The following is a 72,089-nucleotide window of genomic DNA, read 5'->3' as shown; positions in this document are numbered from 1 at the left end:
CGGGTAAGCCCCTGACAAGAGCTAAACGAACGATCACTCACCGCTCTCGTAGTGACGTCGTTTACCTGGGGCCAGCCCCCAAGTGACCCACTCCACAAAATATTGGAAATAACAAAACTGAATTTAACCTTGCAGTTCCTTTCTTAAAAGATGAAGAATTTTGATCAACTTTTTCGAGGCAACTCTTTTCATCGAAATTGTGGCCAATTGGCCTAGATTTTGATTGCATTGAAAGCTGCAGACTAGCTACACGCACTCGCCTAACCAATCATTTAAAGCCCACTCTACAGAATATTCGTTGTCTTCCTGTTTAAGCTTTAATTCTATTTCAAATTGTCGTCCCTACTTTTCATACCCCCAGTTTATCTCCATGAACTAGTTCAAAAAATAAAATTCCTTCTAGGAATTTAAAGGCAGTGGACACTATTGGTAGTTACTCAAAATAACGATCAGCATAAAGCCCCACTTGGTAACGAGTAATGGGGAGAGGTTGCTAGTATAAAACATTGTGAGAAACGGCTCCCTCTGAAGTGACGTAGTTTTTGAGAAGTTATTTTCAACGAATTTGATTTCGAGACCTCAAGTTTAGAATTTGAGGTCTCGAAATCAATAATCTGAAAGCACACACTTCGTGTGACAAAGGTGTTTTGTCTTTCACAGTTATCTCGCAACTCCGACGACCAATCGAGTTCAAATTGTCACGGTTTTGTTATTTCATGCATATGTTGAGATACACCAAGTAAGAAGACTGGTCTTTGACAATTATTACCAATAGTGTCTAGTTCCAAATCACCTCTCGTCACACATTCACCCCGACTACAAACTCATACGTGGCTCGGACATTCCAAGTAGCTGTAAAGCTGGACTGTGGAATGGCCTGCCAGAGCCATGGCTAGGCAATTCAAAAATCGCCAAGTCAGATCAAGTTGCGAGATAATAATGAAAAAAAAAAAATACCCTTGTCACACGGAGTTGTGTGCTTTCAGATGCTTGATTTCGAGACCTCAAATTCTAAACTCGAGGTCTCGAAATCAAATTCGTGGAAAATTGCTTCTTTCTCGAAAACTATGGCACTTCAGAGGGAGCTGTTTCTCACAATGTTTTATACTATCAAACTCTCCCCATTACTCGTTACCAAATTAGATTTTATGACGATAATCATTTTGAGTAATTACCAGTAGTGACCACTGCCTTTAAAACAATGGAAATATTAATGCCAGCACGTATAATACTGACAGGAGGATCAACTGACAGCGTCACTAAAGGCGGGGCTTACCCTTTAAGACCTACATGGTTGATCACCAAGTATGAAAATAAGAAATTATCGACTCACCGATTTCCCGACTGAGAACGGAGGCTTGACTTAAGGATGGTCACACACGTCGTCTTGAAGGGTTTTTACACCTTTTGTAGATCACGTTTTGGCTATGACATGAATCACTACTCACTGTGAATGAAAGATGTAGTTAAATTTACCTGTAGAAACTTCACCTTTATATAGTCGTCACGTTTTTAGAAAAAGTGAAAAACACAGAGCATTGTTTTCAGGAGAGTCACGTTAAAGGAACACACCGGCTGAATTGGGCTATTTTGGGCTACAAAATAGACTAAGATATGACTTCAGTGGTCGTCCGGAAATAAAGAAGAACAGTCCTTAAAAACAATCATCAAATTTTGCCGTTTTTGAGCATTTTAAGACAAAAACGAAGGTCGCGTGATTGTTCTAACCAAAAAGTGTCCCTTTAATACGTTGTATGCCAAGCTAATGTTCGTTTCTATAAAGACATTTTTTTTTCTCCACGAAACTGTTTTTTTTTTATAAATAGTGCATTTTTTTAACCAAGTAATATTTTAAGGGAAGTTTTCTATCATCGTCGTTACCTTATACCATATAAGTTTCATCATGAGTTTTACCTAAATCCGTTGTACATTGCTAAAATAATCTTCATATCTCTGAGACGAACATTATTTTCGTGAAGTTGTTTTACCTTTACTTTTTTTTTTTTAACAAAAACACCTCAGCAATAACTATTGTTGGGAAACCTCTCTATCATCCTTGACATCAAACCGTGTAAGTGTAATGTATATACAGTATGTAGATTTACAAAATACTATTTGCATAAAACCTAACTTGGTAACGAGTAATAGGGACAGGTTGATATTATTAAACATTGTGAGAAACGGCTCCCTCTGCAGTGAAGTATTTTTCCACGAATGTGATTTCGAGACCTCAGACTTAGAATTTGAGGTCTCGAAATCAGGCATCTTAAGCGCAAAACTTCACGTGACAAGTTTTTTTTTTTTTTTTTTTTTTTTTTAACTTCCTAGTTATCTCGCAATTTTAACCTCAAATTGAGCAAAATTTTTCACAGGTTTGTTATTTTTGCATATGTTGAGACACACCAAGTGAGAAGACTGGTCTTTGACAGTTACCAATAGTGGCAAGTGTCTTTAAAGGCAGTGGACACTATTGGTAATTGTCAAAGACTTGCCTTCACAGTTTGTGTATCTTAACATATGCATAACCATAACAAACTTGTGAAAATTTGAGCTCAATCGCGAATCGAACTTGCGAGATAATAATGAAAGAAAAAACATCCTTGTCACACGAAGTTGTGTGTGTTTAGAAGGTTGATTTAGAGACCCCAAATTCTAAACCTGAGGTCTCGAAATCAAATTTATTGAAAATTACTTCTTTCTCGAAAACTATGGCACTTCAGAGGAGGGAGCCGTTTCCCACAATGTTTTATACCATCAACCTCTCCCCATTACTCGTCGCCAAGAAAGGTTTTATGCTAATAATTATTTTGAGTAATTACCAATAGTGGCAAGTGTCTTTAAGGAAACTGGCAATATTAGTGTCACGTACAGACAGCGGCCTTTGAGCCTCTAAGATGTACCTGGTTGATGACCCAGTATAAAAAATAAATAAGAAATTCTCGACTCACCGATTTCAGACAGCCGAAGGAGATTCGGTGGGAGGAAGGCCACAACCTCGTCGGAAGGTGACAATCTACAGTGGCGAATACAATAAATATTAATAATAATACAAATGGAAGCTTTTAAAGGGCCTGTAACCGCCGCAAGTAATCTTTATATTTTTAAATTATTGTGTATTGTATATTTCTCTTAATATTTTTATATGGAACTGGTCTGCTATTGTAATTGCCTGCAAAGGATGATTAAAGTTTTTTGAATTGAATTGAATTGAAGCGGTGCCTATAGCGCTGCTGTACACAAAACAACCATCGATCAATGAAAGTAGCCTAACATAAATAGAAAGTTAAGTTTAAAGAAACATTTTGTTAAAACAAAATGTTACTTTAAAACAAAGTGTTACTTTAAAACAAAATGTTTCTATATGCAGATGGATTTGTCATTCATTACTCCTACTCCCTTTCTGTACAAGAGTAAAATCCGCTCGTTCTGTCCGCCATGCCACTCTTGCAAAGAGTCATATGGCGGACAACTATTTGAAGAGTGACAGAAGGGTACTCTCAACTCGATTTAGAGCTGCCCTTACATACTGTTCTTGGATATAGCAAATGAGTTTGAACGTTTCACAGATTCAGGAAGGGAGTTTCATGCCCCTGCACTCCGACCCCCCCCCCCCCCCCCCCCCCCCCCCCGATCGATGATTTGTCTCTGAAGGGGTTTGTGGGAAAAGTTTCCGTATGGCGCCACCACTTTTTCATTCGATATGAAATAATATAGTATCTAATTTACCACAATGAGATATCCCTTTTTGTAAAAATGAGTGAAAAAGTGGTGGCGCCATACGGAAAGTTATCCCAAGGCTAGTCCTAACTCTTTGAGAAATCCACCCCTGATTCCCTGAACAAGACGAGGCACAGTTTATATACCACCCAATGTAATTTGACACTACAGGACGAATGTTCAAGTCCGTGTTTGAGGAAATGTTCAGACAGTCAACAACGTTCACAAAAAACATGGCAAATCAAAGATGAACAACGAATTGAAGTCGATCAAAATGTGAGTGATTGATGTGCATGTACACGTACATACAAGCTGTTAATGTGGTTTTGCGATGTAGAACGTTGAATAATGATGCCATCGCACGAACTGACCCGAAAACGCCCAACCTTCTCCAGAAAGGAACTGTTTTTGTCATGACTTCAAGAAGGGACTGAAGTATTTATATTTATCAGTAACTGTTATTACTTACAGGTAAAAAGAAATCTTGACTGCCATATTGTTTTGTGCTCCTGGAGGATATTTGTTTTCTGCGCTACGAAATCGCCACTGCGTAGTTTTTTTCCAAGGGGGAACATGTTGTAATCTCGAACAACGGGTAGTATGACTGCTTGGGCACTGACTGAGGACCATACAAAAGGCGGTCAAGCATTTGAAAGGGCCATACCCGAGCAAAGCCTTTGAATGACATTCCAGAAAAAGAACAGGTGTGAACAGGGAAGTACATGTATGTTAGAAATATAAACAAACATTATTTGAGGCAATGTACTTTTGGTAAATGATCACCGAAGTTGCCAGTTATGAACAAAAAACAAAACACTCGAGTCCACTCTATATGGGTCATTCCATGTCAGACCAACGCACTTTTTTACCTCATGTCTTCCGATTTTGATAAAAATTGCTGTGATTGTAGGTCCTTATGACAATGAATGCACAGCAATTTTTAGCCCGATCGGACTTACCATGTGGTCAGGGCAGAAACCACTAAAATCTGACATTTATGGGGTAAAATACCACCTTTTTGGTAAAAATATGTCATAACCATGTCAATTCTCATCACATATATGCAAATTTGGTATCAAAATGATGAGAATTGCATGCTCAAATCAGTTTTTTTGTCAAAAATAAATTTTCTGAAATGTAGGTCACTGTAATCTTTAATATGTTATCGTGACCTTTGACCCAGTTTTTGAAATAATGTATCATTCCAAAAATCAATGAAATAAAAATCTCTTGATAGAGCATGTCTTCCTCTATCAGAATCCACTAAGAAACAGTTGGGCTCTTCAACATTTAAAACTTGATGACTATTTTTGTACAAGTACCGTGATCTTTAATATGTTATCGTGACCTTTGACCCAATTTGTGAAACAATGCATCATTCCAAAAATCAACAAAATAAAAATCACTTGATAGAACATGTTTTCCTCTATCATAATCAACCAAGAAACAACTGGGCTCTTCAAAACTAATTTTATTACCATTTTTGTACAGTTGTTAGGTCACAAACTAGTCAATTTATATACTTTACATAATAAATCCACCAACAAACCTCACTCTTCTGTTTCTAAAGTTACTTAAAGTGTTCATGGTTTGCGATTTGTTTCTTGTTGAGGGCTGATGTGGTTTAACCAGAATCAGAATTTAAACTATCAGCAGTGACACACCCAGGATTTATTATTTTTGGGGGGTGGGCCATATTTTCCCCAAAAATTTCTTTCGAAGATTGTAAAACAAAAAATCAAAACAAATCAAACAAACAAATTGAATACCTTGGAGGGGCTGGGGTCAATCCCCCAGACCCATCGTCCCCACCCCCCCCCTTTCGGGTGCACCACTGTGATTATTAGTGATCCCAGTTAGAGATTACATCAAGGTTGAGATGGAGAAGCTGTATGCCTTTCTTCAGTAGATCACAAACTTGTGCAGTCTTACTTTAACCCCCTGTGATGAATCTTGAACAACAAATTAATGCATAGTAACTTTCTGAGAAATCCTCAAGAACAATTTGTTTACCATGCTGCAACTCTGACTTCAGTGCCCATTTTAATAGAGCTGCTCAGCAGCAGATTTTGTGCTAACTGTGCGATTTCCATTTAACCGTATAGCACACGAAAAGGCATGCTAACCTTACGATGAAGTCAGAGTTGCAGCATGGTGACATTTTTTGTTTACCATCTTGGAAAGAATTTTGTTTCGGAAAATGCCCCCCCCCCACCCCCTCCACCCACAACCCAAATTAAATCCTGGTTGCGTCACTGCTGGTATTTTAAAGTATGATTCTGGTTAGACAACATCAGCCCTCAACATGAAAAAATCCCAAACCAATAAAAATTTTAGTAACTTTGGAAAGTTTTTTATTTTTATTTATTTATAAAGTAAAGTACATTGTATAAATTGACTAATTTGTAACCTACCAACTGTACAAAAATAGTCTTAAAGTTGTAAATTTTGAAGAGCCAAGTTGTTTCTTAGTGGATTCTGATAGAGGATGACATGCTCTATCAAGTGATTTTCATTTCATTGATTTTTGGAATGATACATTATTTCAAAAACTGGGTCAAAGGTCACGATAACATATTAAAGATTACAGTGACCTACATTTCAGAAAATTAATTTTTGATGAAAGAATCGATTTGAGCATGCAATTCTCACCAATTTGATACCAAATTTGCATATATGTGATAAACATTGACATGGTTATGACATTTTTACCAAAAAGGTGGTATTTTACCCTAAAAATGTCAGATTTTAGTGGTTTCTGCCCTGACCACATGGAAAGTCCGATCGGGCTAAAAATTGGTGTGCATTCATTGCTCATTAGGACCTACAAGCACAGCAATTTTTATCAAAATCGAAAGACATGAGGTAAAAAAGTGCGTTGGTCTGACATGGAATGACCCATATACGGCTTGAGGTCCTGACTCGAAATACTGTTCAACTGCTCTTGGTTTTAAAGCCATTGGACACTTTCGGTAAACAGTATTGTCCAAAGGCCCACACTTCATGTATCACAACTTATATATAAAATAACAAACCTGTGAAAATTATTTAGACTCAATCGGTCATCGGAGTCGGGAGAAAATAATGGGAAAACCCACCCTTGTTTCCGCACGTTTCGCCGTGTCATGACTTGTGTTTACTATAATCCGTATATCTCGTTGTCGAAAAAGTTGAACAAGTAAAGCATTCCATGGAATAACATTTCAAGAGAAGTCTTTTACCATTACCTTATGTAAAGCCTGTAAGTTATTTGCAAATCTGTGAACTTTTATTTGTTTCTTTTTAATAAAGAAAACGTCGAGGCTGTGAAGCGGTTAGGAACAATTTGTTCAATCATGAACAACAATTTTTTTTTTTATTTGACGTTTACATAATTATTGTTGAAGCTGACAAAACATAAGATTGTTGAAGCTGATAAGTTTTTTTAATAATTTTTTTTTTACAGAAACCATTAATGAATAAAAAAGAAACATAACGAAAACAAATCCATCATGCTGAGCATTGAATATCAATTTCGTTTAGAGTTTTTGCCCAAGTCCACCTTTTCATCCGATCAAAGCTCAATTTCCCCAAGCAGCTGTTCACACGGAGAATCAAAAACACACGCACCCCGACCACCATGGGTAAATTCTCACTGTTTACACAGTGGTATGTATGATACTTGACGGCAGACGAGTTAGTATTCATAATGCCTCGTGCTAGTCGTGTATTCCCGGGTCAAGAACATCAAATATGTGTACGTAAACTTTAAAGGGAAGGTACACGTTTGGTAATTTTCAAAAGCTAGTCTTCTCACTTGGTGTATCCCAACATAAGCATACAATTTCAAGCCTGTGAAAATGTGGGCTCAATCGGTCATCGAAGTTGCGAGAAAATGATGAAACATAAAACACCCTTGTTAGACGAACTTGTGTGCTTTCATTATTTTAGTGAGAAAATACTTTTTTCTCTAAAGAGGGAGTTGTTTTCCACAATGTTTTAAACTATCAACTTCTCTCCAAATGCTCGTTACCAAGTTAGTATTTTAAGTTAATGTTTGTTTTGAGTAACTACCAAACGTGTACCGCCCCTTTAAAGGCACTGACCACTCTTTAGTCTAGACTAAACAATTATAATTGAAAAACGTTCCCTGGTAACAAGCAATGGAGAGTTGTTGCTGGTATACAATAAAGTGAAAAAAGGGCTCCCACTGAAGTAACGTATTTTTTTGAGAAGGAGCTAGTAGATTTATCACTCAAATAAAAGACTTTTGGCCTGAAGCCTAATTATAAGGCATTTGAAGTACGCCACTAATGTGCAACACTTGTCTTTGTTTTCCGTTTGTGATTCTCTCACAACTTCGACGACTTATTAAGTCCAACTTCCGCAGTTTGTTTTGCCTTTAGAGGGAAGGTATATACGTTTGGTAATTACTTGTGTTCTTAAAGGAACACGTTGCCTTGGATTGGTCGAGTTGGTCTTTGAAAAACGTTCTGTAACCGTTTGTTATACAATCGGTATGGTTAGAAAGATATTGTAAAAGTAGAATACAATGATCTACACAAATATGCCTCGAAATTGCGTGGTTTTCGTTTTACCTCGTCGACAAACACGGTCGGCCATTTATGGAAGTCAAATTTTTGACTCCCATAAATGGCCGACAGAGGGAGCCGTTTCTCAAAATCCGATCTCTCCAATGCTCGTTTTTATTATTTTGAGTAATTACCAATTATTTGGAGTAATTACCAATAGTGTCAAGTGCCTTTAACATCAATCTAGGGCCCAATTATATAGAGCTGCTTCGGCAGTAAATACTGCTTTGCGATTTACTGCTATACAAAATATCTTGTCCCGATTTTTCAGGGAGCTCATTAAAGCAATCGCACAACATCGGTAAACAGTACTGTCCAAAGGCCCACACTTCGTGTATCACAACAATATATTAAATAACAAACCTGTGAAAATTTAGGCTCAATCGGTCATCGGAGTCGTGAGAAAATAACGGGAAAAACCCACCCTTGTTTCCGCACGTTTAGCTTTGTCATGACATGTGTTCAAAATAAATCCGTAAATCTCGATATCGAGAATTGCTAATTGTTTTATGTTTTCTCAAAGACTAAAGCATTTCACGGAATAATATTTCAAGGGAAGTCTTTCACCATTACCTTCTGTAAACCCTGTAAGTTATTTGTAATACTGTGTTTAATTAACTTTTAATTTTTGTTCTGTTCAGAAAGTGTTCAATGGCTTTAAGCATACAATGTTGCTTTACATTTTTATGCACTTATTTATATAGAAAGGTTTGCGGTAACACCATGTAATGACTATCTCTAACGAGTTGGGATGGTTCTGTAAAGAACTGTTGGTTTTAACTCAACGGTTAAGGCCAACGGTTCTTTTCAGAACCACCCCAACTCATTAGAGATAGTCATTACATGGTGTTACCGCAAACCTATCTATATATCGTATTTCCACCATGCAAAGTTTCAAATCCTACGCACTTATTTATTTATTTAATTCTTCGGACAAAACAATGACATCGTTTGGCTTGTAACCTGATTCTAGTAAGCATAGTTTTCGTTGTGCTTAGCTAGAATAAGGTTACAGCCTAACTACCATATCGCATTTACAATTTGTGACTGGTACCCAGCAACATTTCTGCTTAAGCAGCTCTAAGATGTTGGGCCCAGGTTCCAGTTTCATAAAGCTGTTCAGCAAAAAAAAAACCAAAAACAAAACAGTGTCACCTTTATAGAATTTTGGCCGGTAAACCGTTTTTGATAGGCAATTTTTTAGTGCGCTCAGCAGTTTTTTTTCTGCTTAAGCAGCCGTATGAAATTAAGCACCGTTCCTTAATGCATGACTCGGCAATTATAGTTACTAGTCACTGTAAATATTCATAAGCTATATTGCTAAGTCTCGCGTCACTGCCTGTCCGTGCTTTAATCGCCCCAGCACAGTATTCTGCTTGTTTCTCTTTATTTGAATGGATTTCCAAATCATAAGGTTCAACACATATCAGCCGAGCTTGAATTAACACCGATATGTGGCCGATTTCCCACTGAACCCAGCCTTCTTTTAATGACCAGTTACTGATTGGAATCGTGATGTTATTCATATGAAGATCACGCGCCGTATCTAATTTCTCACGGTATGTATGAAAACTTGTCAAGCCTTGCTTGATACCCATAAAACTGTATCAAGGTTTTGACATACTTTTTTTTCTAAAGGTTGCTATTTGCTTTGTTGTTCAGAGTAAGATCCCGTGTCTAATTTCTCAAGGAATGCATGAGAATTTGTCAAGCCTTGCTTGTTACCCATACAACTTTGTAATTGCGTTTTAAGTACTTTTTCTGAAGATTGCTTTTTGTTGTATGATCCCGTGTCTAATTTCTCACGGAAAGGTTTTGATTTTGTCAAGCCTTGCTTGATACTCATAAAACTGTATTAAAATTTAATGTACTTTTTTCCAAAGAATGATAATTGCTGTGTTATTCAGACTCATATCCTGCATTTAATTTATCACGGAATGCATGCTAATTTGTCAAGCCTTGCTTGATACTCGAAAAACTGTGTAAAAGTTTTTAACTTTTAACATAGGGGGGCCTACTTTTCTAATGATAATTGCTTTGTTATGCAAAATAAGATCCGTGTCTAATTTCCACGGAATGCATGAGAATTTGTCAAGCCTTGCTTTTTACTCGAAAAACTGATGTAAAATTTATCAGACTTTTTTTGCAGGATTGCTAATTGCTGTCATGCCAAGTGAGCGAGATTCTTCAAAGACGCATCCCTAACTTGCTTCGGTTAAGAACAAACACTTTACAGGGACAAATTTCCGTATTTTTAACAATTTTGAAAACTGTGTAATATTGGTTTTTAATATACTGTTTTAGTAGATGTTGAATTTGCATCGGGATAAAGAATATTAATTATTTGAGTTGGTAAGACACTGCTCTTGAAATGCAAAAGGTCTTTGATTCGAATCCATCCCGATTTTGTTTTCTGAAGAACTTGGGAAAGTATGTATATTGTTTTGTTGTTACTGCAAATCATGTACAATTCAGCCGTCTGCCGTGATGCAGGGAGGGAGGTTTTTTTTATTATAAAGATTTGTTGACATGCCAAATATGAAATCAAGAATAAAGAAATCATCACAATCACTATATAACAGAGGGTTTGTGTAATTTTGATGTTTTCAACAGTTTTGTCAAACAAATTTAACTCCTAGATGACATTTTCTGTAAACTTTTTTTAAACAACTAAGCACAGTGTAGCACAAGTAAATATTTGAAGAATTGTTCTTGGTTTGCCAACATGAATAAAAACGCTCTTTAAACATCTTTTCGAACCTGTACATTTCGAAAAAAAATATCAGTTAAAAAAAATGGCCAGTTAAAGTATAAAAAGATATCCAGACATGTTTTTTTTATGTATATAAAATATAATAATAATAATATTAATAATTGGGTCGGGGGTTTTGAACGGTCGACGGGGACGATCAACATTTTTTTTTATGTGGCCTTAGACGCCAGGAGATCGGAACCTCACAACCACTTTAAACGGAAGGCTTTGTTCCGGTTAAAGGAAGAGAACAACCAATCAATTTTTCCCAATAGTGACTTAATTCTGTGTCATGGGTTCGCAGTGACTGTACTCTACAATTTACAAAAGATGAACAAACCTTTTTATTATACGCTCGGGAAATTACAATGAAATTAATTTATACTGGTCCGGACGTCCGACCGAACTCGGCCCATCAATTTATCAATTATTTGGGGGAAAACATAATTTGGTGAAGATTTCATCAAAAAACCTCGAATAAATTGTTTTTTATTGAAATGATTTTTAATTGGATGTAGATAATAAGAGGTTACTGATTGAAAACACGCTTTCAACTGAATAATGAATCAGCCCTTTGTGTACATATAACAAGACTAATGGAATGCACCATACGTTACCAATAATGTTCCGGTTAAAAGAAGAGAACAACCAATCAATTTTTCCCAATAGTGACTTAATTCTGTGTCATGGGTTCGCAGTGACTGTACTCTACAATTTACAAAAGATGAACAAACCTTTTTATTATACGCTCGGGAAATTACAATGAAATTAATTAATACTGGTCCGGACGTCCGACCGAACTCGGCCCATCAATTTATCAATTATTTGGGGGAAAACATAATTTGGTGAAGATTTCATCAAAAAACCTCGAATAAATTGTTTTTTATTGAAATGATTTTTAATTGGATGTAGATAATAAGAGGTTACTGATTGAAAACACGCTTTCAACCGAATAATGAATCAGCCCTTTGTGTACATATAACAAGACTAATGGAATGCACCATACGTTACCAATAATGAACCAATCCTTTATGAAATGTACAATAACATAATTCCAATTTAAAACTACGTCTCTGATAATACAAGTCCTGTATGTAATCCCATTCCATATGTTCAATGATAACTAAATGATTTGAACGAATATTTTATTCCAATATACAACGATAAGCCATTTGAAATGACAATACCATACATTATTCCAACTTAAAACTACATCTATGATAATACAATTCCTGTATGTAATCCCATTCCATATGTTTAATGATAACTAAATGATTTGAACGAATATTTTGATCCAATATACAACGATAAGCCATTTGAAATGACAACACCATAAATTATTCCAATCTGAAACTACATCTATGATAATACAATTCCTGTGTGTAATCCCATTTCATATGTTCATTGATAACTAAATGATAACTAAAATGTTTGGAACGAATATTATTATTATTAATGGTTTATTTTAATCTGAATAAAAAACAACCAAAAGGTCGACAACATTCAAATTTTTACAGAATTAGGAAAAATGGAATTTACAAAGAGCCAATGATGATATATCACCTTTTTTTTATATATGTTTCTTGGTAACAAGTTGAATGGGATGAACCATAAGCTTCCAATAACGAACCAACCTTTTATGACATGTTTCTGTACAGCTAGATGATCAGAATGTGATGATCCAATAGACAACCAACGACAATCAATCCCTGTAGGCCTATGTGATTCCATGTCATATGTTCATTGATAAATAATTGTTATGTTATTAACGAATGTTAGCCTAAAGTCCAATAACCAATGATGAAACATTATTTGTTATGATGTTTCTTGATAACAAGAGGATTTGAATGAATGTGCTCTTCCTACAACCGATGATGAAACATTGTTGCCGTTTCTTGATAACTAGATGATTGGAATGAATGTACTCTTCCAATAACCAATGATGAACCACAACTTTATATGAGGGTTGTGGGATTTTGCCGGAATTTGTTTCAAAATCACCCAGAAATGTTTCAAACTAACACAAAATCTGGGCAAAACCCCAATTCCAAGTTTTTCTGATGTTCTTCAACATTTTGAAGAAGTGCTTGAGAAAGAGCCCAATAATGTATTTCGCCAAGTCACTTTCTGAAAAATCTAGACTTTAAAAAAAATTGAAGTCTTGCATTTCAAGATTGAGATGATTTGTGGTGGGCTTTTTTGGAAGGCGTCAAAGAATAATGAACTAAATTGAAAGTCGCGACATGGTTTATGCCAGTGATAATGTTAAAGACCCGAGGGGCCGTATCAAGTTTCGAATGGCGACGAAGAGGCCGGGGGGTAATATTTTTTTTTTTAAACAATGAATTTGGGATGACTGCAGCAATCAATTGAGAACCATTATTTCATCAAAATGTTTACTGAAATAAGACGATTTTGCATCAGGGGTAAACATGTTTTTTGGGGGTTTTGGAACATCAACGTTATGTTTAACAGAATAAGGTTACGAACCAACTTATGATGTCATCAAGGTACCATTTTTAGACTGGTCTCCTATGAGTATTCATTTCTGCTAGGCAGAGAGTTGTGTCCGGTGCCTTTTATTTCCAAAGGTTTACAGTAAAATATAGAAGAGTTTGCGGTAACACCATGTAATGACTTTCTCTAAATGATTTGGGGTGGTTCTGAAAAGAACCGTTGGATTAACTCGACGTTTCGATCAGCATTCTCCAGAAGGCGATCAGAGCATACTGATCGAAACGTCGAGTTAATCCAACGGTTCTTTTCAGAACCACCCCAACTCATTGAGAGATTGTTATTACATGGTGTTACCACAAACTCTTCTATATCTTATTTCCACCATGCAAAGTTTCAAATCCTGTTTACAGTAAACTTACAAGGTAAAAAGACATCGAAAGCAGAAAGCTACCCCATAACATCGGTGAGGTGCTGTAGTTTTTTTTTTTTTTTTATAGAACAGCGGCAACATTTTCACCCCTTTCTACGCTCCTTATATGTGTATAATTATAGGAACCTCTAATTAAACCATATTTTGTTGATGTCTGCAACTAGATGAATTGAATTACTGTACTTTTCCTCACTATACAGCCTTTTGAATGCAACTTTGCACGTGTACGGTTTACAGCTGTAGACTACATAACGTATGTGTACCAGAGCATTTTATAAACCCAGCCAAAGAAATGCCCTCAAGACCGAGTATAAAACGACGGAAAACCTCTGCAGCCCATAGACGTATTCTATACGCTGTACTATAAAGCATGAAAAGGGAACAGAAATGATCGAAAGAGTATAATACTTTAAAAGGCCTTCCATAGCGTGAAATAGGTTAAGGTACTCTTAGTGAAAGCCAGTTTTACTATCTTCAATCGAATCTATGCACTTTCACACGCCATGCAGCAATTTACAGACTCGACCAATACGTGTGGGAGACGAGTGGGACAACACAGGCTTTTATCCGTCTAATTCCGACCACAGGTCACGCTGGCACATGTTGGTGTTAGTGGCCGAAGTGCCCTAGCTTAATGGATTTTACGGACTACATATAGAACAAAATATTTGTCCATTATGTTTGTCACACCTGGAAAAGTGTCTCTGCATATCTTATTTCCAAAAGGTTAATCTGAGATGGTGTAATTTAAGTTTGTTCGCTAGTGTTTGTCTTGTCTCCTTTTTATTGAGGGGGGGGGGGGAATATATCACGATTTCAAACGTTAACAGAATAGTCTGTTTATGGTGGATTACATAAAGTGCTTACCCTGCCTGTATTTAGTTGTTAGCAAAAACCACTTCTGCAATATCCCTTTAATTTCTTTTGGAACGGTTAGAAAGGCATCATTAAATACACCGCAAATAGTGAGTCGAACCCGTGGTTTTCCCTCTTGGCATGCGACCCTTAAAAAGTACAGTAAATAACAAAATTGACGATCAATCTAATTTCTCAGCCTCCAACAAGTGCAACACCTTCGTTGGATGTGAGATTATAAAGTGGTTCCCTGATGTTCTGATGAACACTACCTATCTTCACAGTTTGCTGATTCCCTTTAGTCGAATTGCCCTTTTACATGAAGGTTCGATCTCGTTTAACTATTTCGGTGACGTCACTCTCTTAATGAAAGTGTATAACATGTTTACGAATCTACACTTAACTGTGAATTTGTGAGTAATGCTGTAGCTTCATTCCGAATGTACAAGTGAGAGTACTGAAGTGATAGTTGAACTTGACACGACTGTTGATAATGTTGCAATTACTATGCAAATTAATGTGCTTTTACATTTTGCAAAATAGAATTGTGACCAAAACGTCGTTTGACAAAGTACATAGCTTGTGGAAATAGTTTAAAGGCAGTGGACACTATTGGTAATTACTCAAAATAATTATTAGCATAAAACCTTATTTGGTAACAAGTAATGGGGAGCTGTTGGTAGTATAAAACATTGTGAGAAACGGCTCCCTCTGAAGTAACGTAGTTTTCGAGAAAGAAGTATTTTTCCACGAATTTGATTTCGAGACCTCGGATTTAGAATCTGAGGTCTCGGAATCAAGCATCTGAAAGCACACACCTTTTTTTCTTTCATTATTTCCTCGCAACTTCGACGACCGATTGGGCTCAAATTTTCACAGGTTTGTTATTTTATGCATATGTCGAGATACACCAAGTGGGAAGACTGCCGTCGGTTTCACAAAACTCTTCCTAACGTAAGACTAATCTTAGGACTTAGGACGAGTCCCAACCCTGCACTGTAGCATGCAGACCTTAAGATCAGTCCTAAGTTAGGACGAGTTACTCGTCCTAACTTGAGATAAGACGAGTCCTAACTCTTTGTGAAGTCGACCACTGGTCTTTAACAATCACCAATAGTGTCCAGGGTCTTGAAGTCAGAAAATAGACTCTTAAGGTGTAGATTCGTTCCTACAATGTACTCCTCGCCTTCGGCTCGTAACATATCCACGAATCTACACTTTCTCGTATCCTGCTTATTAACCTACATGCCTATTCTTCACAGTGATTCCCTCGATTCGAAAATGCCCTTTCACATGAAGGAGCAATCTCTGGAAGCGTATAGGTCTACAGCCGTCGATTTCACAAAGAGTTAGGACTCGTCTTATCTTGAGTTAGGACGAGTAACTCGTCCTAGCTTAGGATCAATCTTAAGGTCTGCATGATACAGTGCAGGGTTGGGACTCGTCCTAAGTCCTAAGAGTAGTCTTAAGTTAGGAAAAGTGTTTTTTTCGACGGCATGACATTATTGGTAATGGTCAAAGACCAGTCTCCTCACTTGGTGTATCTCAACATAGGCATAAAAAAATAACAAACCTGTGATTATTTGAGCTCAATTGATCGGGTGTTTTTTCTTCCATAGTTATCTCGCAACTCCCGTGACCAATTGAGCTCAAATGTTCACAGGTTTGTTGTTTTATGCATAGGGAGAGATACACGAAGTGAGAAGACTGGTCTTTGACAAGTACGAATAGTGTCCAGTGTCTTGAACAATTAAAACAAAAACAAGTTTGTAGTGACCCCTGAAGAGTAATAAAGTTAGGGCCGTCCTTGTGAAGTTGGCGCTAGGGCTTTAATGTAAAGCGAATTGATACGTAATTAGTTATTATTGTAAGGAAGTTAAAGGCGGTGGATACTATTGGTAATTGTCAAAGACTAGCCTTCACAGTTGGTGTATGTCAACATATGCATAAAATAACAAACCCGTGAAAATTTGAGCTCAATCGGTCATCGAACTTGCGAGATAATAATGAAAAAAAAACAAAAAAAAAACTCTTGTCACATGTGTGCGTTTAGATGGTTGTTTTCGAGACCTCAAGTTCTAAATCTGAGGTCTCGAAATCAAATTCGTTGGAAATTACTTCTTTCTCGAAAACTATGGCACTTCAGAGGGAGCCGTTTCTCACAATGTTTTATACTACCAACCTCTCCCCATTACTCGTCACCAAGAAAGGTTTTATGCTAATAATTATTTTGAGGAATTACCAATAGTGTCCACTGCCTTTAACATGAATGTATCTCTATACATGCATGTGTTAATACGTGATTCATAAAAAAGTACCAACCAGTGCTTGACGACCTGTGCATTAGTTCATGAAAGCTTCAGTAGTCACCATAGGTGGATTTTCTCATCTCATATTTTTTGTTAATTTCAGATTTCCATCCAAATACCACCTACGGGTATACTGTTAGTATTCCAAACTGTGTATAGTAATCCCTCAGAGTCAATACGTTTTAGTATGCTTCATTTACTCTGAACATGCCGCTATTCACTAAACGTTAATGACTAGCTCGATTAGACTCGAATCATGGATGATTGTACCCGGGGGGCAAGGTTGCAACGTGGAGAAGAAGAAATATAATAACATCAAACTAGAATACGGTTTCTTAATAATACTACTTGCACATTAAAGGGTTTGGGTACTTTTTGTACGACACAAATTTAAAATCCATTTCTTTTAAAGCCAGTGGACACTATTGGTAACTGTCAAAGACCAGTCTTCTCACTTGCTGTATCTCAACATATGCATAAAATAACAAACCTGCGAAAATTTGTGCGCGATCGGTCGTCAGAGTTGCGAGATAACTATGAAAGAAAAAAAAACACCCTTGTCACACGAAGTTGTGTGCTTTCAGATGCTTGATTTCGAGACCTCAAGTTCTAAACTTGAGGTCTCGAAATCAAATTCGTGGAAAACTACTTCTTTCTCCCAAACTACGTCACTTCAGAGGGAGCCGTTTCTCACAATGTTTTATACTATCAACCTCTCCCCATTACTCGTTACCAAGTAAGGTTTTATGCCAATAATTATTTTGAGTAATTACCAATAGTGTCCACTGCCTTTAAGATAAACTTTATGAATCAAGTTTAGTATCTTTACCTTTTCGGTTTTAAACCGCCGTTTAAGAACTAGTCGCTGACCTTTCATTCCCTTGTTCAGAACGCTCCCCATAGAAAACTATATCACAGCGTTTACAACTACTGACAATGCGCAATAAACAACTTAATTTCACCATAAAAGCTACGTACACATTATTGTTTGAAAAGAATGAGAAAAAGAAAAATCGTTAAACAGAAAGAGATGTGTTTTCAAAAGTTTTTTTTAAATTGGTCTGTGTGAATTTTGCGGCTTCCTTGAAAGAGGGGATGTTGTTCCATTCTGTGGATGTAGTTACAATGAATGTGCTATCGCCAGATTTGCTACGGGTCCTAGGAATGGTAAGCAATGGGTCTCGAGAAGAGGGAAGATTAGGGCGAGATGGGTAATTAAAAGTAAAGCAATTATTACAAGCAAAGAATACAATATAAGATATATATAGTTACAGTCATGAGTATAGCTTCCTGTATTTTTCTGATCAACAGAGGCACTCCAGATGAAATGAGTTCTTATGCTGCTCTAAAACCTACTTTTCCTAAAGGATTCCTACACTTCTAAAACGTAATTGAATAAACTATGCGCCGCACCCTTTCAGCGTAGTGTTAGAGCTGAGTCTTGAAGAAGATTCGATTATGGCTCGGCTCTCGATAAATATGATGTGCTTTTTGAGAGTATCTCGACCAACGTCCCAGTTTGCTTTAAAGGGAATGTATACTTTTGTTTTACTTTTATACTGTATACTGTATACTTTTGTTTTATTTTGGACATCTTTGTGTGTTTTTCTATCATACCGTGTAGCCACCGGTGGTGCACTTCTTGGTAGAGCAACGGTACGTTTATACCCGGAGTCGTTGGTTCATGTCCCGCTCCAGTCAAGTTTTCTTAGTTCAAATCAAAAACTATTTTAGATACATAACACAAGTTAACCTGAAATTTTCTGACTCAGTTTTGGGTGAATGACAGCTGCTATATTTTCACATAATCACATTACGTGCCTTCAGCCTACGATCTTCCATCTTTTAAGAGGAATGTCACTTCCTACCTTCAGCTCCACTGAGTTTCTGCATGTCTATGTTTTCTTCCTTGTAGCCCTTAAAAGCAGTGGACACTATTGGTAATTGTCAAAGACTAGCCTTCACAGTTAGTGTGTCTCAACATATGCATAAAATAACAAACCTGTGAAAATTTCAGCTCAATCGGTCATCAAACTTGCGAGATAATAATGAAAGAACAAAACACCCTTGTCACACGAGGTTGTGTACGTTTAGATGGTTGATTTCGAGACCTCAAGTTCTAAATCAGAGGTCTCGAAATCAAATTCATGGAAAATTACTTCTTTCTCGAAAACTGTGGCACTTCAGAGGAAACCGTTTCTCACAATGTGTTATACCATCAATCTCTCCCATTACTTGTCACCAAGAAAGGTTTTATGATAATAATTATTTTGAGTAACTACCAATAGTGTCCACTGCCTTTAACCTGGAGTGGCTTTTAGGTATGTTTTGGGCGACTTGCATAAAAAAAAAAAAAAAAACATTGAAGGAAAATGATTATGAAAGCTGCTTTGGGCTAGAGACAAATTAATGTGCTATTGCCATTAGTAACTACCAAAAGTATAATTTCTCATCCTTTTATGAAACATTTTTGTATACGGGTTGTTTCATAATAAATTAAAACAAAATAATATTAATAAAAAAGGACTTAGGATCAGGCTGACCCGAGTTGACATTGACTCCACGCTGTTCCAGAAATTTGTAAAAAAAAATGATCCAATCATTCGAGCTCTAAAGCCCTTGCCAGTCTTAAAGCAATCTCACAACATCGGTAAACAGCATTGTCCAAATGCTCACAGTTCGTGTATCACAACTTATATATAAAATAACAAACCTGTGGAAATTTAGGCTCAATCGGTCATCGGAGTCGGGAGAAAAAAACGGGAAAACCTACCCTTGTTTCCGCACGTTTCGCCGTGTCATGAGATGTGTTTAAAATAAATCCGTTAATCTCGATATCGAGAATTGATAATTGTTTTTAATGTTTTCTCAAAAAGTAAAAGCATTTCATGGAATAATATTTCAAGGGAACTCTTTCACCCGTGAGTTATTTGTAAATATGTGAACTTTTAATTGTTGTTCTGTTCAGAAAGTGTCCAATGGCTTTAACCGGACGTATCTACATGAATAAATAAAATGTTTACTGCATCATCTTGAAATAAGCTGGCAGCCATACGCATGAACGAATAAACACACCTGTATGCATCTTTACTTTTCCTTTTGAGAAAGTAATGGTTTTCACATCTTGATCGCCTCACTTGTTTCTTTTTTAATTATTTATTCATATAATTATTTGCTCGAGCTTGTACTTTAAGGCAATGTGTACTTTTGGTAATTACTTCGTAAGTTATTGATCGTATATATAGAAATTATTTGGTAAAGAGATCTGGAGAGCTGTTAATATAGAAACGACCCAATTGAAGTAAGGCAGCCTTAACAATAACTAGTTATAATAATACAAAGTATTTCTACAGCGCAAAAATTTACCCAAAGAGACGCCCTAGGCGCTTCAGAGAAAGGCAATTTTCACACAAAAAAGCTGCAGGTGTGTTTTTTTTCGGCAACTTTGTTATTTTCTTGCAACACGGACGACCAAATTGTGCAAACATTTTTACAGATTTGTTATTCTATGCTGAATAGGCTTTGACAAGTAACAATATCGAAGTCTTTTATAGCGCACGTATCTACCAAACAAGGTACTCATTGCGCTGAGTATAAACAAAGGCGCTGAGTATAAACAAAGGCGCTGAGTATAAACAAAACTTTCAGAAAGATTGCTGTGATGAATTGTGAGACCCAATTAGTTAGCACTTAATAAGGGTTTATAAGGTGCTACGGCGCATTAAGCAGCCACAGCCAGGAACAACGCGGGGCAAATCCCTTCTCTTTTCGCTAAGTGCACTGGGTTCTTTTACATGCGTTTACACAACACATGTGACCAACGGCTTTACGTCCCATCCGAAGGACGAATCAATGGTAATGTGTCTTGCTTATGCTACTCTCACACTAGGGAGAATATGCTAGCGAATGTGCTTACGAACGGAAATATTTAACAATCGCTCAAACTTCGCAACATTCGCCACAAATTCACTACGTTCACAAGTCATTGTCCACCTTCTTACGAAGATCGGTCAGGTTCCGCTGCTCTCACACGGCGATAAAGATAGTGATTTGAAGATAATGATAGTGGAAAGCTTACCTTCAAATATTACTTACTGAGGTGCTGTAGTTTTGGGGAAATGAGTAAAACAATTTCATGAAAATAATTTTCGTCTCATGAGACGAACATTATTTTAATCATTTACAAACGAATTTTCATAACATTATTTTTTTTAACTCATTTCTCAGAAACTACAGTACCTCAGTAAGTAATATTTGTTGAAGGTAAGCTTTCAACTATCATCATCTTCAAACCCTGTATTAAAGTTTAATGTAAATCTATGGACGATTTGAAAAAGTACCCAAATCCATGACAGCGAGTCATTGTACCAAACATTATTCAAATCTAACCAAACGTGTCCAGTGACTTTAATACTAATTGAATGCATTTCTGCAACATACCGCGCCTGGTGCAAATATCATCAATGTGTGTTCGGATTGGATGAGACTGGACGAGCGGAGATCATCGCTGGTTACGTCCCCTTCCCCCCCCCCTCCCGATCCTTCTCCCCCGTGTTGTGTGTTTGAGAAACTACGAGTTTGCCTCAGGCTTTAATGTGAAATCCACCCAGGGTCCATCTGGATGTTCGAGGATACATTCATTACTTTTCATAGGGACGCAACGTGCATTTGAGAAGCCAAGTTATCCGGGGCTCAGGCTTCAGTGTGCCCTGTGCGCAGTATACAACAAAACGTTGCATGCGGGTTCAATGCATCAGACTAAAACTCAAGGTACCACGCAGGCTTGTTGTCACTTATTGCCTGTCTGTTTTGATTTGGGGTTAAACGAAGAAAACGATTACTAGAGAGCGGGGTTTGAACCATCGGCCTCCGGTTTAAAGCCGGCCCCATGTCGACCTTGCGTCAACATAAAACAGTCGGCAACTGACTTTTCAGGATCTTACTGCACCTGAGCTAAGACCATCGGGAATTTTTTAGTCGGCGATTATTAACGACCTGAGCGTAACTGCGATGATTTTAAAGGGCTCTTTGATCAGATTGGCAGTTCCAGCCCCACCCCCGGCCCCCCTTAAAGGAAAGGTACACGTTTGGTTATTACTCAACACAAATATTAAATTAAAAACTTACTTGGTAACGAGCATTTGAGAGCTTCTGATAGTATAAAACATTGTGAGAAACGGCTCCCTCTGAAGTATAATATTTTGAGAAAGAGGTAATTTCTCACTAAAATAATAAAATACTTCTAGCCAGAAGTTTGTTATTTTATGCTTATGTTGACAATTACCATACGTGTACCTTCCCTGACAATCTGAAACAGTCGCAAGAGATAGAACAATTTCAACCTGTACGACGTGATCCCGACGGTCGGGAACCAATCGCATGCAGGTGCACACTTTCTCAGCTGTTGTAACCTGATCATAAAATTATAACTTGTCTGCGCGTTGCCGACGGTTTGTTGCGGGCGCAAGAAAATCGTAGGTCGGCTTAAAAATTGTAGGTCGGCCGGCTTAACGAGCCGACACTGTACCAACCGTTTGTTGGCGGCCTTCTAGTTTATTTATAGCTTTATTCAGGGTGCCTTATACAATTTGTCATACATGACAACAAAATACTGTACAAACAGAAATAAACAGAACGCATACCGCAGTGAGCAAAAACCTTTAATAAATCTCAGGTTGGAAAATTATAACATAATTATATCTACAAATAATTAATAACACGATCACATTCACTCGAGCGAAGTATGTCTCATTTGGAAATCGACACGACTTTGTAGACAGACGTTAGTAAGTAGACCAATGCTAATGTAAAAAGGGAATTGGTGCACGGCTTAGGCACAGAACCTATACAAAGAGACTGTGTGAGTAAAACGCAATACTGTTTGTCGAGATGAAATCGAAACCAGAGAATAGGTCCGGTCTTCAAATCAGGCTTTAAAAGCACTGTACACGTTTGGTAATTGTCAAAGACCAGTCTTCTCACTTGGTGTATCCCGCCATAAGCATAAACTAACAAACTTGTGGAAATTTGGGCTAAATCGTTCATCGAAGTTGCGAGAAAATGATTAAAGAAAAAACACCCTTGTTGGACGAATTTGTGTGCTTTCAGATAGGAATAAAAGACTTCTAGCTAGAAGTCTTTTATTATTTTAGTGAGAAATTACCTCTTTCTCAAAAATACTATATTACTTCAGAGGGAGTCGTTTCCCACAATGTTTTATACTACCAACAGCTCTCCAATGCTCGTAACCAAGTCAGTTTTTAAGTTAATATTAGTTTTGAGTAATTACCAAACGTGTACCTTCCCTTTAAAGGCAGTGGAAACTGTTGGTAATTACTCAAAATACTATTAACATAAAACCTTACTTGGTATACGAGTTATAGGGAGCTGGTGATGGTATACAACATTGTGTGAAACGGCTCCCTCTGAAGTAACTTTAGTCTTCGAGAAAGAAGTAATTTTCAACGACTTTGATTTCGAGACCTCAGATTAAGAATTTGAGGTCCTGAAATCAAGCAGCTGAAAGCGCACAACTTCGTGTGACGAGGGTGTTTTTATCTTTCATTATTATCTCGCAACTTCGACGACCAATTGAGCTCAAATTTTCACAGGTTTGTTATTTTATGCATATGTCGAGAAACACAAAGTGAGAAGACTGGTCTTTGACAATTACCAATAGTGTCCAGTGTCTATAAAAGGATTTGAATAGCGAGGCGATGAGTTCCAGTTTTCCAATCAAGTTTTAAAGGCGTGGACACGTTTGGTTGTTTTCAAAGACCAGTATTCTCGCCACCACACAAACAAATCCATTAACATACATACTGCGAAGATTGCATGTGCTTTGGAATCACAATCAAATAAAACATTGATCAGAAAAACAAATTCGTGGGTAGATGTTTTTATTTTATTTTGTCGTTTTCTATTGTAGGACTGAGGTGGGCACATACATTGAATTAAAACTACAGGCAGACAGGTGACGTCAAGGATAACGACATTTATACCTCTCAAGGTTGCTGACAATTGCATGGAAATCTAGCCGTGAATCAGTGACGGAGGTAGGTTTTTTGATTTGTGATTGAACAAGGACAACTTACTAGAGTGGGACTTGAATCAAATACTTCTAAGTGCCGGTGCTCTACCAACTGGCGAAATAAACAAACGGAAAAAGAACAAACGAGTTTGGAATAGTTGTAAAAGATATTACAACTTTAAAGACACTGGACACTATTGGTAACTGTTAAAGACTAGCCTTCACACTTGGTGTATCTCAACGTATGCATAAAATAACAAACCTGTGAAAACTTGAGCTTAATCGGTCATCGAAGTTGCGAGATAATAATGAAAGAAAATACATCCTTGTCACACGAAGTTGTGTGCGTTTAGATGGTTGATTTTCAGACCTCCAGTTCTAAATCTGAGGTCTCGAAATCAAATTCGTGGAAAATTACTTCTTTCTCGAGAACCATGGCACTTCAGAGGGAGCCGTTTCTCACAATGTTTTATACCACCAACCTCTTCCCATTACTCGTCACCAAGAAAGGTTTTATGCTAATAATTATTTTGAGTAATTACCAAAAGTGTCCGCTGCCTTTAAGGAACATTACATAATTGGTAAGAAACAAAAATCGTGAAGATCACAGATTTACATACAACTTCCACGGTCGAATGATGATGATAGTTGAAAACATCCCTTGAAATATTTCTGCCTGCAATGATGTCATACTTGATGACAAATAAATAATCTAATTTCGTGTTTGTGAGTTTTAGCTCAGTGAGCGTTTTATTCATTTTTGTTTTGGGATCAATTCAATGCAAAATATTATGTCATCGGTTAGTCACTAGTCTCTCGTGACCCAGATGGCCGATCGATTTCAAACTTCAACAGGTTTGTCAGTTTATGTACATGTTTAATTCATGGTGGATTACATACAGTGCTTACACTGCAAGCAACTGTTGTGTAAGCAAAACCCAATTCTGTAATGTTCTTTTAAAGGGAAGGTATACACGTTTGGTAGTTACTCAAAACTAGTATTAACTTAAAAACTGACTTGGTAACGAGCATTGGAGAGCTGTTGATAGTATAAAACATTGTGGGGAACAACTCCCTCTGCAGTAACGTAGTTTTTGAGAAATAGGTAATTTTTCAATAAAATAATAAAAGACTTCTAGCTAGAAGTCTTTTATTCCTATCTGAAAGCACACAAATTCGTCCAACAACAACAAGGGTGTTTTTTTTTCTTTCATCATTTTCTCGCAACTTCGATGACTAATGGAACAAAAATTTTCACAGGCTTGTTATTTTATGCTTATGATGGGATACACCGAGTGAGAAGACTGGTCTTTGACAATTCCCAAACATGTACCTTCCCTTTAAGGCTATTCCTAAATTATTACGAGTAGTTCTTCCTAACTCGAGACAAGACTAGTCTTACCTCAGCGGAAATCCACCCGATGCATTTTAACAGTTCTATAAATAAGACTCATGTATGACACTAAGTTATTGGTTGATCAATCAATGCCTTCTAAAGTAGGAAAAAGAATTTTCTTGTAAGATTAAGGCCTCACGACGTCAGTTCTTATTATGCATCATCACGTGGCATTCCTTTAAAAACAAAATCTCAGTTCCGATATTGAACCGGAAACGCCATACACGTGCTGTATGCAACCGTGAAATCACGCTACGGTCAGATAAAGTGGCACAAAGAACGTGCGTAGTACATTATCCCCCCAAAAATATACACAAAATCAGCTCTCTTCTGAAACAACTTCACTTGCTCAAAATTGAACAGAGGATTACATACAAAATCGACTTGCTTGTGTTTAAAGGCATTGGACACTATTGGTAATTACTCAAAATAACTAATAGCATAAAACCTTATAGTTGGTAACGAGTAATGGAGAGCTGTCGATGGTATAAAACCATAGAAGTCTTATATAGCGCACGTATCTACCAAACAAGGTACTCAAGGCGCTGAGTATATACAAACTTTCAGAAAGATACGTTATTGAAGTGATGAATTTTGAGACCCAATTATTTAGCACCTTGTAAGGGTTTACAAGGTACTACGGTGCATACAGCAGCCACAGCCAGGCACACCGGGGCGGACCCCTTCTCTTTTCGATAAGTGCACTAGGTTATTTTACATATGTTACGCAACACATTGGGCCAACGGCTTTACGTCCCATCCGAAGGACACAAGTTTTACGGCTGGGGATTCGAACCCACACTCTGCTGATCAGAAATACCAGAGTTTGAATTCGGTGCTCTTAACCGCTCGGCCACGACACTTCCACGGATTTTGTCCAGTGTCTTTAAGGCAACGAATGGTCACTCCCCGACGTATATATGTGACCCACTCTGTGAAAATGAGTTACATGTCGCCCAATGCAATATTAAGTTATGGACAGTTCTGGATTTTTTTTTTAAATAAATAAAAATAATTATTTTCTTTTTAAGATCTTTAGTTGCATGGTTAACCTTTAGAACACTTATTTGTAGGCAATAAAGTTATGAATACAACAATTTTGTGATCATACTTATGTCTTATTTGTATCCTTTTGCACACAATGGTAGTTTAAAATATCATTTTACTTGTAATTCGTTTTTCACAAAAACGGGAGTAACTCAGCAATGCGATACACCCCAAAGCTTAGACACATACCAAATTACTGCTGCTGATGTGTTCTTTCCAGCCATGCATACAACTCAATTCCTGAAATTGCCTACATCTGACTCATTTTCACAGAGCGGTTCACACATATATATATATATATGTAATACAAGATTCGTGTGCAACCATAATATTCCCAACACTTGAAAATCTACGCTTTGCGGAAAAAAAATGTGGAGAACACATGTACCTCGGGGGGGGGGGGGAGCGTTCATTTCAAGTTGCAGCAGCTAAGACATGGAACGCGTTGCCTTGGATCGGTCGAGTTGGTCTTTGAAAAGCGTTTGTAAACGTTTCATACAAAATGCGTATGATTAGACAGATATTTAAAAAGTAGAATATAAGTTAGATCCACACAAGTATCACTCGAAATTACGTGGTTTTCCTTTTACCTCGTAGTTCGCAAAAGGAAAACCACGCAGTTTCGAGGCAAATGTGTGTGGATCATTGTATTCTACTTTTAACACATCTTTCTAACATTATGTATTTTATCACAAACGGTTACATACGCTTTTCAAAGACCAACTCGACCGACATAAGGTAATGCGTTGACTTAATATTTATGCGTGAGTACTTACAATTCTAACCCAAAACGAGGCCAAACTGGTGTGTAGTCGAGTTGTTCAATAGTACCTTTCATCTAAAATGTGTTTTAGTGTGTGAAAACATGGAAAGTACAAATCGAAGATTCGATCTCAATATGCAAATTGTACTCTTTAACAACATGTCCCTACTCATGGGTTTACGAGTTTTTAAAGACCACAATTTGCATTTTGAGATCGAATCTTCGATTTGTACTTTCCATGTTTTCACACAGTAAAACACATTTCAGATGAAAGGTACTATTCAACGACTCGACTACGCACCAACTTTGGCATTTATCAGATTGATGAAGACCACTGTCGATGAGTCTGGATTCGGTGAGGTCTAATATTGAGAATATTGTGAATGTGGGATTTAGTTTGATGAATAATTGCTGCTGGATAACCATTTCCATTGCTAGAAGTTGTTTTCATAGGAGATTGGTTGTTCCTGGCGAGCCACAGGGATGCGACAATTTCTGCCAAGAAATGTCTTGAACTCAGTGCACCCCAGGCAGTTGTTGAACTTGTTAAATGTGGATGTCACAGCAAATCACAAGTCGTTGTTCCTGTCTTAAGAATAACCTGCCTTGTACATCACTGTACATTGACTGCAGTAACACACCAAATTATGATGTCAGTACAAGAAGACGACTTTGACTACCTGGTGAAGGCGCAGTAGACCCCAGCTGGAAATAGAATAGCCCTTCCTGAGAAAAGCATGGGGTACTGACCAGGTGATTCAAGATAACAATCATATGTTTGATGGATAGGCTGAAATTTATGTAAACAAGGGCCTTATGACAATGTGCTGGTGTCTATGTTACTCACATGCAAAGATATACAAATGTGTATTTAATGTGGTGGCCATATTGAAAATTAAGATTACAGCCGAACCAAATTGGTTACAAGTAAAGTAAATATGTTAATGGAATCCTAGTTATCATAAACATGGGGGTTGCCACCATATATACTTTTCTACGTCGCTCACAATTTGAAATATACAGGAAAGTGTATTAAATATGGCGGCCATTTTGAAATTCAAGATGGCGGCTTAACCAAATGAGTCACAAGTAAAGTAAATATGTTAATGGAATCCTAGGTATCATAAACATGGGTATAGCCACCATTTTTACTCTTCTACATTGCTCAGAAGTTGAGATTCAAAATGGCGGCTGAAGACGCCATTTAAAAAAATTGTACTTTATTTTTTTGAAATCAGCACCCCACAATTGACCAAGTTAGCCAATAAAATCAATTTTGGCACGAAAATCCAGCTGGACCAAAATATCTGACATAGGGACCTGTACTATATTATTGTGTCCACCATATCTGAAAATGGCTTATTTCTTGTCACCAAGTTAGTCTTTGTGCTAACATATTTTTTTAAGTAATTGACAGTACATGCCTTTAAGGCAATACGGCCATTCCTGGTGTCGGGGGATGGTCACAATAAACGCGCTTCTAGGCGTTAGGAAATTCAATTTAGCTAAATCAAGACCGGTTGTTTGTTGTACTATCAAACAAATCTCTTGTGGTTGGAGTTGTTAACGGCTGGAGTGACGTCTACGTGCAGAGATTAAATTCCACTTAATTAGACTTCCTCAACCAAGATGAATTTCAACACCATCTTTTAACCGGGTTGAGGTTTCAAACATTGACTGGCAGGGGAAAGTGGGTTAGATCACTGGGGAATTGAAGATGGGATTTTACTGGGTTAAGTACCCGAGAGTGTTTTAATGTGGAGTAAGAAAGCGAGTTGAACATTATAACAGCGAGTTTGCTTAATGGGTTGTTTACATAATGTTAGAGTATACTGAGAGACTGTCTACTATACGAATGCATGAGTCAATGTAACGGTGTATGAAGATTGGCATGGAGGTGGGGAAGGGGGGCAGACACCCCCCCCCCACCACCACAGACATCCAATACTATCCTGCTCTGATAACCCCTTTGCTGGGAACTAAGTTAAAAACAAAATAAACAAAACACATTGTAAGGCCTTTGTTCCATTGAAAAAGTACCCAAGAATAGGGGTGCAATTACCCACTATAAGTATACTCCCATATAGCATTCTTTGCAAAAATGCGGAAGGGCAGCGGACACTATTGGTAATTGTCAAAGACCAGCCTTTACAGTTGGTGTATCTCAACATATGCATAAAATAACAAACCTGTGAAAATTTGAGCTCAGTCGGTCATCGAACTTGCGAGATAATTATGAAACACCCTTGTCACGTTTAGATGGTTGATTTCGAGACGCCTCAAGTTCTAAACCTGAGGTCTCGAAATCAAATTTGTGGAAAATTACTTCTTTCTCGAAGACTATGGCAAATCAGGGGGAGCCATTTCTCACAATGTTTTATACTCGTTACCAAGAAAGATTTTATGCTAATAATTATTATTTCGAGTAATAACCAATAGTGTCCACTGCCTTTAACAAACAATTACTTCGAAGTCTCAAAGCTTGTTATACTAAAGAGAACATTATAAATTGAATCTTGAACTTTAACCCTCTGCTCAATTTAAGATTGGGAGTCCCAGAGCCCCTCGAGTTATCCCACCTCCAAGCAAAAAAACACCCCAACACCAGTGTGATTTGTTCAAAAGTCCCAGCATAAATCTTGAAACATATCACTGAACCTCTCAACAAATAGGAGCATCTATTTAAAGGATTTGGGTACTTTTTCTAACACAAAACACAATGTCCACAGACTTACATCAAACTTACAAAGTTTGAACATAATGATCAGTGAGACGAACATTACTTTTCATGACATTGTTTGATTCATTTCTCAAAAGACTACAGCACCTCAGCAACTAATATTTTCAGTGAAGCTTTCTACTATCATTATCTTCAAACTGCGTAAGTTTAGTGTAAATCTGTATTTTTTTGTGTTTTTTGTCCTACATTAACTACATAGACCCTTTAAGGGCCGAATGTCATCTAAAAAACATAACGTTTGAAGTCTATTAGGGTTTTATCCATACACCGATGTGTGTTCAATACTTTCCCGAGTCTTGTGAAAACAGAATATCACAGGCATGTTACTTGGGTGGAATTCGAACCCACGACCCTTGTAGCAACTCTAGAGCAGTGTCTTACCAACTAGACTACCGAGGTTGCCCGGTAGCTAGAGGCAGTTCGAATGCTACGTTTTTGGCAGCGGGTACCGCTGGAGGTCAACAACCCCATGTCATAATTTGGGCACATTTTTAATAATATGATAATATCGAAGTCTTACATAGCGCACGTATCTAGCAAACAAGGTACTCAAGGCGCTGAGTATACACAAAATTTCAGGAAGATAGGTTATTGCAGTGATTAATTGTGAGACCAATTTTGTTGGCACCTTATAAGGGTTTACGAGGGCGCATTTAGCAGCCACAGCCTGGAACACCGGGGTGAACCCCTTCTCTTTTCGATAAGTACACTGGGTTATTTTTCCTGCGTTTCACAACATTTGGGACCAACGGCTTTACGTCCCATCCAAACGATGAAGCAATGGTTAAGTGTTTTCTTAAGGACACAAGTGTCTCGGCTGAGGATTCGAACCCACACTCTTCTGATCAGAAACACCAGAGTTTGAACTCGGTGCTCTTAACCGCTCGGTCACAACACATCGGCTTTACGTCCCATCCGAAAGGACGAAGCAATGGTTAAGTGTCTTGCTTAAAGACACATGTGTCAAAGAAACACCAGATCAAAAACATCAGAGTTTACATTCTGTGCTCTTAAAGCCATTATACACTTTCTGAATAGAAAAAAAAAAAATAATAAAAGGTTCACAGATTTACAAATAAATCACAAGGTTTACAGAAGGTAATGGTGGAAGACTTCCCTTGAAATATTATTATTCCATATTATTATTCCATAAAATGCTTTTCTTTTTGAAAAAACATTAAAACAATTATCAATTCTCGATATCGAGAATTACGGATTTATTTTAAACACATGTCAAGACACGGCAAAACGTTATTTAAAAACGTTTATAAATAACGTTTAATATATAAACGGTTATAAATTTATAAAAGTTATTTTCTCCCGACTCCGATGACCGATTGAGCCTAAATTTTCACAGGTTTGTTATTTTATATAAAAGTTGTTATACACGAAGTGTGGGCCTTTGGAAAATACTGTTTATCGAAAGTGTCCAATGGCTTTAACCGCTCCAAGACATTTCCTTATACTTCAATTTTTGTTGCACTGAAACCCTTGTGGGGGCTCTCAAATCTGTCTAATAATGGTCTAACAGAACATTGTGAGGGTAAACAATATTTTGTGAATGAACTCGACGCTCTGATTTCTCATTATTTAGCGGGCTGCATCTTAATGTGCCAGATCGGCGAGGCCAGACAATTAATCTTATTATCTCGAAGGTCTGGTGTCTTTTATTAATAGAAATTAACTCATGGCCGATGCTTAATGTGTCTACCAACGCTTAACCAACACAATTAACCGCCAGTCGGGTTCCCATCCTCAATACTATTCTAGACACTATAATCAAACGTATTGATTGGTTAGTCTGGTTCCCTTTATTAACACTGATTACCTTTAGAGTCGTCTTAGCCGCTAATTTGATTTAAGTATGGACTTGTAAGGTCAAACAAATGAAAGTATTGTTTACCGTTACCGTCTGCTGCCTTTTTAGAGGCCGCCTGTTTTTTTTTTTTTTTTTTTTTTTTTTATAATATGTGGTAAACGATCCATCACGAAAAAAGTTAACAATGATAGTATGTTTTGAATTTAGTTCACCGACAAAACAAAAAAACAATACCAAGCGAGCAGATAGCCATCTCGAACAATAGCTCAGCCTTTTGTCCTGAAAAACAAAATAGAAACATAGCCGGGGCGGTCATTTCGAAACATATTGTAAACGATTACTTGCCATTTTTCATTATTATTATTATTTTGTTTAAATGGGATCACATTTTTCGAAATTAGCACACCGAAAAAAGGACTCAGAAAATACCGCCTGCAACCATCTTAAAAAATAGCCCGGCCATTTGTCTTCGAAAGTATAATGGGTGGCTCATATATAAGTAAAAAGAGACTCATTTTTTTTCTTTTCAAAATGGTAGCCCGCTAAACTTGTTTTTATTTTGTTGGCCTTACCTTTCCCATGATGACGGATCGAGGTTGATTTTCTAATGAAATAAAATGGCTGACTTACCGTCACAAAGACCGATGGGTTGCGAGCGGTTTGCTCTGTCGGTTTTCTTTCAACTGCACACAACTGCATGATAAGTGAACAAAGCAGAGCAAAATCCGATTAGGACTAATTTAGGGAGGTCATCCTTGTGGTTTTTTTTTATTTATTTTGTATTTTTTTTTTTTCAATTATCAGCTTATCTCACAGGGAACAAATCACTTATTAATAATATCGAAGTCTTATAAAGCGCACGTATCTTCCATACAAGGTACTCAAGGCGCTGAGTATATACAAACTTTCAGAAAGATAGGTTATTGCAGTGATGGATTCTGAGACCCAATTGTTTAGCACTTATAAGGGTTTACAAGGTGCTACGGCGCATTAAGCAGCCACAACCAGGAACACCGGGGTGAACCCCTTCTCTTTTCGATGAGTGCATTTGGGTTCTTTTACATGCGTTACACAATACAAGGGACCAACGGATGTACGTCCCATCCGAAGACGAAGCAATGTTTAAGTGTCTTGCTTAAGGACACAAGTGTCACGGCTGGGGATTCGAACTTACACTTTGCTTATCAAAAACACAAATGCAGAAGCTCTTAAAAACAGTAAAATGTCAAATCTGAATGACACCGGATCCTGATGTAGTCCGCACTAACTTTAAAGGCACTGGACACCTTTGTCAAAGACCAGTCTTCTCATTTGGTGTATCCCAACATTTGCATAACATTACAAACCTGTGAAAACAACAACATTATTGTTTCACTGCGTTACTTCAGTAGATAGCAATCTAAGTGCGACATCCTTTAAAGGCAGTGGACACTATTGGTATTTGTCAAAGACTAGTCTCCGCAAAAAAATGTAGCTGCATTATTTTACGAAAATGACGGATTTGTGAAGAATATATGACGACCAAAACCCGCCGCAGAAAAATGTATGACGCCATGGAATGTGAATCTGATGTAAGTAGTGGCTTGTTGCAGGTAAGATTTGAGTTATGAAGCTTTGAAAAATGTCCGCCCCAGAAACGGGCCTCAATAGTTATGACTCTAATCCTGTGTACAGAGAAAGAGTCCTATACTATAGGTCTACTTCAGAGGGAGCCTTTTCTCACAATGTTGTAACTATCAATAGCTCTCCAATGCTTGTTACCAAGTCCGTTTTTAAGTTAATATTTGTTTTGAGTAATTACAAAACGTGTACATTCCCTTTAACGTGGTGGGGGGGGGGGGGGCTGGAACTTTCAATCTGATAAATGAGGCTCGTGGCTGTACATGGAATTATGACTTGCAACCCAGTTTACAGAGCTCCCATAGATTCGGCACGCGCGTGAGGTAACTGGGTCAGAGTTCATAATTCAATTGACAGCCACAGGGCCTGCCAATCATGACGACCCAGCTCCTTTAAGTAAGTGTGATCAATCAGGGTGCACTAGATAGGTGTTTGCGTGTTACCACACTTTCTTCTTACATTGGTTAGCAGACAGATAAATGGATCATGAACGTAGAAAACAGTGTTGCAACCTTTGGCAAAAAAAAAAAAAAAAAAAAAAAAAAAATACACGCTTGCCCCATCCAATTGAAATCGTCAGTAGGTGTTAACATGGCATCCTGACTACATGGCTAACCATACAGATCTGGGTCATGAAGATACAAGTTGTGTAACCTTTGGCAAACAAATCACAAGCTCACACCATCCCATCCCAATTATATCAGTAGGTGATAACGTAATCTGTTATTTGCATGGTGACACATATATAAATGGGTCCTCGAAATCAGGAAACAGTTTGTGAACTCTAGCAAAAAGTCACATGCTTACCTCATCTTTCTTAATTTCTTAGTAGGTGTTAAGGTGATATCTTATTAACATTGGGTGCGTTCGTTTAGCTCCCCTGGGTCGACCCCGGTGTGTGGCGATTTTTTTTCTTCAAGGACGAACGTGTGCAGATAATTACCCACGTTCGTCCTGGGAAAAAAACACACCACACACCTGTTAAACAGATATATATGGGTCCTCAATACAGAAAACCTTTTTGTGACCTTTGGCATAAAGTCACATGCTCACGTCATCCTACTTAATTTGACAATACGTGTGAATGGGTTATTGCTACTAAAGATCCTTGAGGGTATGTACTGGAGTCAGGCTTTGAGTGTCAATTTCTGGGTTAATGTTTCAACCCCAGCAAATGGATCATCCACCTAGCTGTCCGGATTACACCGCATGGTGGCGCGCTATATCGACCTAAGTGTTATGGCCTTTATTTGGTTTACTTAAACTCCATTTGTATATTATCTGCTTTGCTGTGTAGATTTATTTGTTTATGTTTATTTATTTTTATTTTTAGTGGAGCTCTTAGACCCCGTTACTTCATCTTCAGTGAAAACAAAGTCCAAACATCTTTTAATGTAGCCTTGCTCAAGGCAGTCGCATTATTCACTCCGAAAAAAAAAGACCGCCGCAGTATGAATACCCACTCGTATACACTGTGCGTAAAATGTGTGTAATTTTTAAGCTATATTAAGTATGCGGGCTCGATTAAAAAATTTTACAAAATAAGTAATATTTCTTGAAAACCTTCCTCCATTTTCAAACTGGCCTTTCTAAATCGTATACCTCATTAATGCCTTGCAACTGCAATCCCGGCCATACCTTCCATTTAAAAGCACTGCTTACTCACTCTCGATACCAAATTAATGCAACGACTAATATTCTCCCTTTGTGTATCGCAGCTTATGCATAAATTAACACATCTGTGAAAATGGTTACTTACCTGGCCATCGAAGTTGCAAGAGACTATTAAACGAAAACTCAACCCTTACTGCATTACTTTGTGTGTTTCCAGACCAAAAAGGCTTCAGGTCTGAAGTCAGTTTTAATAATCGAATGAGAAATAACATATTTTTCAAAAACTACGATACTATAAAGGGAGCCGCTTCACACAGTGGTTTATACTTTGTTTTATATTACAACTCTCCATTGCTCGTTACCAAGTTAGTTTTATGCTAAAAATTATGGAAGTAATTACCGATAGTGTTCACTGCCTTTAGGGCTGGACAAACTAATCCAATAAACATCCAATTATGACAAAAAGGTACAGTTGCAAGCGCTAATTCATGTTAACAATGAACAGTCTCCATCACACGCTAGAGGAAAACACCAATAACAATCAGCTAAAATGAGTATCCCACACTACATCAGCTTTCACACGTTTCACACACTACACCCCGAGGGGCAGGGAAGCAACTATGGATAAGCGTCCATCGGACTACAAAACGCATGCTCTATCAACGCCAGAAGTGACGAGCCCGACGCTAGACTGCTCGGCCTCAAAACTGCCCGGAGCACGGGAAGAAAAATCCCCACAATGATTGCTTCTTGTAAAGGATTGTAAATTACACTCTATCTTAAAGTAGACTCTGATCAATCTTGAATAATGAGATGTAAATTGCTTTCTCGAAACTCTGGACCATGCCTTCATGATTCATGATTCAATACAGTAATTCTATTCCATTGCCGGTCACTCATATTCACCGGACTGCCCTATTTTTGTTTAATGGTTTGTATTTGGGAAAATTGGATTAACCTAGGAAGGGAATTAGAGTAAACCTCAATGCAACGGTTTTCAGTCTACCGTTGTATGCAAGGGTTAACAACATAAATTCAACTGATGATTTCAATCTCGCGTCTCGCCCATGTGTACATTTTGTGCCATTCTTATAAACCTTTCTTCTAAAAACATTACATACCATTTCGTTTTATCTAAAGAACATTAAATTTTCATAATATGTATAAAAAAAAACTACTGTAGGCTTAAAGGGAAGGTACACGTTTGATTATTACTCAAAACAAATTTTTACTTAAAAACGGACTTGGTAACGAGCATTGGAGAGCTGTTGATAATATAAAACATTGTGAGAAATGGCTCCCTCTGAAGTAGCATAGATTTTGAAATAGAGGTAATTTCTCACTAAATTAATAAAATACTTCTAGCTAGATGTCTTTTATTCCTATCTGGGGCACATAAGTTCGTCCAACGAGGATGTTTTTTCTTTCATATTTTTCTCCCAACTCCGATGACCAATTGAGCTCAACATTTCACAGGTTTGTTATTTCAAGCATACTGTCGAGATACACCAAGTGAGAACACTGGTCTTTGACAATTACCAACAGTGTACCTTCCCTTTAACCATTGGTTTATTTTCATTTATGTTAAGAGTGCCTAGCACACGTGTACTTCATTTTCCGGTCATCCGTTGGCAGTTCAGTAACCAATTTAACAGCGGCATTGTTCTTTCTCGCACAATACCCAAAGCCGAACCAGTAACTCAATTTCACTGAACGATTGTTTGTATGGGTAGTGTGATCAAAACAGATTCAACAATTCACTCGAAAAAAAAAATCAAATCTGCGTCTATTTTTGTCTGAAATCTCTCCGTTGTGCCTGCAGTTTTAAATTGAATACCGATTTCTAACGCCTTATAAGCTTGATTGAATGTAATTCAATTAAAGTGTATTATAATTGCATTAAAATAGCTTCCCCGTCAGTTTCTTTTGTGGTTATACTTTACAAATTCACTTACCTCCACTGAAAGGCATCACAGTCTGAGAAGCAATACTGCTCCGGATTTTCGGAGATATATTTTAAAAACGCTACCTTTTTTGATAGATTGCATTGGGTTAGTTCAAACTGATATATCTTAAAGGAACACGTTGCCTTGGATCGGTCTATAAAAAAGCGATTGAAACCGTTTGTTATGAAATGTATATGGTTGGAAAGATGTGTTAAAAGTAGAATATAATGATCCACACAAGTATCACTCAAACTGGCACGGTTTTCATTTTACGTCGCGAATTAACACAGTCGGCCATTTATGGGAGTCAGTTTTTTGACTCCCATAAATGTCCGACCGTGTTAGTCGACGAGGTAAAACGAAAACCACGCAATTTTGAGGCATATTTGTGTAGATCATTGTATTCTACTTTTACAACATCTTTCTAACCATATAAATTTTATAAAAAACGGTTACAAAAGCTTTTCAAAGACCAACCCGACCGATCCAAGGCAACGTGTTCCTTTAATATATATCTTAATTTATATACACATGAAACTTTGCAGCTTTCCATGGTTTAATGTAATTTGTGACACCTTTCGCATGAAAGTTATTTGGTCACATTTCACTAGCCATTTTTTTTTCTTCTTTCTTTTTTTGAAGTCAAGGCATCTTTCTTCATGGTTTATGCGTATCTGTTTACGGGTTATTTATTTCTTTGCAACAAACAAAATAAACAACAGTAATTGGATAGAGCAAAGCTGTCAGAGTTCTCTCTAACTCTGCAGCAAGTAAAATACAAAATAAATAAAACAAATCTTGCCGTGTTCTCAGCAGATGACTTAATTTTGCGTTACTGATCAACAGAGTGACATGTGTGTTCCAGTCCCAGCAGGGACTGTGTCAATTTGCTGCGTTGTTATGATGGGACGTAAAGCCGTTGGTCCCGTGTGTTGTATAATGCATGTAAAATGCAACAGTGAGCTTATCTTGAAGAGAAGGGGTTATCTCAGATAGTTCTGGTTTAAACCATAACATGATGCGTTAAAGGCAGTGGACACTATTGGTAATTACTCATAATAATTATCATCATAAAACCTCACTAGGTAACGAGTAATGAGGAGAGGTTGATAGTATAAAACATTGTGAGAAACAGCTCCCTCTGAAGAAATTAGTTTTAGAGAAAGAAGTCAAGGGTGTTTTTCCCGAATTTAATTTCGAGACCTCAGATTTAGAACTTGAGGTCTCGAAATCAACCATCGAAACGCATACAAGTTCGTGTGACCTACCTCCATGGTGTAACAAGGGTGTTTTCTCCCATTATTATCTCGCAAGTTCGAAGACCGATTGAGCTCAAATTTTCACAGGTTTGTTATTTTATGCATATGTTGAGATACACCAACTGTCAAGGCTAGTCTTTGACAATTACCAATAGTGTCCACTGTCTTTAAAGGATGTCTCAAACTTCACAACGTAGCCACACATACAATGCATGCACACAATACTGAGCGCTTTTGGACGCCCATGGGGACGTGAGACAGCGCTTTATAAAAAACCCATTATTGCCATTGTTATTATTTCGCGTGAAAGTTTACGATCCTTTTATTCAGCAGGCTGAAGTCAGATGTTTACTTTAGGGTCATAACAGGAGTGACGGGTGAACTCGCATGTTACTTGATATCCTATTTTTCTATGGTTTTTTGTTGTGAGCTGTTTTTTTTTTGTTTTTCTCGATTCACTCCAACTCTTTTGGCTTTGTAACCTATGACTTTTATGCCAGTACTTCTCAACTGAATGAAGTTCCAATGTTGTTTTACCTCTTGCAAAAAGTATACGCTATGAGGTCATTGTGATGTATCGGATGTTCTTTAGCTACAGTTTTCTATATAATACATAAATACTTTAGATTGATGTATACCATCTGTTTAGATATAAATGCAGGCAACCCCAATGTTGCTCCCCTTAAAGCCATTGGACACTTTCGGTAAACAGTTCGTCCAAAAGCCCACACTTCGTGTATCACAACTTATATATAAAATAACAAACCTGTGTAAATTTAGGCTCAATCGGTCATAGGAGTCGGGAGAAAATAACGGGAAAACCCACCCTTGTTTCCGCACGTTTCGCCGTGTCATGACAAGTGTTTAAAGAAATCCGTAATTCTCGCTATCGAGAATTGATATTGTTTTAATGTTTTCTCAAAAAGTAAAGCATTTCGTGAAACAACACTTCAAGTGAAATTTTTCACCATTACCTTCTGTGGACCCTGTAAATTATTTGTAAATCTGTGAACTTTTTTTTCTTCTTTTTTCTTTTTCTGTACCGAACACTTTTTGGTAAATTGTCAAAGTTAAGTCTTCTCACTTGGTGCATGTCAACATATTTGCATCAAATAAACAAACCTGTGGAAATTTGAACTCAATTCGTCGAAGTTGCGAGATAATAGTGTAAGAAAAAACACCCTTGTCAACACGAAGTTGTGTGCTTTCAGATGCTTGATTTCGAGCACTCAAAAAGCTTATTATGTGGTTTCGAAATCAAATTCGTCGAAAATTACCAATGGACGTAATTTCTTTCACTTCCCCTTCTGTGGCCCACATATTTAGTCGTTTTGCAACGTTAAACATAGTCGTTGCATGAAACAAATTATATTTTCATTACGTTTTCATCCTTCAATAGCCAGTAGAATACAAAGTTATTAGAACTAATGAAAAATGATTAAAATTTAACCAAGTTTGAATTGGCGATAAATCTTATGTCAGATTTCATTAAACACCCAATCATTCCAGCAATCAGTCCTTCATCACTTTTTTATTTTGACTAATCCATTTTTAACTCGGTTAAAAATAGGCGGGAAAAAATGAGTAGGAAATTACTTCATCAACTATACAGGACCCGATTTCATGGCTCTGCTTACTGTAAGCAACAGATCGGCGCTTAAGGAAGCAGATAATGATGTGCCTACGTCAAGCGTTTCACTGGTTAGCTGGGTATTTTGGCTTCTGCGCGTGCGTACTCCACGTTACTAGGCATTCTACGATAACACCGCTAGTGCAACCACGGGCATTTTACTTGGGTGAGATTCGAACCCGCGACATTTGCCGTTTGGAGCAGAATAGACGAACGAGATTGCGAGGTGGCTAGAGGCAGTCCGAATCCTATATTTCAGGAACAGGTACCACAACGATTTAAAAGATGTTGAATTTGGACTAGAATTTTTATTTTTGCTATGTTTTACGTCGTAAATTATTAAGCAATTCTAGGCAATCTAGTAGGTTCATGTTAGTGTGGAAATCGAAATACATACAATATATTATACAAAACTTAGGTAACCCCAAGAGTTTACGCACACGAAACACACAATATTTTTGTCAGTCCTTTGTTCACATTTTCCCCTTTAAAGCCATTGGACCCTTTCGGTAAACAAGGTTGCCCAAGGCCCACACTTTGTGTACCACAACTTCTATATAAAATAACAAGCCTGTGAAAATTTAGGCTCAATCGGTCATCGGAGTCGGGAGATAACAACGGAAAAACCCACCCTTGTTTCCGCGCGTTTCGCCGTGTCATGACATGTGTTTAAAATAAATCCGTAATTCTCGTTAACGAGAATTTATATTGTCTTGCTGTTTTCTCAAAAAGTAAAGCATTTCATGGAATAATATTTCAAGAGAAGTCTTTCACCTTTGCCTTCTGTAAACCCTGTAAGTTATTTGTAAATCTGTGATTTTTTTTTTTTTCCTGAACAGAAAGGGTCCAATGGCTTTAAAGCCAGTGGACACTATTGGTAATTAGTCAAAATAATTATTGGCATAAAACCTATATTGGTGACGAGTAATGGGGAGAGGTTGATGGTATAAAACATTGTGAGAAACAGCTCCCTCTGAAGTGCCATAGTTTTCGAGAAAGAAGTAATTTTCCACTAATTTGATTTAGAGACCTCAGATTTAGAACTTGAGGTCTCGAAATCAACCATCTGAACGCACACAACTTTGTGTGACAAGTGTAATTTTTCTTTAGACATTATCTCGCAACTTCGATGACCGATTGAGCTCAAATGTTCACAGGTTTGTTATTGTATGCATAGGTTGAGATACACCAACTGTGAAAGCTAGTATTTGACAATTACCAGTAGTGTCCACTGCCTTTAAACTTTGCGCTTGATGAGCTCAGTGTACACAAACACATTGGACCTTCCAGCCATGCAATTTGCTGCGACAAACCGATACCAATGTATCATCATGACGGTGAAGTCAGTTTAATGTTGGCTTTTGGACATTCACGTTCACGTTCACGTTCACGTTCAAACCCAATGAGGCCTGGTTCTTGAAAATTTTACCGAGACGAAGTCGAGGTTAACTTTCAAAAACCAGGCCTCGGCGGGTTTAAATCACTAGTTGAAAACCTTTTCGGTCCAAAAACATCAACGCTTTTTGGTCAAAAAGCTAAATAATGCAAAAGTAATAAATGTTCAATAATTTGTTTTAACACAACAACCCTCCAGCTATGAAATGGTAATATAAGCCCTCTGGTAAACAACTTCTTATAAGGAGATTGCTGTGCGCGTCGCGCGTATCGCGTGATGTGGCACAACTGGAATGAAGAAACTGTCTCATAAGCCAAGGTGCGAGCTGTCATGTTTTTTTTTTTTTTTTTTTTTTTTTTAGGGGGGGGGGGGACATTTAAATGGTTTTACATCAGATGTAGTGCGCCTTTAAAAAGATGTGTAACTAATTATTATATTAACAAGGGCACTCTAGAGAAAATTCACCCATGCACTTTTTACCCTTCTACAGCTCAATGAATTCGAGCCCACTACCACTAATTGAAGTGATCTTTCATATTTCAATGAATGGATTTCTACGTCGTTTCCACACTACATCAATTCATCGCAGTGTATGTCTGTCTTTAGTGTAGAGAACAATCATTAATCTTGTCCAAGAAGAGATCGTATAAACATCCATCTTGTAAACACTGGCGATATAGAGTGATTTGATTGTACTTTTATCATAATATGTCATTCCAATTGAGCAGATAATCTACTATATGCAGTCTTTATGGCTGATTTTGTTTTTCGTTAACCTTTTTTAATATTATAGTTAGTCCTCTTTTCTATAGTTAGTCCTCTTTTCTCAAATTTTCACAGGTTTGTTATTTTATGCATATGTTGAGATACAGCGAGTGAGAAGACTAGTCTTTGACAATCACCAATAGTGTCCACTGTCTTTAAAGGGATGTAACTCTTAAATGTTCGTTATATTATCTTAATTGTGTATCTGTTCGTATTTGTGTAGGTTTGCAACTTTGTGAACATCTATAGTCAGTTTACCGGTAGTGTTTGCTGTCGTTTACCGTCATCGCATACCGTTTACGACAGTTAACCGTCATTGCAGACCGCTTACCAGCGTTTACCAACACGTTTACCACTGGTGATAGCTACAAAGGATCAACTGCACACATCTTGGTGAGTTTCTCATTGTTTGTTTGATGTTGAAAACTACAGACCAAATCTCAAGGATGAAGGCTTGATCGCAAACTAATAAATCAGGGAACAAGCATTGGTAACTACCCCAAAATTCAAAGAAGCATGCGTCAGTTTATGGCGCGCAATTGAGATTTAAAATTGAGATTTTTATTTATTTATTTTTTTTTGTTTGAGGGGGGGCATGTGGATCTTCCCTGGCTGGTCACTTTTTGTGCGTTTAGTCTTTATTATGCATGTATTTGAGGTTGTAATTTAAAAAACAAATTTTTTTTTTTTACGGGATTGTAATGAAAGACGAGAGACTTGAACACTTGTTCTAGTTACACATGAATTTGAGAGACCTTTAAAGACAGTGGACACTATTGGTAATTACTCACAAAAATTATAAGCTTAAAATCTAATGGGAGGCTGTTGATGGTGTAAAACATTGTGAGAAACATCTCCCTTCGAAGTAACGTAGTTGTCGAGAAAGAAGTAATTTTCCAAGAATTTGATTTCGATACCTCATAATTTAGAACTCGATGTCTCGAAATCAATTAGCATCTAAAAGCACACAACTTCGTATAACATGGGTGTTTTTTCTTTCATTACTATTCTCGCAACTTCGACGACTGAATGAGCTCAAATTTTAATAGGCTTGTTATGTAATGCATATCTGGGGATACACCAAGTGAGAAGACTGGTCTTTGACAATTACCAATAGTGTCCAGTGTCTTTAACTTAATTGTAATGTAGTGTAAAACACTTGTACTCTGTTGTTCTACTTTCACATGAACTCTTGAAAAAAAAAAATGGTGCATCGCAAAAATGAATTTGATTTAACAACCCATCTCAATACTGGTCTATAACTCAGGACTAGCAGTGACATTTAAGATGCAAATCAAGACCTGCCTATAATCTTATTCTATGAAACAGGATTCATAGAAACATGAAATCTTGACAGATGAAAAATACTTTAATTCTGTCAACTCAGTTCCGTATTGTGCAGTAATGCAGTCCCAATCTACTTATAAAGTGTATTGCCTCATTCGAGCACGTTACAAACCCCTAATGCTTTATTCGATACACGTTCCATCGTACTTTTTTATATATTTTTAAACCCCAGTGTTACAGTACGTGACAGATGAAACTGTGGTTTATCGCGGTAATCCACGGGATAGTTATTCAATATTGTACGTCAATCGTGTATGGTATTAACGTGGATTGCGCGTGCTGACGTGGGTCACGTCATTCTAGACGTGGGGGTGACATCTTCCAAGATGACGACGTGTAAAGTGGACACGTACATGTCGACACAAAGCGAGGGTAATTGTTCTAGTCAATCGTTGTTTGACCCTTTTCGACGTTAAAGAGAAAATAATGTAGGTTTATTTTTTTTTTAAAGAGTAGAGTACCGGTATATTTTGTTGCACACCAAGCACTATATCCACAGATTTACATTAAACTTTGACAGTTAGAAAGCGTCTCTAAAATATATTGCTGATGTACTGTAGTTTTTAAGAATGACTTAAAACAAGCCACGAAAATATTTCGTCTCAGGAGACGAAAATTATTTTAGCATGTAGTAAAACGTACTTTCGTGACACTGTTTTACTCATTTCTAATGAAAAAGCTAACAGCACCTCAGCAAGTAATATTTTAAGGGAAGCCTTCAAATATCATTATCTATAAACTGTGTCAAATTGTAGAAACTCACAATAAATAAATTGTTGTGTTGTCATTTAGCCTTTGTGAAAGAATCCGCTAGGGTCGAAACGTATCAAGAAATACATTTTGCATTTGTATCACCTTTCTGGTTTGTAACAGCTACTCAAAATGTGCTCGTACACGACCGAACAAGGTTTTAAATAAAATTACCAACGGATGAAGTAAATGTTGACAGTAATGTACTGTTTAGGATGAATAAGTATTAATTCGGAAGTCATTTACAATTTGCAATGAATGGTTTTGTGAATCAAGTTTAATGTAGATAAGGCCTTCATTCCTGGAGTGCTTTTCGCCCGAGGTCGCTGATTATATGCAACAAGGTCGTTCCATCAAAAGGGAACAATCGTGCTGTTATTTTTATCAGTCTGACACAAACTCCGTGTAATTATAAAAGTGCATTAAAACTGACCATGACATAAGTTACTGGAACCTAGAGCGTGATGGAGCACAAATTAAACCAATCTTGCAAGTCGAAAACGATTCGACCACTGTGTTAACAAAACGAGACCAGCCGCAGTCATTCTATTCAACCACTCATGGTCACCATGGTTACTACTTATGTTGCCAGTCTAAAAAGGAGCCATCCACTGCGTTAACAATTTGTCTCAGTCCTCTCCTTAATGCCATTAGTGTTGGTCGGCTAGACCAGTCATTAAAGGCAGTGGACACTATTGGTAATTGTCAAAGACTAGCCTTCACAGTTGGTGTATCTCAACATATGCATAAAATAACAAACCTGTGAAAACTTGAGCTCAATCGGTCATCAAACCTGCGAGATAACAATGAAAGAAAAACACACCCTTGTCACACGAAGTTGTGTGCTTTCAGATGCTTGATTTCAATCACATAATCTTTGGCGCGTACTGGCACCAACTGGCGCTGGCCCAGTTGACTCCTAGCATAAGGTCTCGAAATCAAATTCGTTGAAAATTACTTCTTTCTCGAAAACTATGGCACTTCAGAGGGAGCTGTCTCACATTGTTCATACCATCAACTTCTCCCCATTACTCGTGACCAAGAAAGGTTTTAAAGGAACACGTTGCCTTGGATCGGTCGAGTTGGTCTTTGAAAAGCGTTTGTAACCGTTTGCTATAAAATTGATATAGTTAGAAAGATGTTGTAAAAGTAGAATACAATGATCTACACAAATATGCCTCAAAATTGCGTGGTTTTCGTTTTACCTCGTCGACTAACACGGTCGGACATTTATGGGAGTCAAAAAACTGACTCCCATAAATGGCCGACCGTGTTAATTCGAGACGTAAAATGAAAACCGTGCAAGTTTGAGTGATACTTGTGTGGATCATTAATTCTACTTTAAAAACATGTTTCCAATCATATACATTTCATAACAAACGGTTTCAAACGCTTTTTTATAGACCAACTCGACCGATCCAAGGCAACGTGTTCCTTTAAGCTTATATCTATTTTGAGTAATTACCAATAGTGTCCACTGCCTTTAAATGTTCATTCAGGTCAACCACATGGCCAAACTTTCATCTGCCAGTCTACAAACGAGTCAACAAATGTGTTTAAAGACACTGGACACTAATGGTAATTGTCAAAGGCCAGTCTTCCTACTTGGTGTATCTCAACATAAAATGCATAAAATAAACCTGTGAAATGTTGAGCTCAATTGGTCGTCGAAGTTGTGAGACATGAATGATATAAAAAACACCCTTGTCACATGAAGTTGTGTGCTTTCAGATGCTTGATATCCTTACCTCAAAATCTAATTCTCCCAATAACATACCAAGTATGGTAAAGTTGCCTCAGCTCATTCTTCTTTGTGTCATTATCGATGGGCAGCCATATTAATCATTTAATGCCCAAAATTAATGCTATATTAATTTTGCTAGTCTAAAATAAGCCAACTAAATTGTTAACACAATAAACTTGCCTCAGTCCATCCTCCTTTATGTCATCAGCGATGGTCAGACACATCACTCATTAAAATACCCATCCATCAACCACTCAGGGTCACCGTGCTTTCATTTCGCTAGTCTATAATAAGCTTACCAATTTATTAACAAAATAAACTTGCCTCAGTCCATCCTCCTTTTTTGTCATCATCAGTGGTCAGTCATATCAATCAATCAATCAATTTACATTTCAGCCACTCGGGGCCAGCTAAGCAATTTTGCCAAACTAAGTCAACCACTGTGTTTAAAATTAGACTTGCTGCAGTCTGTTCTCATTTATGTCGCCATCGTTGGTCAGTCATATCAATTATTCACTCTCCTTTCATTTCAACCACTCTGGGCCAGCAGAGGTAATTTTGCCAGTCTATAATTAGACTTGCCTCATTCCATTCTCATTTATCTCATCAGCGTTGGTCAGGCACGTCACTTATTAACTGTCAATTTATTTCAACCACTCAAGGTCAACTATGTAATTCAAATTGCCACAAAAACAATTGCATTTTTTTTGCTCGGCGTATAGTCGATATATGTGATAAAGTCCCGTGGGACAACATGCTCCCGAGCAGCAGTAATCAAATTCACCTTTGTTGTTCCTGACCCAAATACGTTGTTCTTTGTTGGTCTGTCCAGTTGTTTCCCTCAGTTGATTTACTCCCCATGCCTGCATGCTCCTCTTCAATTCATTCATTTTGTTTTTGCTCATGTAGTTGCCCTCCGCTCTTGTTCTGTTCGTTTTTGTTGTATGTTTTTAATGATCTTTGCTTAAATAATGATTGGATTCTTTATTATTTTGATTGGTTCGTTGTGTTATCGTTTCACCTTCGCTGTATCTCAACATAAAATGCATAAAATAAACCTGTGAAATGTTGAGCTCAATTGGTCGTCGAAGTTGTGAGACATGAATGATATAAAAAACACCCTGCGTTTGTATGTACTTGTATCTGTTCAGGTCAATGAATTAATAACAATAATAAGACTAGTAATACTTTAGAATAAAAGTGAGAGTGAAATTAATTTTTAAATTGAAAAGGCGCCTTGAATATGCAACAAATCTGTAAAACAATCTGCTTTTTGCAAGACAGATTGTGATGGCCAAGGATCAAGTTACGAGCTTATGGTGTGTGTCTTATTTTCCGTACTAAAATGGCATTAGTCATCCCGGTGAAAATATACTCTAGCGGTCAATGGCATTAGTTTTCTTTCGTTATCCATTACAAATTGATGATCTGCTCCTAAGAAAATTATCCATTTTCAGCAGGATATATTAAAGGCAGCTTACAGGCAGTGGACACTATTGGTAATTACTCAAAATAATTATTAGCATAAAACCTTACTTGGTAAGTAGTAATGGGGAGAGGTTGATAATATAACACGTTGTGAGAAACGGCTCCCCTGTCATTATTGTCTCGCAACTTTGACGACCAACTGAATTCAAATGTGAGAAGTCAAGAAGTTGACATTAACCAATAGTGTCCAGTGTCTTTAATAATAAGCAACCCACCAACCTAAACCAAGTCCAAAAGACGACAAAATATGCAAAGTTTGATACTTTAAACTACGCCATTATATTCAGCAACAAGTCCACCTGTCCAGATCCCTTTGGTGTCCATCCATACGCTGTGACACGGATGAATAATGCTCCGGACGGAACAACCCGGAACTTGACTTTAGTGAGTCAGATCATCACCTTTATGGGATCGATGGAACAGCTTAAAGGTCAATGGATTCCACAAGCCGACTGACAGTCAGTTCATGTTACAGGTGACATCTCCCATGTCGCAGAATATTTGATTCCCATTTTTAGTGGGAGGGTACTTGGAAATAGAGACTTGCAGGTAGTTGACTCAGAGAGAGAACATACAAACAGACAAACAAAGACAGACAGACAGACAGACAGACAGACAGACAGACAGACAGACAGACAGACAGACAGACAGACCGACAAACATACACTAGACAAATAGACAAACATTACTTGAAAAACCGACAAACACAGAGAGCCAAGAAATCAAACAGAGACAAGCATACGAACAATGAGAGACACAAGAGAAATCTACTCTTCGACAAATAGCTAAACAGAAACAAGACAGACAAACATACACAAGACAAATGGACAAACATATACTAGACAAACAGACAAACAAAGAGAATACAAACGGACAAACACAGAGAGCCAAGCAATCAAGCAAAGACAAGACAAACGGACAGAGAGAGACAAGACTGACAAACATAGGCAATACAAACGGACAAACACAGAGAGCCAATCAATCAAACAAAGACAAGACAAGCGGACAAATAGACACAAGACAAATGAACAAACAGAGACAAGATAAAGAGACAAACAGAGACAAGACGAATAGACAAACAAACACCAGACAAACTGACGAACAGAGACAACACAATTAGACAAGCAGAGACAAGACAATCAGACAAACAGAGACAATACAAATATACAAATAGACACGAGATAAACAGACAAACAGAGACAAGACAAATGGACAAACAGAAAGAAGACAAAGAAACAAACAGAGACCATTTACATGTGCAAACAGTCAGTCTCCTGACGATGACTAGAGCAAGCTAGTCGAAACGTTGAGACCAATTTCAGAACTGACTCCGCGGCAGTACAGTTAATAACGATCCTATAAGCTAAAGTAGTAGTCCAGTCTAATTTCTATACCATCCGCCCTGGTAATAGTTAAAAAGCAGGACAGTTCTTTTCAGAACTGAGAAGTCTCCCGAACCTCCGATTATCTACTCCACGGCAGTAGAATAAAGCAAGACAGTTCCCTAAGAACAACTCTACCTGGCAAGTAGATACACACATGGTGTTACCGCAAACCAAATATACAAAGACAGTATAGAGACTGATTTGATAAGCTGAGGCTTTTAGTCAGCCAGCGGACAAACAGAGACACAACGAACAAACAAACATAGACAGTTTGCTGGACCCATTTTGTTCCAATGTCTACACTTTGTCTGTACTGCTTTATTATACCCACACACACATACACCCTCAAGGCGCTGAGTATATACAAACTTTCAGAAAGATGGGTTATTGCAGTGATGAATTCTGAAACCAAATTATTTAGCACCTTATAAGGTTTTGTTTACAAGATGCTACGGCGCAATAGCAGCAAAAGCAAGAAACACCGGGGCGAACCTCTTCTCTTTTGACAAGCGCACTGGTTTCTTTTACATGCTTTAGACACCACATGGGATCAACGGCCCTACGTCCCATCCAAAGGACAAAATACAAGACAGGCTATGAACTAAGATATTTCCTTTTTCAGTGTCTCACCTATGCAAGAAATAAACGTAATTCAACCCGTTGAATGAAATGAATCATGCCATTCCCACGCACGAGTACCCCGTCCTGCATTAGAGACTACGATCATTGAACAGGTGAAATAACAGCAGGAAAGGCAACAGATTTGCATCAGAATCCGACTCGAGCTAGAGGCTACGAAAAGTAATACCCTATATGTTTCGTAGAGATGATCTGATATCAGATTAGCGTCTCGTCTTCAAGATAGCATCTTTATTCACAGATCCGTCCCCTTGAGCACTCGCTACTTAATCCCACTTGAGCCCTAAGGAGTGATCCGGATCTATAGATATTGAGTTTTTTTTTTTTTTTTACTGGAAGGAAAATGGAGACGGTCATCTTTAAGCTCTGTGTTGATTTCTTGCACTCCGCCACTTCAATCTAATCGCATTTCGTCAATTTGGTTGCTGCTTTTTTTCTCCTCTCAAGAGCATAATCAAATTAGGAAGTAATGAAATTAGAGGAGGATGGGAGACAAGTCTGCGATTTTTTCAGTTATCGTTTTTTTTGGCAAGGATAACATCTTTGGATCGCGTTGTTTACCTTAGGGGGGGGGGGGTGTTGTTATGTTTGTGTGGTTAGTCTTGAAGTGTTACTGGGGTCTTGTTTATTGATTTTGAAGAAAAGTGTGAGAACAGCAAGACCTGCACTGTATACTTATTCTGGGCCAACTCAATGTAGAGACAGACAACAAAAAGACAAACAGACGAGAAACATAGACAAATAGAGACAGGAAAGACAGCCAAACAAAGACGACAAATAGACAAACAAAGACGAGACAAACAAACAAACAAACTGACAAACAGAAACAAGACAAAAAGACGAACAGAGACGAGACAAATAGACAAATAGACAAACAGAAACGAGACAAACAGACAAACAGAGACGAGACAAACAGACAAACAGACCAACAGAAACAAGACAAATAGACGAGCAGAGATGAGACAAATAGAAACGCAGAAACAAGACAAACAGAGACAAGACAAACATACAAACAGAAACAAGACAAATATATGAACAGAGACGAGACAAACATACGAACAGAGACAAGACAAACATACAAACAGAGACGAGACAAACAGACAAATAGACAAACAGAAACAAGGCAGAAACAAACAGACAGAGACAATACAAACATGCTAACAGAGACAAGACAAATAGACACACATAGTAAAGACAAACAAACAAACAAACAGAGACAATACAAAGGGACAAACAGAAACAAGACAAACAGAAAAACAGAGACAAGAAACAATGACAAACAGAGACAACACAAATAGACAAACAGATACGTGACAAACAGACAATAAGAGATAAGACAAACAGACAAACAGAGACAAGACAAACAGAAAAACAGAGACAACACAAACAGAAAAACAGAGACAACACAAACAGACAAACAGACACAAGATAAAGGGACAGACAGACAGAGACAGGACAACTAGATAAACAGAGACAAGACGAACAAACAAACAAACAGATACAGTTTTTATGAAGGCCGATTTGATAAGTCGAGGTTTGTAGTTATCAGCAGGTAGACTTAAAGGAACACAGAAAAGAAACACAGACAGACAAGTAGAGGCAGGACACACGGACAAGGAGATCCTAGACAAACACAGACAAGACTTTAAGACAAACAAAGACAGTATATAGGCCGATTTGATAAGCCGAGGTTTTGTAGTAATCAGCAAGTACATCTACAGACAGGGACAGATAAACAGACAATTTTAGACAAGACAAACGGACTTACAGACTCAAGATATACGGACCAATTCAATGGCACAAATCAAGAACTCGTGATGAGGTAACTAGATGGCCATATTCTAGCTTTGTGAAATCAGTAATTAGCTTGGTAGGATTCCAACCCATATTCTTGCGGATGCAAATCCCGCAGTGTAAAAGCACTTGACCATGGTATCATTCACACAAGCACACAATACTCACCCGGAGGCAATAATGGTTGTGTTTTTCCAACGTGATTGAAAAATGTATTGAATTTTCTTATCAAAATGGGTAATGTTTTCGTTTCAATTTAACAGGAGGGGTAATGCTTGAAAGTTGACGATCGAATATCAAGTTATACTGAAAGTGCTGAGGTTTTTTGAAAACTGTTCAGTCTCCACTGTCTACCGGCAAGATTAATGTTCAAAGTAGCATAAGTACCGATTAGTCTCAGGTTTCTTTTTTCTCACTTTGATTTATGTGAAGATTAGTTTATCAGAAATTTTAGACTTCAATCTCAACCGGTAAGATTAATGTTCACAGTAATAAAACAAGTTTCATCTCAGTTGTATTTGTTAAATAGATAGTGAGCAGATTATAAGAAAATGAAAATTTGGATTGTAAAAATTTATTTGTAATAATTTGCAACTTAGATGAATCAGTTTTGGGGCTACTTCCGGTCAAATCCAAGAATGTTATTTGTAATGTAATGATATACGGTAAAATTTCTTGCTTAAGGCAGTGAACACTATTAGTAATTGTCAAAGACTAGCCTTCACAGTTCGTAAATCTCAACATAAGCATAAATTAGCAAACCTGTGTACATTTGAGCTCAATCGGTCATCGAACTTGCGAGATAATAATGAAAGAAAAAACACCCTTGTCACATGAAGTTGTGTGCTTTCAGATGCTTGATTTCGAGACCTCAAATTCTAAATATGAGGGATCGAAATCAAATTCCTAGAAAATTTCCCCTTTCTCGAAAACTACGTTACTTCAGAGGGAGCCGTTTCTCTTAGTGTTTTATATTACCAACCTCTCCCCAGAGGTTTCAAGACTTTGCTAATAAATGTTTGAGTAATTACCAACAGTGTCCACTGCCTTTAAAGACAAGTAATCACACTTGGGGTATCCCATCATTATGCTTAAAATAACAAATCTGTGAACATTTTGACTCAATTGGTCATCGAAGTTGCAAGGGAATGTTGAACAAAATCGATGGGTTTCAGTTGCCTACAAAGGCTTCAGGCCTGAAGTCTTTCATTTTTTGAGTGAGAACTTCTTTCCCAAAACCTACGTTACTTCAGAGGGGCCGTTTCTCGCAATTTGTTATACTATCAGCAGGGAGCTCCCATTGCTTGTTACCAGGAAAGTTTCATGGTAACAATTAATTGGAGTGATTACCAATATTGTTCAGGGCCTTTAAGCTGCATATTATGACAACTACCGTATCTCTTGACTGACATCGATCGAGCTTCTATCTCCTTGTTGACTTTTAACACGTCCTTCCGTTTAACCATTTCCAGCCAATGTTTTCATTCGTTTCCCCAAGAAAAACATGAGAGTTTATGAACCTGAACTAAGGTGCAAAAACGAATGGTGTATCATCAGAGAGTCAATTAGACACGCTAGCCTGGATTTCCGACCGCTGATCGTTGTGAAAACATGTTTAAGGATAATAAAAATAATGGCTTCCTATTAAAGCTCGCATAACCGTCACTCAGTGACGTTCAAGGCGAATTTACATACAGTATTTCCTGCAAAGTATGTGGGACCACAGAGGAAGAAAATAGTGCGACTACGCTTGAACTGTTATATTTGCGGAAGTCCTTTGACAAGGTGCTGTGGTCCAATATGCTCTCAAGTGTCAATCAAACCTCATAGAGCTGCTAGGCACAAACAGTTGCTCAGCATGAAATTTCTTCTTTAATAAAAATAGGACTACTCACCAAATGTCCATCTGTTTCATATTGCTTGCAACTGATTTTCAAAATCATGTGGACATTTGGTTGGAAGTCCTGTTTTTATCAAGGGAAAAAATGTCATGCTTAGAAAATTTTGTGTGCTTAGCAGCTGTATGACATTGGGCCTAAGAACACCGGGGCGAACCCCTTTTCGGTAAGTGCAATTTGCATGTATTTTACGTACGTTACACAACACACGGGACCAACGGCTTAACGTCATTTGCGAAGGACGAAGCATCATGGTTAAGTGCTTAAAGACCTTGTGTCTTGAACTCACACTCTTAAATCCGGTGCTCTTAACCGATAGGCCATGAAACGTCACAATTTTTTTTTTCGGATTGGTCTTTGACAAACACCGTAGTTTAAACTCGGTTGAGCAAGATTCATTGTGGAATGGTGGTTCTCAGACACCGTACTTTGAACTCGGCTAATGGAGATTCACTGTAGTTAGGTCTTTCTCAGACACTGTATAGTTTGAACTTAGCTAAAGAAGATTAATTGCAGAATGGTCCTTCTCAGACACCGTATTTAGAACTCGTCTAAAGTGGATTGATCACTCCTGAACGCAGGACATGATAACAAAATAACTGTTGAAGCGTCACTTGCCAATTTATTGAAGAGTAAGAACAACATTAAACTGACGGAGGTTCATCCGCCAGAGAGAAGGGGTTTCCGAGCAAGAGGTGGCAGCTGATGTCTAGATAAATATTCCAGCTCTCTTGGAAGAACTACTTAATCATGGTTCGGTGTATCTCATCAATTTGAGATGAGCCTGTCAAGTCACTTGATGGCTATATCTAGTTTAATACATGAGTACTAGCTGGGGCCGATTCCTTAAAGCTGCTAAGCAGAGAGTAACTTTTTTTACTAAGCAAAACTAAGAAGGACACCAGTTACAGTTTGTTATAGTTCAGTTTTGTCATCAGTTTGAGATGAGCCTATCAAGTCACTTGATGGCTATATCTAGTTTAATACATGAATACTAGCTGGGGCCGATTCCTTAAAGCTGCTAAGCAGAGAGTAACTTTTTTGACTAAGCAAAACTAAGAAGGACACCAGTTACAGTTTGTTATAGTTCAGTTTTCTCATCAGTTTCAGATGAGCCTGTCAAATCATTTGATGGCTAAACCTAGTTTAATACATGAAAAATAGCTGGACCAAAATCCTTAACGTTGCTAAAATAAAACAGCAGAAAGTAACGCTTAACAAATTTCTGCTAAGCTAAACTAAGCAGCACGACAGGTACATTTTGTATCAGTACGAGTTCAATCAATTTGAAAAGAACTTGTCAATGCACTTGATGGTAAAAACTAGTTTAATAAGAGGAGTTTAAGAAGGCCGTACTTCTAAGTTTTGCCCTCTTAAAGCCATTGGACACTTTCGGTAAAACAGTATTGTCCAAAGGCCCACACTTCGTGTATCACAACTTAAATATAAATTAACAAACGGGGAAAACCCACCCTTGTTTCCGCAAGTTTCGCCGTGTTTACTATAAATCCGTAATTCTCGGTGTCGAGAATTGATAACTGTTTTAATGTTTTCTTAAACAGTAAAGCATTGCATGGAATAATATGTGACTCGCTCTGTGTAAATGAGTCAGATGTGGGCAATTTCAGGAATTGAGTTATATGCATGGCTGTAATTTGGTATGTGTCTAAGCTTTGGGGTGTATCGCGTTGCTGAGTTACTCCCGTTTGAAATTAGCCACTACACCGTTTTTTTTGTGAAAAACGAATTACAAGTAAAATGATATTTTAAAATACCATTGTGTGCACAATGATACAAATACGACATAAGTATGAACACACAATTGTTGTATTCATAGCTTTATTGCCTAAAAGTAAGTGTTCTAAAGGTTAACCATGCAACTAAAGATCTTAAAAAGATTTTAGTTTATTTTATTATTATACATTTTCCACATTAAACTGTCCATAACTTAATATTGCATTAGGCGACATGTGGCTCATTTTCACAGAGTGGGTCACATATTTTAAGAGAAGTCTTTTGCAATTACCTTCTGTAAACCCTGTAAGTTATTTGTAAATCTGTGAACTATTATTATTACTTTTTCTGTTCCGAAAGTGTATTATACGTAGTATGCAACGTATTGAATGTATCTGTGCGGAAGTGTGGCTCTTCATAAAACAAAAACCAGAAAAACAAACTGAGTATGGACCATGTCCGGTATTGATTAACAATATTATGTGTTAAAAAAACCAAAATGTGGCCCTGCTTGAACTACGTTTATGAATGAAATAATTACCTTGAACGAACATTACATAATTGGTAACAAACACAAATTGTGAAGATCACAGATTTATATCAAACGTACACGGTCTATTGATGATGATAGTTGAAAACATCCCTTGAAATATTTCTGTCTGAAAGGTCATATTTGATGAGAAATAAATATAATTGCGCGTATTGAGTTAATCGCTCAGTGAGCGTTTTAATAATTTGCATTTGGCATCGATGCAATGCAAAAGTAATCGTTTTCCACTATTCTCTCGTGACCCAGATGGCCGATCGATCTCGAACTTCTACAGATTGTTCAGTTTATTTATATGTTAAATTACATAAAGTACTTACACTGCCAGCAACTTTTTTCCAACAAATTCGGTCATGTTCCCTTAACTTGTTTCCCTGCGATACCTTGTAAGCTTCTACAATGATGGTAATGTGAAATCAGATGCCATTAGTATCGCCGCCATCCGAGACTACGGACTCATTTTTATTTGTATCCATATCAATTACATATGAAACGGAGCCGCAATTTGTCATCAAACTAAATACGAAATGTAGGTTAATCTTAATCTAAACTTCACTCAGCAAAATCGTTTTACTTATTAATGTATGCCATAACAAAATATCGATAACTTCTCAAGTTGAGTTGACGCAGACAACGAGTTTTGACTTTTTCTGACGATACCTACTATTCCGTGCATTTAATGTGGAGTTGGTAATTTTTGTGTGTGTAATCCTAGGTTAAAGGAAGTGCACAGACACTATTGGTATAATTACTCAACATAATGATCAACATTAAAACCTTATTTGGTAACGAGTAATGGGGAGCTGTTGATAGTATAAAACATGGTGAGAAACAGGTCCCTCTTATGTCGAGTTGGTACAGATACGAAACATAATTATAGTTACAAACCATAGTCCAATGTTTTATGTTGGTACATGTACCAATCATTCTTATGTCGAGTTGTTACAGCTACTTAATATTTCTGAAGTCAAATTGCTGCTGATACCAATTATTACAATAAAATAAGTAGCATTTGAAAACTGTGTGTGATTCGACCTAATGTTTAAATAGTTTTACACCACCAGTTCCTTTTAAAAGAGATTTACTCATTTTGTCCTTCCGCAAACCTCCTTAAGTATACTTGTCAATGTAAATGCTCCGTATCGACGTTTCTATAGGTGTCCCCTAAAGGGTCTTCATGTGTGAAGTGTTCTTCAGCATATCACTCTGCGATTACTTTGACACTAATACAGATCAACAGAACGTTCGAGTTCGAATTAGACGCTCGTCGGCTGTGCTTATGTATCGGGTGTCAACTAACACACACTTTGCCCTTTGACCTATATCCATCACTTCTACGTTAGATTCACCCATCTCAGGAGACGTTGTTATATTATTAAAGGTGTTCTTCGGGGCCTAATTTCATAGCGCTGCTTAGCGGCCGAAAAGGCATGCTAACCTTCCGGTGCTTACCGCACGAAAATAAATGACGTCACAATGCAAATCCACGGTAAACATGCAACCTGTGAAATACGCTTAGGCTTAAGCAATATTTTTGCTACACGCAAATTTGCTTACCGTTAAGCAGCGCTATGAAATTGGGCCCAGGTTACTGTGAACACTGTGGGCTACAGATCAAACAGACCGTGATATACATATACAAGAGAGCTAGACTGTACACGCTTGTCAGCTTACTTTCTATACCGGGTTCCAACTAACACACACTTTGCCCTTTGACCTAGCCGTCACTTATACGTTAGTCTCATCCATCTCAAGAGTTCACCCGTTCAGCATCAACCCATCACATCACTCCAACACCTATACCGCTTCATTAGCCCCAGTCAAGAACCAAATTCAATACGAGTGCCTTTAGAAGTGTTTCACACCCTGTATCACTCAAGATCTCACCCAAGCACATCAAAAGTCTGTCACTCTCTCTTTCTCGCCACAACATGCTGGAACGCCCTACCAAGTCATATTCGGAACACCAACACACTCCAGACATTCAAGAGTAAATTAAAAACACATCTATTCTCATAATCGTCTTTTCCGTAGCACTCTTCCAGCGCATTGAATTTTGTAAAATGCGCTTTATAAGTCTCGTTTATTATTATTATTATTATTATTTTTAATATAACATGAAAGATCGGCAGTTCCTTGGCCATCAAAACTAATAATAACCAATCCTTATAAAGCGCATTATTTTCACAATAACCGTATCAATGCGCTTTTAAGTGCCCCTCAGCCAATTTCACAAAACGCTAGGATTAATCCTAATTCAGGTTAGGACGAGTAACCCGTCCTAACTTAGGATGGGTTCAATGCTTCCTACGTTTTTGGATGCGGGACTAAACTCGTCCTAAGTCCTAAGATTAATCCTAAGTTAGGAAGAGTTTGGTGTAATCGACGGCTGGTCATAGGGCCAATAACATCTTTTTTTTTAAATGTTTCTCAGCTTCCTTGGGAGACACTGGGCAACAGTTTATATCGCTCCAAAGGCTTTTTCATTCACAATATCAACCTCTACCCTCGCAGGTACCCATTTATTCCCCTGGGTGAAGAGAAGCAATTATAGTAAAGTATCTTGCTCAAGGACACAAGTGTCATGACCGGGTTTCGAACCCACACTCCGGTGAATTAGCACCAAGCCTTGAATTCGATGCTCTTAACCAATCGGCCATGACACTCTACTAAAGACATTTTGGATTTTGTGGCCGAGCGGATAATGCCGTGTCCGAAACGGCGACTTCGGCTACAGCTACGTCTAGATCAGCGCGTCTACCAGTGTTGAAGAATAGGCAGACGCGCGCGATCTAGCCGTAGCTGTAGCCGAAGTCGCCGTTTCGGACACGGCCTAATAGTACCAAGCTCAAGCTCAGGGCCTAATTTCAAGGAGCTGCTAAGCACACAAATTTGCTTAGCATGACATTTCTTCCTTGATAAAAACAGGATTACCAACCAAGTTTCAAGTTGTTGCATTTTCCATGTTTACTGGTATCCAGCTGTTGTTTGCTTATCCTGCAAATCACGTGGATTTTGGTTGGTAACCCTGTTTTTATCAAGTAAGACATTTCATGCTCAGCAAATTGTTGTGCTTAGCAGCTCTATGAAATTGGGCCGTGGTGTTTCGGTTCAGCAGAGTGTGAATTCAAATCCCAGTCGTTACACTTGTGTCCCTGAGCAAGACACTTAACTATAATTGCTTCTCTCCACCCAGGGGTAAATGGGTACCTGCGAGGGCAGAGATGGTTCTTGTGATTGGTTTAGCCGAGTAGCGCATATTAATGTTGCACAGGCTGCATAGCCTACTCCCCACCAGGGAGCTGAGATGGTTTAAGGAATGAATTAAGGCCCAGTGACCAGTGGTAATAATGTGAAGCACTTTGAGACACCCTGCAGTTGTGAACAGCACTAAAAATGGGTTTTTATTTTTATTGTTATTTTTAGGTGCATAGGCCTACACGGACTTTTTACATCTACGTGCCCCACTCTCTGTTCTGTCTTATCTCTATTCAAAAGTTCATGTACTGTCTGAAATGTCTTATTATTTGATGAGAATCAAATTAAACTAATTTCTCGTTTGGAGTTGATCGCCGAGTAAGCGTTTTTGTCTTTCCTTTTTTTTTTATCTTATCCAGACAGCGTATCGATTTCAAACTTTAACAGATTTGTCGATTCGTGTATATAGGGCATTAGATAAAGTGCGTACGTTGCCAGAAGTGTTTTGCCAGCCCAAACCATGTATTGAGTTACTCTAACAAAAGAAAAAACACATTATTTTACTAGTTTTAAACATTTGTTTTTCTTTCTACTCTTTTCAACACATTGTAAGTCATCTTAAACCAATTAACTACCAACTATCAATCAACCAATCACAGTTTAAGTTCGACCCATAACGACACTTGGATCATTGACAATTTTCACAATTGTGTTTTATTTTAGTTTGAAACAACATTGTGTGTGAAGTACCCCAACAGACACATACGTCAGAAAAAAAAATATTCATGTAAAATAATCGATATGCTTTATCCGGATTTTGTGAAGTAGCAAGCTTTGGAAAAAAACACTTGAGAGTCTGCACCTAAACACTTTTATAGAAATCATTTCAATTGAAAATATTGATTTCGAATCGGATAGTCGTGAGTTTCAAGAAAACAACACCCCGGCTTGTGAACTTTGCTATCATCAGCCGGAATTATCTTCGGGAGTTTTTTTTTCTTTCTTTTTTTCGTTAAGGTGAGACAACAAAAATTATAAAATTTGTCACAACAGCCATTGGTTTCTTTGGTCAACCAAATGCTGTGAAAAAAATCAATTGACGTTATCTGTAGTTGTGCGTTGACAAGTTTTGAAGGTATTTTCAGATGGTAAATGCATTTTTTTCGGTTGACACAAAACAAATGATAAAATTAGTCATCTCTCTGGCATCGGTTTGTTGGATCAGTCAAATGCCGTGAAAAATCAGTTGACGTTATCACAAGAGTTCGTTGGCCCGGCTTAAAGGTGTTTTTTTTTTTTTTTTTTTTTTTAACAGATGGAATAATATGTGTACACAATTTTGTTTTTATGCCGGGTGTGACAAAAAAAACATGTTTAAGTTTGACACCCACTGCCACTGGTTTCTTGGGTCAGTCAAGTACTGAAAAAAAATCAGAAAACGTTGTCTGTAATCTTGTGCACTGACCTGGATTAAAGGCACTGGACACGTTTGGTAATTATCGAAGACAAGTATTCCCACTGTGAACAATAAAACAAATTGGGCTAAACAGTGTAATAAATAACACCTTTGATGCATTGATGTGTTTGCGTTCATCCGTCGATTTCACAAAACTCTTCCTAACTTAAGACTAATCTTAGGACTTAGGACGAGTCCCAACCCTGCACTGTAGCATGCAGACCTTAAGATTAATCCTAAGTTAGGACGAGTAACTCGTCCTAACTCGAGATAGGACGAGTCCTAACTCTTTGTGAAATCTTTTGAATCTTACTCCACAAAAAAACGTATACACATTCAAACAACGTATCAAAACAAGACATTTGATCAAAGTCAACTAATTAAAACCCTTGTAGTGATTTTGTGCACGTTTGTTCAGGCCTACGTGGTTAATTCGACTTCAGCAAAACACACACAAGGAACAAATCGAAGATTGAGAGGTAATTTTGATATGGTCTTTGTCAGGCTTTAGAATGGATTCTGTCTCTGGGGGGTTGTCGTTGTTATGTTATTAAAACAAATACACTTTAATCGTCTATCCGTTTGTTGTTTTTAGACAACCATGAACTGTTTGGATACAAGTATATAAACAATAATATGCAGGAATGAAATCTGATGAATTATAATTTATTTTTAAATAAGGGTATAAAAGGGTACAGACGAGTTATTAAATTGCCGTTTAAAACCGGTAGGATCGTGGCCGTGCAAAGATCTCCGGATTAACGTGCCTTCGCTAGAACCCATTGAGCTATACCTAGCCCTATGTTGGCAGTCTCCCTATTTTGTCAATATCTTTATTTGGGTTCCAATAAGAAGCTCTGCAACCGTGAACTGCCGTGTAGCAATGCCGGGGATACCACCCAAGTTTACGATACAAATTGGGAAGCGGCAGCCAATGGAAATAATGACACGAAACTATACATACGTCAATTGGACTTACGGTTTAACTGTGACGACAGTTTCCCTTCCAATCTCGGAGCCATCTAAATGCAGACTAATCTAGTCAGAAGGTTGATGACCGTTTCGAGTAAGAAGACGTCCGTTTGAAGAACATCCTGAAAACCAGAAACAAACCAAAACCGAGAAATTACGTGCCTGAAGTTGGTTGATATTGACAAAAGATGGTGTAGCCTCAAACCTGACTGTGCACTTACTGTGCACGGTTTCAAATCCTATGCAATTCAATTCACTTCAATGGGAATTTATATGTCATGTCGACAGAACAGTTAAGCATGCAGTTGAAAAGAAAAAGAAGAAACAAAATGTGCAATAATTAAATATGTATGCCAGATCATTTAACAGCAATACAATGTACAGACGTTTCAACGGTAATAATTATAATTATATTAAAGCAGTGGACGCTATTGGTAATTACCCAAAATAATTGTTGCCATAAAACCTTACTTGGTAACGAGTAATGGGGAGAGGTTGATAGTAAAAAAAAAACATTGTGAGAAACGGCTCCCTCTGAGTTCCGACAACCGTTCCGACCTGTAACCCCACCCCGCAAAATTGTGAGGTAGACCAATGCTCTGTTTGGGCTATATTTTGAGTTTTTTTGATAAACAATCATGAAATCGGGAAACAAAACTTTAGTCAAAATACGTCTGAATATGGTTCATATTGACATGCCCTCCATTTCCAAAAGTCATTTTAATATCGGGGAAGGGATATTTTCTTTATGCAAGAAAAACAATAGCATTCTATATTTTTTGTTTTGCCGTCTCTACTGTGAACGTGCCCGCCTCCCTTATGAATTCAAACAAATATCAACGGTGACCCAACCCTGCAGACTAAAAACAGTAGTTCATGATAGACCATGTTAACATAAAGCCAAGTCTCTGTTGTTCTTTGTTATGCCAAAAGGTACCCTTGTTCTTTTATCAAAACATAAACTAAAGCAGCGATACAAATTAAAAGTGATATATGTATTTTATTGAAACGACAGTAACTTTCAGTGTCATTACACCACTATACAGCCACTACATACATATTCTGTAAAATAATTCATTCCTTTTTGTTATTTTCATTGTTCTCTGTATGTAAACCGTGTCTCAAAAAAAACTATACACTTTTGAAATGGCTGCCGACCCAAAAAAATAATGATTCTTGGGGGAAAAGTGGAGATGTTGGCGTAGCTTATGGGTTGAACTTTCATGACACAAAAAAGTCCGAAAAATATTTCATGGTTGGGTGAGCACTGCTCACTGAAGAATAGGTAGCCGACTTCCTGGAGTGAATTGAATTTTGTAAGCTACAACGAACTTATACATCTCAAATAAATGAAGGCCTATAACTTCGAAACCTAATTTTGATACCCTTCACAAAAGTGAGCAATGCTCACCCAATCATAAATCATTTTCCTTTTGACTTATTGGTGTCTTATGAAAGTCGAGTCCATAAAGCCATCCATACATATCAACCATTTCTCCCAGATTCACATCATTTTCATTCGGCAGCCGTTTAAAAAGTGTATAATTTTTTTAATTTTTTTTTCTCGAACTTTGCACTTTAAATCACTGCTGGCTTGTCTCATTACATACAGTCTAGACACTGTTTTTTTTTTTTATATCGTAGACCATCACATTACAAAATCACTAATTATTTATCTCGCGCCTTAATCCGAAATGTTTTCATCGACTCGCTGAATACCTTGACAATAAGATTTGGTAAGGGAACAAAAGAGCGAGACGATGTCTTGAAGAGCAAGCTTTAAGCCTGGCGGGGTTGCGGCCGTGCCGTACGGAAATCGAGCCGAAGGCGATGTCTTTTATCGCACGGCTACGACCAAAATATAATAATAATAATAATAACCGTATTTGTAACGCGCCTTTTGCCAAAGGATACAAAGCGCCAGGTATTATTACTGCAAGGAGTGGGGGCGATTTTTGAGATAATATAAGACCTAATCCTTACGCACAATGTAATGGTTTACAAGGTGCTGTGGCGCAATATGCTGCCAATCCAGCCAGGAACACCTAGGCGAACCCCTTCTCTTTTCGACAAGTGCACTGGGTTCTTTTACATGCGTTTAAACAACACATGGGACCAACGGCTTTACGTCCCATCCGAAGGATGAAGCAAATGTGTCTTGCTTAAGGACACAGGTGTCACGGCTGGGGATTCGAACCCACACTCTGCTGATCAGAAACACCAGAGTTTGAATTCGGTGCTCTTAACCGCTCGGCCACGACACTTCCACTCTGCAAGGTTTAAGAGAGCCTACGTAACTTTTATAGGACAACAAACACAAATGTCCACAGATTCACACTAAACTTACACAGTTTGAAGATAATGATAGTAGAAAGCTTCCCTGAAAATATAACGTGCTGAGGTGCGGTAGTTTTGGGGAAATGAGTAAAACAATGTCATGAAAATAATGTTCGTCTTCTGAGACAAAAATTATTTTAATCATTTACAAACGTATTTTCATGACATTTTTTATACTCATTTCTCAAAAACTACAGCACCTCAGTAAGTGATATTTGAAGGGAAGCTTTCCACTATCATTATCTTCAAACCATGTAAGTTTAATGTAAATATATAGACATTTTGAAAAAGTACCCAAATCCTTTAAAGGCACTGAACATAACTTTGGTAATTTGCACAGACCAGTCTTTTCACTTGGTGTGTCGCAATATTATGCATAAAACAACAAAACTGTGACATTTGAACTCAGTTGATCGTCGAAGTTGCGAGAGAATTATGGAAGAAAATAAACCTTGTCGCACAAAGTCGTGTGCCTTTAGATGTTTGATTTCGAGACCTCAGCTGAGGTATCCAATTCAGTTCAGATATTTGAGTGAGAAATGTACTTCTTCCTCAAAAACTACGTTACTTCAGAGGGAGCCGTTTCTCATAATGTTTTATACTACCACCAGATCTTCATTACTCGTTACTAAGTATGGTCTAATGCGGATAATTGTTTTGAGTAATTACCAATAGTGTCCACTGCCTTTAAACGAAACATTCAAGACTTAGTCACCGCTCTTTGATTCTCGTTCATGAATAACCCACTTTTCACTCAAAAAAGAGTTGTCCGCCATATGGTTCTTTGCAAGGCGGACAAAACGAATGTGTTTTTTTTCTTCACTCTGTTACATTAAAGGCAGTGGACACTGTTGGTAATTACTCAAAATAATTATCAGCATAAAACCTCACTTGGTAACGAGTAATGGGGGTTGATGGTATAGTACAGTGTGAGAAACGGCTCCCTCTGAAGTGACGTAGTTTTCGAGAAAGAAGTAATTTTCCACGAATTTGATTTCGAGACCTCAAGTTTTGAATTTGAAGTCTCGAAATCAAGCATCTGAAAGCACACAACTCAGTGTGACAGGGGTGTTTTTATTTCATAGTTATCTTGCAACTTCGACGACCAATTGAGCTCAAACTTCCACAGGTTTGTTATTTTATGCATGTTGAGATACACCAAGTGAGAAGACTGGTCTTTGGCATTACCAATAGTGTCCACTGTCTTTAAGAGAGTAACCCTTCCCCAGGGTATGAGGTGTGTTTCGTTCTTGGAATAATTTTTAATTTTTTGTTTTGTAATAAGAACAATTATAATATTCAGCGCATTTAAGCGGAGCTGATCTGCAACTGTTTGCGCTCTACACAGTTCCCTTTTTGATTACTTTAATTCAAAAATATTGCAGTATAAAAACAAATGGTTGATTCATAATAATTTTGTTGGCCAAATTGGCAACAATTTTGTTTGTTCCTCCACAAAAAAAAAACAATGTCTTTCTTATGGGACGTGCTTCTTTGTATGCATCTTACTTTTGAAACATGTCTTAATTGCGAACAGGCAAGGTTACATGCCTACGGTTGTTTTTCTTAAAAGCATCTATAAAGACCATGAAATGGCAAAAGGGCGTGCTTTTTAATGACTTTCCAAGAGAAATGAGCAATATTTGATGCATTGGATATCCGTTTAAGATGAGGTACAGTCTGACTATGGAGTGACTTCAGCCATGCCTCAAAGCGTTGCATTAAGACTCTATAGTCACGACCACATTAAAGGCAGTGGACACTATTGGTAATTACTCAAAATAATTATTAGTATAAAACTTTTCTTGGTAACTAGTAATGGGGAGAGGTTGATAGTATAAAACATTGTGAGAAACGGCTCCCTCTGAAGTAATGAAGTTTTCGATAAAGAATCAATTTTCCCCGAATTTGATTTGGAGATCTCAGATTTAGAACTTGTGTGTTTTCAGTTGTTTAATTCGTGATCTCAGAGGTCTCGAATATTCAAACATTTTAGTGAGAAATTACTTCTTTCGCCAACACAACCTTTACCTCAGAGGGAGCCGTTCCTCACAATGCTTTACACTATCAACCCCTCCCCAATGATCGTTAACCAGTAAGTTTTTATGCTAACAATTATTTTCGAGTAATTACCAATAGTCTACAGTGCCTTTAAAACACTCAATCTTTTTTACTTGTCGTCATTTTTTTAAAAGTAGTTACCCTGTCATGGCCGAACGTGTGCAAGCCTTCGTGTAATATCTCTAATCACGCACGTTTGGGGAATTATGACTATTTTATTCCTAACTCTGTCCAAAAATCACGATTGAAGTGGATAATGCTTACAAAGTATGGCATATCACTGTTTAAAAATACAAGCTTATTGAACTTGTAAGTAAACCGATCACTCAATAATGTGATCATTGAATAATACGTCACTAACCATGCTTTATTTGCCATTGTATTTGCCGCTGTGATAATCTATATAGCGAGTCCTATATTTATAATTATTGGATGATTTTGGGATACTTCGCAGCAACGGTTCGCTGCAATGTTTCCAAAATGGTCGTCTCCACGCATATTCAATTGATTGGTGGAAAACACGTCACGTGTCGTGTTTACAGGTTAGATTTCTTGGCTGATTTATTTTCTTTTAAATTAAATACTATTTATCTCATATCCAGTTCACTGTTTAAAAATTCTGAGTATCGGTTTGGATTGATAGGTTCTCTGACCGCGCATCTTCGTTCAGTAATGTCAGTTTTAATAACCAGTGGTACATACACTTAAATAACATCAAGTTAAATTATTTCGCTGATTTTGTTTCTTCAAAATTAACCTTTTTTCCATGTCACTGTTTAGGAATCTGAATAACGGTTGGAATGATACGTTCTCAAACCGCGCTTCTTCGTTCAGTGATGTCAGTTTTAATAACCGGTGGTGCGTATATTGGATGGACGTATAGAGCCCGGGTTACTATCAGTGATTTGAACGAACACTTCATAATAGCAAGTAGACTTGTGGACTAGTCGTTAAGCTGCTGTTGCGGTGATAGCGTTCCGACTCTATTCCGTATCTCCCGCGATTCCCGTGGTATTGTCGCAAGACTGTTGTCACCTCGCGACTACAGGGTGCGTTCGTTTAGCTTCCCTGGGTCGACCCCGGTGTGTGGCGGTTTATACTTCCAGGACGAACGTGGGTAATTATCTGCACACGTTCGTCCTGGAAAAAAAACCGCCACACACCGGGGTCGACCCAGGGAAGCTAAACGAACGCACCCACTGATCTCACGACTACGGTCCCATGAGTAGAAGTCGGCAAACAGGAGTTCGCGCGAGAGCAGTGATCTCGCGAGAGCAGTACACAACACGACTATCTCACCGTGCGGCAGATCATTAACGACTTGTCCAGAAGTCTATCTTATAGTATGTTGATGTATACTCTTTCTCTATCCCACAGTGCGATCAGAGTATACGGACAGAGTCATGGCAGGGGGAGGGCAATATCGGTTGGTCATACATACTGTCATCACCGTGTGGTTTATATTCGGGATGCAGATGGCAAGTTGTGTTTCGAATGGTAAGTGATCGAGACAATTCATTATTTTTTTTATTTATTCATTCATCAAATGTTGCATGTTGTCAAAACAATAATTGTTAGTTTTTAATAATCGTATAATTTTGTCACATTCTGGTAATAACTGTTATTGTTCTTTATAAGGAGTTGGCCAACTAATTAAAGGCAGTGGACACTTTTGGTAATTACTCAAAATGATTGTTGTCATAGTACCTTTCTTTTATTACGAGTAACAGGGAGAGGTTGATAGTATGAAATATTATGAGAAACAGCTCGCTCTGAAGTGACGTTGTTTTCGAGAAAGAAGTAGTTTTCCACAAATTTGATTTCGAGACCTCAGATTTAGAATTTGAGGTCTCGAAATCAAGCATCTGAAAGCACACAACTTCGCGTGACCATGGTGCGACAAGGGTGGTTTTTTCTTTCATTAATATCTCCTAACGTCGACGAGCGATTGAGCTCAAATTATTTTCACAGGATTGTTATTATATGCATATTGAGATACACCAACTGTGAAGACTAGTCTTTGATAAGAATGATACTTTTGTTTGATTGTACTGAGTTGAATTGAATGGGTTGTTATTCAAATTTACAAATCGCGGCATCTGACGAATCTCTAGTAAAGGGTTTGGGTAACTTGTGTACAACACAAAACACAATGTCCACAGATTGAAATAAAGTTTGCACGGTTTGAAGATAAGGATGAAAGAAGGCTTCCCTTAAAATATTATTGCCGATTTGCTGTATTTTTACAAGATTTGAGAATTTACTAACATAATTTCAACAACAAAAACTTGACGACTAAATGCAGCTGAAACTTCTACGTGTAATTATTACAAACAGCTTCATTCACAGTGAGTAGAGATTTATCTTATGGCCATGGTATAAAAAGGGGATTAAAGGCAGTGGACACTATTGGTATATACTCAAATTAATTATTGGCAAGACACCTTTCTTGGTGACGAGTAATGGGGAGAGGTTGGTTGTATTAAACATTGTGAGAAACGGCTCCATCTGAATTGCCATAGTTTTCGAGAATAAAGTAATTTCCACGAATTTGATTTCGAGACCTCAGATTTAAAACTTGAGGTCTCAAAATCAACCATCTAAATGCACACAACTTCGTGTGACAAGGGTTATTTTTTTCTTTCACCATTATCTCGCAACTTCGATGACCGATTGAGCTCAAATGTTCACAGGTTTGTTATGTTATGCATACGTTGAGATACACCAACTGTGAAGGCTAGTCTTTGACAATTACCAATAGTGTCCACTGCCTTTAACGCCGTTTTACAAAACTTACACACATTGCAAAAGCAAATAATTTGTTAGTAGAGCCTATATGGCATAACATAATTGCAGGGGGGGGGGACACACAAAATGTCGTTGAAATTAAGGACAAGGTAAGGCAACAAAACAACTATTGGTAATTGTCAAAGACCAGTGTTCTCACTTGGTGTATCTCAACATGGGCATAAAATAACAAACCTGTGAACATTTGAGCTCAATTGGTCATCGGAGTTGGGAGAAAATGACGAAAGAAAAAATAAACACCCTTTTATTGACGAATTTGTGTGCATTCAGAAAGGAATAAAAATGCTAGAAGTCTTTTATTATTTTAGTGAGAAATTACCCCCTTTTTCAAAATCTATGCTACTTCAAATGGAGCCCTTTCTCATCACGATGTTTTGTACTATCAACAGCTCTCAAATGCTCGCTACCAAGTGAGTTTTTAAGTTAATATTTGTTTCGAGTAATTACCAACCGTGTATTTTCCCTTAAAAGCCATTATACACTTTCGGTACAGAAAAAAAAAAAATTCACATAATTATTTACAAACAACTTACAGGGTTTACAGAAGGTGATGGTGAAAGACTTCTCTTGATATATTATACCATGAAATGCTTTACATTTTGAGGAAACATTAAAACAATATCAATTCTCGACAACGAGAATTACGGATTTATTTTAAACACATGTCATGACACGGCGAAACGTGCGGAAACAAGAGTGGGTTTTCCCGTTATTTTTTCCCGACTCCGATGACCGATTGAGCCTAAATTTTCACAGGTTTGTTATTTTATATATAAGTTGTGATACACGAAGTGTGGGACTTGGACAATACTGTTTACCGAACGTGTATAATGGCTTTAAGTTATACAATTTAACTCAGGGATTTTGATTTAATGTTTCTAAGAGTTAGTGAGTTTACATCATTCAGGTGTTTTTATGAATGACAGTAAAGTGAGTTTGATAATGGTTGGACATTCACATTATTTGTAAAGCAAATCAATGTTGATTTTTCGATATTGGATTTCGGACATTCCCATGGGTTTGTACAGTGATTAGTGAATGTCTACCGTGTACATCGATATTGGATATTGTACATTGCAATAGCTTTGTACGTTGAATGTCTGTGCATCAATATTGGACATTGTACTTTTTGTACAAACAGTTAACTAAGGGATTACAAAGTGATTGATGACTATCAATCTTCTAAGGATCTTCCAAGGATTGAATGGAGCTGAGTGCCAGCTGAGTTGTGTACACAAAGCTGTATAAAGCACTAAATTTGCACAATCTGTCATTAGTTTACAATGATTTATTGCTAAGCGAGAACACTTTACGTACACTTGACAGCACTTTTGTCAATTGTTCAAAGACCAGTCTTCTCACTTGGTGTATCTCAACATATTTGCTCAAATTAACAAACCGATGGAAATTTTAGCTCAATTGGTCGTCTAAGTTGCGAGAATATAATGAAAGAAAAAACATCCTTGATTCTAAATATGAGGTCTCGAAATCAAAATTCGTGGAAAATTACTTCTTTCTCGGAAACTACTTACGTCAGAGGGAGCCGTTTCTAACAATGTTTTATGCTACCAACCTCTCCACATTACTCGTTACCAAGTAAGGTTTTATGCTAAAACAAATTTGAGTAATACCATTAGTGTCCACTGCCTTTAACTGGCCCACCTGCATCAAGGCACCGACATTGAATAATCATCCGAATTTATTGATATTAGCGAAAACAAATTATGCCGTACCTCGTAACATTACACAATGTCTCTCTGAGGAAAATATTTATAAAATGAAAATTGTATGAGCTTCATATTCAGTAAACGTCTGGATTAATTTTAATATTGATGTGTTTTACTCTGACAAATTCTGTGCATGTTCTTTAAAATTAACGAATTTTGTTTCGAGCACCTTGGAATCCTTACATGAATAATTCGAGAAAAGCTCAGGGCCCAATTTCATAAAGCTGCTAAGCACAAACAATTTTCTTAGCATGAAACTTCTTCCTCGATAAAAACATGATTACCGATTAATTTCCATTTGTTGCATATTGCTTGTAACCGGTATTCAGCTAATGCTTATCCGTAAAATTACGTTAAAATTTGGTTGGTAATCCTGTTTTTATCGAGGAAAAAATTACATGCTTAGCAAGTTGTTGTGCTTTGCAGCTCTATGAAATTAGGCCCTGCTAGGATAACACGTGCCAAAGGTAATTTTGGTTGGTAAGCAATTTACAACCGATCAATTTCTTCTCTCATGAATAATTCATGCACCAAAAATTTGAAAAAATGTGCGAAAGATAAGAATTGATGTCAGTGAACGCACTGGCCGGGGGATGGTATTGCAAATTATTCGCTCCGCTGAATCTGTCAAAGAGCCTCATGTACAACTCATCCGGGCTAGGGTTAAATCAAGCGTGTCATTTCTTTCTGCAAATCTATCATGTCTCTTCTTTTTTTTAAGCATTAAATAGTTTTGGATGAGCAATTTTGTTCCAATCAATAAGTTACGTGCGCTATAAAGACTTCGATACTACCATTAATAAAATCCTGTACATTTCAATGAACACAATAAAAAGGATGGTACATTATTGTAGAAGAGTAGGCATTACCTTCATTCAAACAATTTTGTGTTCAAGAAACATATCATAAAGGGATGGTACATCATTTGTTATTAGAAGAGTATATTCATTCCAACTCTCTAGTTTTCAATAAACATATCATAAATGAAATACATGAATAAAAAGGATGCTATATGGTTGGTTATTTGAAGAGTACAGTAATTCAAATCTTCTAGTTATCAAGAAACATATCATAAAGGGATGGTACATCATTGGTTAATGGAAGAGTACATTCATTCCAACTCTCTATTTTTCAATAAACATATCATAAATGAAATAAATGAATAAAAAGGATGCTATATGGTTGGTTATTTGAAGAGTACAGTAATTCAAATCTTCTAGTTATCAAGAAACATATCGTAAAGGGAACTAAATTTATTGCAATCCTCTAGTTTTCAAGAGAGTTATCATAAAGAGGTGGTGCATCACTGGTTATTGGAAGAGTACATTCATTCCAATCCGTCAGTTATCAAGAAACATATCATAAAGGGATGGTACATCATTGGTTAATGGAAGAGTACGTTCATTCCAATCCTCTAGTTATCAAGAAACATATCATAAAGGGATGGTTTATCATTGGTTAATGGAAGAGTACATTCATTCCAATCCTCTAGTTATCAAGAAACATATCATAAAGGGATGGTTCATCATTAGTTATTGGAAGAGTACATTCATTCCAATCCGTCAGTTATCAAGAAATATATCATAAAGGGATGGTACATCATTGGTTTTTAGAAGAGTAGGTTCTTTCCAATCATCTAGTGTTCAAGAAACATATCATAAAGGGATGGTAATCATTGGTTAATGGAAGAGTACATTCATTCCAATCCGTCAATAATCAAGAAACATATCATAAAGGGATGGTACGTCATTGGTTAGTGGAAGAGTAAATTCATTCCAATCCGTCAGTTATCAAGAAACATATCATAAAGGGATGGTACATCATTGGTTAGTGGAAGAGTACATTCATTCCAATCCTCTAGTTTTCAAGAAACATATCATAAAGGGAAGGTATGGTTATTAGAAAATAATATCATGTCAAATCCTCTAGTTTTTTGTTTTTTGGGGGGAGGGGTAAGAATGGAACATCTTGTTTTATTTATGGAATACAACTAATCTTATAATAATAACCGAATTTATAAAGCGCCTTTTCCAAAGGATGCAAAGCGCTAGGGATAAAGCAACCAAAAACCCAAAAGAAAATAGAGCC

At 37.5% G+C, this 72,089-nt stretch overlaps 1 long non-coding RNA gene across 1 annotated transcript; it reads left to right on the top strand.

Moving 5' to 3' along the window:
* Positions 1-24,023: 24,023 nt before the first annotated feature.
* LOC117299407 lies at positions 24,024-66,972 on the top strand. Its single transcript, XR_004520071.1, has 3 exons — positions 24,024-24,146; positions 42,340-42,509; positions 66,844-66,972. It is a non-coding gene; the product is annotated as an uncharacterized LOC117299407 (long non-coding RNA).
* The last annotated feature ends 5,117 nt before the right edge of the window (positions 66,973-72,089 follow it).

This window comes from Asterias rubens, chromosome 14, assembly GCF_902459465.1.
Source record: "Asterias rubens chromosome 14, eAstRub1.3, whole genome shotgun sequence".
In the NCBI taxonomy this organism is placed as follows: domain Eukaryota; kingdom Metazoa; phylum Echinodermata; class Asteroidea; order Forcipulatida; family Asteriidae; genus Asterias; species Asterias rubens.
This window is presented reverse-complemented; position numbering and strand designations above follow the sequence as displayed.